This window comes from Papio anubis, chromosome 11 (genome assembly GCF_008728515.1).
Source record: "Papio anubis isolate 15944 chromosome 11, Panubis1.0, whole genome shotgun sequence".
Lineage (NCBI taxonomy): Eukaryota > Metazoa > Chordata > Mammalia > Primates > Cercopithecidae > Papio > Papio anubis.
The window spans coordinates 23,508,712-23,579,539 of NC_044986.1; the positions used below are offsets into that span (position 1 = coordinate 23,508,712).

The 70,828-nt window shown below is 44.5% G+C and overlaps 1 protein-coding gene and 1 pseudogene across 4 annotated transcripts; one reads left to right on the forward strand and one right to left on the reverse strand.

Moving 5' to 3' along the window:
* Positions 1-3,639: 3,639 nt before the first annotated feature.
* Positions 3,640-32,669, forward strand: XPNPEP1 (X-prolyl aminopeptidase 1). Of its 3 annotated transcripts, none has more exons than XM_031652596.1 (18): positions 3,640-3,706; positions 4,900-5,004; positions 8,152-8,244; positions 8,555-8,698; positions 10,414-10,509; positions 12,613-12,694; positions 14,214-14,424; positions 15,921-16,010; positions 16,658-16,708; positions 18,794-18,852; positions 18,984-19,061; positions 21,907-21,978; positions 23,780-23,840; positions 25,346-25,415; positions 26,304-26,477; positions 27,179-27,255; positions 28,415-28,513; positions 32,127-32,669. In XM_031652596.1, exons 2-18 carry the CDS (start codon positions 4,932-4,934, stop codon positions 32,253-32,255), a joined length of 1,659 nt encoding a protein of 552 aa, XP_031508456.1. In that variant the 5' UTR covers positions 3,640-3,706; positions 4,900-4,931; the 3' UTR covers positions 32,256-32,669. The 3 variants fall into 3 exon arrangements, with proteins under 3 accessions (XP_031508456.1, XP_031508455.1, XP_031508457.1); XM_031652595.1 differs by having other exon boundaries at positions 3,643-3,706; positions 8,137-8,244; XM_031652597.1 differs by lacking the exons at positions 27,179-27,255; positions 28,415-28,513; positions 32,127-32,669 and adding an exon at positions 27,093-27,127 and having other exon boundaries at positions 3,643-3,706; positions 8,137-8,244.
* An 18,026-nt stretch (positions 32,670-50,695) lies between these two features.
* LOC101016949 lies at positions 50,696-51,265 on the reverse strand (annotated as a pseudogene). The gene has a single exon (XR_651947.4). The product of XR_651947.4 is annotated as an interferon-induced transmembrane protein 3 pseudogene (transcript).
* Positions 51,266-70,828: the final 19,563 nt, after the last annotated feature.

The following is a 70,828-nucleotide window of genomic DNA, read 5'->3' on the forward strand; positions in this document are numbered from 1 at the left end:
TAATACAAATGTGGATTGAGGATCTACTGTGTGTCACCTGTGCTGAGTGCAGGAACAGTGACAAGACAGATACCCTGATCTCATGGAACTTACATGCTTGGGGGTAAGATAGAGGTTGAGGAACAAGACAATAAAAATGTAAAAAGTTCATTAAGAAGAGAAACATTGCCCAGCATGGTGGCTTATGCCTATAATTCTAGCACTTTGGGAGACTGAGGCAGGCTGATCACTTGAGCCCAGAAGTTCGAGACCAGCCTGGCAATGTGGTAAAACCCCGTTTCTACAAAAAAAAAAAAAAAAAAAAAAAAAGGGTGTGTGCCTGCTGTAGTCCTAGCTAGTCAGAAGATTGAGGTGGGAGGGTTGCTTGAACCTGACAGGTCAAGGATATAATGAACCATAATTGTGTCACCACACTCCAGCTAGGATAACAGAAGGAGATCCTGTCTCCCCGCCCCCCTCCCCCCAAAAAAAGGCAAATATCTAGAGTATGTGTGAGCTATACAGAGACTTAAAAGGTGGCTATTATAGCTGGGTAGTACAGGTAGGTCTCTCTGTAGAGGTGACATGTGATCTCAGGTATAATGATGAGAAGGACCTAGCCATGCCGTGATCAGAAAGACTTTTATAGACACAAGGAAGCGCATGTGCCAAGGCCCTGAGGCAGGAATGAGCTCAGGATATGCAAAGAGCAGAAAGGAGGTGGGTGTGGCTGGAGCATGGTGAATGGGAGCAGAGCTGCAAGAGGACTGGCAAAGTCAGAGTACCTTGACTGGGCCAGAGTTTGGATTTTATCTTAAATATTATAGGAAGCCATTGGAGGGTTTTAAGGAGGTTGCTAACATGATCTTAGATATTTGGAAAAGCTCACTCTGAGTGTATGTGCAGAGTGGATTGTAGGGGCGGTAGTCCAGGTAGAGATGATGGAGGCTTGGACTGAGTGCTGCTATTAGAAATGGAGAGAAGTGGGTGGTTTTGAGAAAAAGCCAGCAGCTGTGCTTCTTTGTTCCTTTTTCCTAGCATGCTACAGCTTTGGTTTATTTTAGGCCCTATGCTGTGCTCTGAGGAGACCGCCCCTGGGCGTTGCCAGCTTCATGCCTGGGAGGAGGAGAGTGACAGTCCTGGGCACAGTGCTTGTCTGGCTTCTGCATAGCCTGTCAGTGTGGAGGTGACGCTGTGGCCAGCCTTGCTCAGCGATGTCTTTCTGGAATGTTGACCACTTAGGTCATGTCTGGACATTCTTACCCCAGACCTTGTCTCCATCCCAAACTAAACATGTCCATTTGCTGTTAATTCCACCTCCCTTTGGAGGAACTCTTTCCTTGCCTTTGCTGATGGAGAAGTCTAGCTAAACCCTGCGTATCTTCCATCTCTCCCAAGCTTACCCAGAAAGGGATGGGGCATCCCTAGAGTACTGTGTCCCTGAGTGGAAGAGTTCACCTGGGCTCAGACCTGCACTGCGTTCTCTGCCAGCCTTTGCCAGTATCTTCACCCTGTGTCACGGGTTGAAGAGCCCCAAGCCTGTGGAGTCATGTTGTTGGTGGAGAGTGCCCTCACTGTGTATTCCCCATTCTGCGCAGTGATTTTTAGCACAAGAGTTATTTTTAACTTAGTTTTCCCAGCCCCTTAGATGCCTTCTCACTGTTTAGGAAGAAGAGATGAATAATATCTCTTCCATTGCATATGTGCAGCACTTTCCGGTTTCTAGTGAGTTTTCAAAGACATTAACTTACTGTTTCTCACAAGAGTCCCAGGAGATGTGTGGGCCACCCTTCCCCTCTGTTGTTACTTTTTAATAAAAAGTCTTGCACACAGTGATTACTGGGTTAATAAACACACGAGGATTCTGCAGTTCTAAACGATGCTGGTGGCCATTTCTTTCTATTTCCTTACTGCTGTTGACTGAATGTTCCTTTATGCTGTAGGAATAAAACGTGCTTGCTGTTGCATTTAGCAATCTGAAATGACCTGTCTTAGGGATGAGGAAATGAGGCTGAGAGAGCTGCCAGGACTTGTTGCAGACTATGCAGCTGGGCCTGGGCTAGAGGGCAGGTGGCCCAGAGCTGCTTTATCCTGCCATTGTGGTTCTCTATGCTGGCCCTTCTGGTATCTCCCTGGAGGCTGGTTTGAGACTGTGATTGCTGGTGCCTTGGTGAAAGAGGCAGTTCTTTTTATTTTTTTTATTTTTTGAGACAATGTCTCACTCTGTTACCTAGGCTGGAATACAGTGGCGCAATCACGCCTCACTGTGCAGCCTCAACCTCCCGGGCTCAGATTATCCTTCCATCTCAGCCTCCTGAATAGCTGGCACTACAGGCACGTGCCACCGTGCCTGGCTAATTTTTGTATTTTTTGTAGAGATGAGGTTTCACCATGCTCTCAGGCTGGTCTCGAGTTCCTGAGCTCAAGCAGTCCTCCCACCTCAGCCACCCAAAGTGCCAGGATTACAGGCATGAGCCACTGTGCCCGGCTGAAAGGGATAATTCTTAACCATACTGCAGGAAAGGAACATGAGGGCCTTTTCCCCCTATATCACGTTGACTGTCCTAAAAATGCCTTGGGTCTGGCCAGCAGCCCCATTCCCCACCCTGAACTTTCTTAACCTTGCCAGGTCCTTTGGCTTTCGAGAATCCTGATAACTGCAGAAGGAGCAGCAGCTCTGTACTCAGGCAGGCGTGGCTTTGGATCCTGGCCTACCATTAACTTGTCAGTGGGCAGGTTACTTAAAGATTCTCTCTTTGAACCTCAGTTTTCTCATTTGCTATTGGTCTTATCCTAGAGAGTGATGAGGGTGAGAGATAAAGTGTCATGCATTGGCAGCCTGGCATAGGGCTTCAGAGTCCAGACTCTGGAGTTGACTGCCTAGGTTCAAATCCTGCCTCTGCTACTTAGTTAGCTGTGTGACTTCGGGCAAGTTACTTAAACTCTCTGTGCCTCACTGGCTATTACCAGAAGTTGCACACTTTGACTTGTACCCTTTGCCTAGGCATAAGAATTTCTTACTTTCTTCACTCCCTAACCCCCTTACATACAGAGGCAAGGGAATTATCAGCCGAGAAGACCTTGGTTTTGGACATGACATTTTATTTTGCGGAAGCCTCCTGGATTGGATGAAGCATTTCCGCTCACTCCCTAACAGGAAGGGATGGGGCCTGCATGGGAGAGATTGGTGATGCTACCTCAGAGGAGGACCCAGACAGGAAGTTTGGAAACAAGTCAGTATCTACAGAAACTTAAGTTAGGGAATTATTGGTGCTTAACACAGAAATTCAGCCTTACTCTTCAGAAAAATAACAGATGCCTAAATGTCAGTGGCAAGGAGGGGAGAAGGCTTTTGGTTTGATTTTTGAGTAAGATCTCAGTGAAGAAGGAGCAGTTTTTATCTGTTTCTCCTGATGTGCTTTTGTTCTCCTAGTGAGGAAATAGAGGCTAAAGGGAACAGCTCTCTCTGCCCTTAATTAATTAGAGTCTTCTGCAGTGTGTGCTCATCTGTTGTTTTCAGCTAGACTATTGGCTCCTTGAGGGTGGGTGCCAAGGATTCCCCAGTCTTCATAGTCCCCGCTGTGCCTAGCACAAGGCTAAGCAAGCAGAACAGTCTGCTCATGAGTAATCGAGGCCCACTTTGTTGTCATCTTTGTTTTCCAGAGTGAGTATATTGCTCCGTGTGACTGTCGGCGGGCTTTTGTCTCTGGATTCGATGGCTCTGCGGGTGAGTCACTGCATTTTCTCTGTTCTTGCTGCACCTTTGTTCGCCTCCTAAAAATAACTGAACCGAGTTTCAGCCTGTGATATAGAAGCAAAAAGAAAATGCAAACCAGATGCTCCACATTGACTCTCTGCAGAAAGGTGTGGGTTCCCAGCCTTTCCCGGCTCCCCAAGGTCGCCTTGCAGTAACCCTTTTTATTCCTCTCTGTACCTTTGCTTTCAAAGTTTTAACAATTCTTATTTTTAAAAAGTTTTTGAACTTTTTATTGAATATAACATACATATGAAAGTTCTATCAATTAAACTGACTATACCTGTGTTACTAGCGTCCCAAATAAGAAATGAGACTGTAATATCGTTTCAGACCCTCCTCTCTTAGCTTATTGGTCCCAAGTAATTCTCCCAAGTGCTTGGCTTTTGTTTTCTCTGTTTTCACTCTTGGCTTAAATAACATAGGTTAATGTTAAGCTACATTGGTGTTCCTCAAAACCATTATGTCTTTGAGTTTTAGGGTAGACTCCCCACTTCAGATTTGTCTGTAAAGCAAGCTGGACAAGGTGGGAGCTCCCCTCCCCTCACGGTTATTAGCACACTGCTTCCTTTGGCGTAAGTGCTTGTGTTGGTTGGCACATTAGGATTGACTTTGGCTGACACCTCTGCCAAAAGCCCCAAGTTCTGCCAGGTCTGTGGGAACGGAGGGCGGATAGAGGTAGGAGGCGTAAGCTTCCTGCTAGTGACCACAGCAGGAACACTCATAGGGCCCACTTGGTCTTTCTCCAGGAAAGGTGAAATAGCTCTTCTGGGGTGTCTGGTGGAGCAGAGGAGTGGCTATGATTGCTGAGCAGGAACCGTCTCTCCCTGTGTCTTGATTATACGAGACCGCTTTGGCCATACGTCTACAGTTCTCCATTCTCTGTTTTTGACTCGTACTGCGCAAGTGCAGTCTTTTTTGTGCAGGGACCAGTGCCAGGCAGCTTGGGTCTCAGGACTGTTCTTTCAGAGCTTGACACACAGCTTGTTCTCAGTGGTGTGGTCTTCTCTTGCCCAGAGGTTTCTTTGGAGTTAAGGACCCATCTGCCCCACTAGGAGGAGCTGGTGCCTCTTACTGCTCTCACCTGCCTGCTGTCATTTTGTGCAGCTTCTGGGCAGTTGTTAGAAACCTTTCTTCTTCTTTTTTTTTTTTTTCCCCTGCTTCAGGCACAGCCATCATCACAGAAGAGCATGCGGCCATGTGGACTGACGGGCGCTACTTTCTCCAGGCTGCCAAGCAAATGGACAGCAACTGGACACTCATGAAGATGGGTGGGTACAGGCATGGCTAGCCTAAACTTAATTGGCCTGGTCTCGGCAGGGATCCTAGAGGTCCTCAGGACTCCTGGATCGTACTCCTTTTATGCAGTCATTGACTTTTTTGAGAATCCAGGGGAAACTGAGGGGAAAAAAATGGCATGCTTATACATACATAACAATGTACATTCAATTTTGGAGGACGCTGGTTCAGGATACTCATTTTATTGAGGGGAAACTGAGGGCTAGAGAGGACAGCTGATTTGCTGCAGATCACATTGCTGTGCATTTCACTTCGGTACTGGGGGCCTTCTACTATTTGCTGCCTCCTGATTCAGAGTGAGATAAAGGCAAGGAGTCATTGGCAACAGGAGCCAGAAAGGTTTCCCCCGAGGCTCTCTCTGAGGATCTTGGATTTGCTTCTGGCAGCTTAGCTCTGGAGAAGAGCAGCATGCAGGACAAGCGAACGGGTCTGGAACTTTCTTGGGCTAGTCGCTTCACTTGCAGTGCTTTAGTTTCCTCATCTGTAAAATGGATTAATCACAGTAAGTAAATAACATATAAAGTGGTGAGAATTAAAGCAATACTATGTGGAAAGTGTATAGATCAATATTTATTGAATAATGTGTGTATGTACTCTGTTTTCATTTAATTTACTGCTGTGTGTATTTTCCTGTCATTAAAATAGTCTTTAGAAACACGGTTTTAGGGACTGTACAAAGTCTTTGCTTCCTGAATTTTGAACTTGGGGAACAGAAGAGAAGGAAGGGCCAAGTGAGAAAGAGAAGAAGAAACAAAATACCTGATGCTTCTTGTTTGTTGTAGGAAATAATGAGGAAAGGAAATAGTCCCCAGACTCACAGCAGGGAACAGAGGATTAGACCATGACCCTGAGATCCAGGCAGCCAGCTGACCGAGGGGTGTGTGCACTCAGGTGTACGCCACACACCCTCCACACACCCTCCACACACACACACACACACACACACACGTGTTCTTTGTCTTTGGGAAGAACAAGGAACATTTTTGTCCTGGCATTGGATTAAGTTTCTATTTCTCAAAAATCATTTCATAAATATAAAAACACCAAAGCTACAGATTGTTGCCTGTGCTGCATTTGATTTCTCCTTCCCCTTCTCTCTGTCTGTCTCTTTCTCTCTCTCTCACACACTCACACACACACACACACACACACACACACACGCAGGCAGGCATTTGAGACTGGCTGTTATAAATGGACAGGCTAGTGGTCTTTAAATTTTTTTGTTTGCGTGCTTCTGTTAATGGGAGTCAAGTACCCACAACATGTACGTATGTTTATATGTTATTTATATGTGCTAGTGTTCCTCTATATTCCAAATATCAAAAACTAACTTTGTAATTTCTTTATAAAAAATAAATACAAATAGAAGCTCTGATACTTTCTTCTTGCACCCAGTAGAACATTGTGTCCCCCCCTGGGGAGCAGGCATCTCTCTTTGGGGCCCACAGATTCCGTCTGTTAGGTCTGTTAGTATTTTGGGGGTCAGCATGTTAGAGGTGTGAACACTGCCTACCTGTTCCTTAATGTAGGTATGTGGCAACACGGAGGTGGCAGAGGGAGTGAATCCTCCTCTCTTCCAGGCTCCTCCCTGGTTTCCTCAGTCAAGTGTGTAGGGAGATTCTGGTGGGTTTGGTTGGCCGGTGAGTGATTCATCCCTGGGGTTTTGCCGAAGATCTGTCTGCTAGGAAATGACATGGCTTCATCCTGTGAAAGCTATACTGTATAGTGTACTAGGGCATTCAGAGAAACTGTGTTAATAAGTGGCTTGTTTAGTGGTTTGAAAAAAAATAGGAAAGAATCAAATAGCAGAATGAAACTCAATGTCAGCTTCTAGGCATTTTTTTGGAGTTGGAATTCATGAGCTTCTTTCTTTATAAACCTTTGCACTTCCCTTGTGTGGTTATGTGGTTATATCAGTAGTCAGTAGAGAAAAATAGTAAAGATAAGTTTCTACTGTTTTAGAATATGTGAACTTTTACTCTAAATATATGTTTATTTTATCAAGATGTTAATTATTTGGCCAAAATCTGATTGGTTAAAAAAAGTATACATCTCAAAGATAACTGGCTAGATATGGAAGATGTTGGCTTAGATTAAAGGAAAACTGGACTATAGAAGTAATTTTAGTTCCATTCTGGAGGCTGATATAGTGTCCTATGACTAACGTCTTAGAAACAGAAAGGGCTGTCTCATCCTGGAAGTTGGGGAACCCAGAGGCCCATGTTAAAGACAACAGGACGGCCAGCACTTTGGGACGCTGAGGCGGGAGGATCACTTGAGGCCAGGAGTTCGAGACCAGCCTGGCTAACGTGGTGAAAATCTTTACTAAAAATACAAAATTACTTGGATGTGGTAGCATGAGCCTGTAATCCCAGCTACTTGGGAGGCTGAGGCAGGAGAATCGCTTGAACCCAGGAGGGGGAGGTTGCAGCGAGCCGAGATGGTGCCACTGCACTCCAGCCTGCGTAACAGAGTGAGACTGTGTCTTCAAAAGTAAATAAATAAATAAATAAAGACAGCAGGATGGGTGCCTGTGTGCCTCTCCTATAAACTTTGGAAAGATCTCTTTGCTGCCGAGACTTGTGCTTAGCCCTCTATGCAGGGGCTGGTTATGGGGCAGGGGCCTTCTCTTGGCCACCCTGCCCTTGCAGATGAGTGGCGGGCACTGGGAGCGTGTTATCACCTTACCTGGTGTGTGATATGTGGGAGGCTCCCAGTTCCCAGACTTCACCAAATCACTGCCCACATTCTCATCAAGTGACCAGTAGTGGGGAAGTGACTGAACTGAGGAGATTATCTTTGTGGTGACACCATGTGCCTACGTGGCAGTGATCCCCAGGATATTTTTATAAGGAGTCAAGTGAAAAATCGTACTTTTTTCCCTTCTGTCTCACCCTTGTCTTATGTTTTTCATACACACAAACTTACACTTCTCCCTCTTTCTGTTGCCTTCCAGGATTAAGGGAGGTTCAAAGATTTTCTAAGTCCTATCAATCCACTTTAAAGAAGCTGCTTAATAAAGACCCTGCTATCATGATGTTAGAGAATTGTATCCTTCTGGTGGGATAATAAGCGTGGACCCACTGGGAATTGTTTCTTATCAGTTCTTCCCCGCGTAGGTCTGAAGGACACACCAACTCAGGAAGACTGGCTGGTGAGTGTGCTTCCTGAAGGATCCAGGGTTGGTGTGGACCCCTTAATCATTCCTACAGGTAAGTGAGCTTGGTTCTTTTCTGCTTGGGTAAGGAAGTGGCTTTTAGACTCTCCTCCATCCTCTTGGTTTGCTTGTGGGGTGTGGAGCATTGAGGGGCTCAGCATGACTGATTTTATAGTAGAGGTCAAGGTGAGGAGAAGAGTTCCACTGTTGGTGAAGATGTGCTTTTACAGTTCTTCATCCTGCACACCCAGCTCTGGGCCACGGCAGGACCACCTTTCCGAAGGTTCCGGATTTTCAAGGCCCTGCTGCCTGCCCCGCTGCAATGGGCGTTCGGCTCATGGCTGGGCCACAATGTGTCTCCTCAGATTATTGGAAGAAAATGGCCAAGGTTCTGAGAAGTGCCGGCCACCACCTCATTCCTGTCAAGGAGAACCTCGTTGACAAAATCTGGACAGACCGTCCTGAGCGCCCTTGCAAGCCTCTCCTCACACTGGGCCTGGATTACACAGGTCAGAATCACGGTTCCACCCAGCAGGGCCCCCATCATTGTCCCCCTACCTCTTGCTATTGTCTCCAACCTCTTCCTCCGAATCCAAGTTGAGTTTGAGCTGACGGGAGGATTTTGCCCTCGTCTGCCCCAATGGGATATTTGAAGAAGCAGGAGCTTTATTTGTTTCCACTGTTGCCACCTAGTTGCCACTTAGTTTGGCTTTGGTTATTTTTGCAAAGCTCGTTTGGGTGACTTTTTGGGTGCTGCTGAAAGGACTGAGTTTTTTTTTTACCACTCAGCTGCTAACTGCCACTCGAACATATTTGATATTGGAAATAGAGCATAGAGGTTTCTAGGTTTCATTTCCCTTCTTATGTCAGCATTTGTAGATGTACCTTCCTAGGCCTCTGTCCTCCGTCTTGTACCTTCTGCTTTAGAGGCTTTGGGGTGTGGGTGTGTTTCCCTGGCCTGTGTGATAGTGCTGGGTAAGCAGCGTGTTCTCTGAACCATTGTGTGGATTTAGGAAGCAGTGAAGGGGCAGAGGGAGAGGGCTGGAGGTGGGGCTGCAGGGGAGGGCGTCTTGCTGTAGAAACAGAGGTAGATGGGGGATGGCTGTGGAATGTAGGCAGGTTGCCCAGAGGGGTCCTGGGAAGAAAGCATGACAGCCTAGATTCTGGGCCAAGTTTTAAACAGCATTCCCGAACTGATCTTCAAAGCAGACCTGGGTGTGGGGGCAGCTCCCAGCCTGCTTGCTTGTGTGACATCCTCACCAGAGGGATATTGAGGAACGGGGAGGATGGGTCCAGTGAGTGGCCCAGGGTCGGCTAAATATTTTCTGTCAGCGTGGTTTGAAATTTGTTTCACTAGAGCAGAAGCTCTGACTTGTTGCTTGTAGGAGAGGGGAGAGCAAATGTTGCTGATAAAGATTTTGTTCAGTACACATTTGGGTGCCTACTATCTGCAGGACGCCGTGCAAGGTGCTGAGTGAATAAGACAGATGCCCACCCAGTTGGCTGTTCCCTGAGTTATGAATGCTGCCCTGGTAGGGTGGTTGTGGTGGCAATGGAGTGAGCGCCTCTAGCACCACAATTTCATCTTGCAGAGCAGCAGGGAGGCCTTGGCAGTATCTGAAAGGGCAAGTGTGATTTGGAAGTGGTAATCACAGCGAGTCAGACTACAGGGAATTCCTAGGTCTTAGCACCGAAAGGCAAGTCTTGCAGCCCCAGGAACATCAAATGGTGGGTGCCGTTCCCCTGACCTCTGAGACTGAGTGAATTCCCTTTGCTGGGTGGTGTGTTGATGTAGCTCCCTGTGTGTCCCCTATTGCATCAGTATTTACAGTAGTGTGTTAATTGCTGGTTTCATTGTCTGTCTTCCCTTCTATATTATAAGCCCCATGAAGACAGGGACTGGGTCTGGCTCAGAGCTGTAACCACAGTGACCAGCAGAGTGCCTGGCATGTATCTATGCCTGGCAGATCTGGATGCTACACAGGCATTTGTGGGATGCGTAAATGAATGAATTTTACTGGTGAGGCAATCAAGGCTCACGACAGTTAAGTGGCTTGGACACCTCTTGTATAGGGCTTGAATCCAGGCCTCCTGTCTGTGTAACTATAGCGTGCTCCCTGTAAGAAGTGGTGCTGATTAAAGATGTTTGGGGTAGGTTCTTTCACTGGGTTCCTACTGCTTTCTGGGACCAGGGCTGGAGTTAAAGCACATTTGTTTCTTGCAGGCATCTCCTGGAAGGACAAGGTTGCAGACCTTCGGTTGAAAATGGCTGAGAGGAACGTCATGTGGTTTGTGGTTACTGCCTTGGATGAGATTGCGTGTGAGTGCTCTGGTTTCGCTGTTTGGGCATGTTACCCGATCTCTCCTTTGGGTCTCTGGGAATCTGTGTGTTCATGCCATTCAACTTTTCTGAGTGGCCAGGGAATAAGCAGAAGACTGTGTTCCAAATGGGTATAGGAGATGCCAATTAGGATGAAGGAGAAAGAATTACAGGGAATTGGGGAGGGGAATGAGGCTTGCCCAGAGCAGTATTACAGCTGGGTGATGCTCACCTCTGGCTAGTCCCTCAGGACCATGGCACCTCTAAGGAAGGGCATTTCCTACAAATATTTTATGTCTGTCAGCCTCTCTGTAGGTGTAGAAGTGGGATCATAGCAGAAGCCTTCTTTCTTTACACTTGTCCTGTAGTTCCTAAGGTCTTTATAGTGAGAATGTTCTGGGAACGTTTCTACCTCAGAAAACTAGGAACCGAAAGTTCTTCCCCAAGCCCTTTAATAGCAAGTTTCTCAATCTTTAGACCTTAACCCACCTTCATGCAATTGTTCAGCACCTTCTTTCATCTAAAACCTGATGGAATCTGGTTGAACTTTCCTGTCCTGTCTTCTGGTTTCTGAGTCGATTTGACTCGGGGCAACTGAGGAGAGGCACTGCTTTATCTTTTTGCCTTCTCGCTAGAGAATGAGACCCTGCTGCAGTGTCGTCTCTCTTCAATCCCTGCGTCTTCCATCCCCAAAACATTGTCAAGTGTATCAGTGACTTACATCCTTAATTAACCTAATGACCTCAGCGTCAGAGAAAAACACATGGAAAACTTTTTTCTCTCCGCGATTGTAACAAAAACACAATCCCATGATAGAAAACTCGGAAAGTGCAGAGGAAGTAAAAAGAAGAAGAAAAAGATCACCTATAAATTCTGTTCTTAGAGATAATCAGTGTCAATATTCTATGCATATATCATTTTATGGCCTGATTTTTTTTCACTGTATCAGTATACTATAAGCATATATAAGCATAATTTTAAGTGAGTATTAAATATTCCATCATGTGGTTATACCATAATTTATTTAACTGTTTCCCTAAGGATGACCTTTGGGTTATTTGCAGTAATCCCATAATTTATTACGATGCTACCATGAAAATCTTGGTTCATGAATCTATGTCTTAGTGTTTGATAATTTTCTTCCTATTTCTGGTTGGCTTTTAGGGCTTTTGACCCATTTTGCCCTTTGCCTGCCAGAAAGTTTGCACCTTGGTATTTGAATTTGTCCATCTTGTCACACCCTAACCCCAGGTACTGTCATTTTTTTAAGAAGTGCTAGTATGATAGGTAAAAAATGTTGCCTCATCACTTTATTTTGAGAAGCCATTATTTTAAAATAGAGGTTGTACGTTTAATGCCCAGGCCTTTTTTTGCTCTGATCCTCATGAGAACAAGTGATGGAAGCTGGAAGTCGTGGGACCAGAACTGTGCTCTCTCCTGATTTCTCGAGTTCTCAGACGTTCAGCAACATCATTGACACTGGCTGTCCGCAGGTCCTCCACCCAGTCGTGGTGCCGGGGCAGACCCATGGGTGGGCTGCAGGCTCTGATTTCATTCGCGAGCTGCAGCCTCGCTGACTCACTGCTTTTCTTTCCACCTCTGACAGGAAGCTCCGTCTCCATGGGGCTCACTGACCCTTACAGAGGAGGCTTGCCTGGCTTCCCTTGTGTGAGGGTCTCAGTTTTTCTACCCTAGGTCATCTGCCTCAGAAGGCAGAGAGGGCTTGTCTCCTTCCCTTTTATTTGGGAGTGCTAGAGGTTTGTCGGCTTCAAGGCCAGGCCTGGCAGGTCGCCACTAGGCGGATTGCATTTCAACTGCTTGTGGGGGCAGTTCTCAGGATTTTGACTAATAGCTTTTATTCCCTTCTCCCGGCAGTGATGTGGAAGCATGAGAAACAGCTCTGGTGCCCTCACGTGGTGGACATGAGCAATTGCAGTTCAGAGGTGGAACCAAACAGGAGTCAGGCTCCCAGCCTTTCTGTGCGATTCCACTGAATCCTTCCACAGCAGCTGGACTCCAAGCTGAAGCTCTTCCCTCCCCCTACAAGCGACCCCTTAAAATCTTAAGTCAGACAGGTGACAGGGACTTTGATTTCTTTTCTAGGGCTATTTAATCTCCGAGGATCAGATGTGGAGCACAATCCAGTATTTTTCTCCTACGCAATCATAGGACTAGAGACGATCATGTGAGTGTTTGCCCCGCATCTGGAACTCCCTTCCACAGCTCCTCAGAGCCCTCGTGTGCCCTTTCTGGTCCTGGCCCACCCATCACTGCCTGATAGTTCACTGATGTGCTCCTTTTTTCTTGCCCTTTTAACATTTTCCCTTCTTGTCTTCCTTAGCAGTAGGTGTTTATTTATATCCTGCCTCTCTTTGAGCCCCCAAAATGATTTGAAACGCATGAAAGTGTCTGTAGTACTGTGAGACTAAAAAACAATTAGGTGAGGACGTTAGGACCAAGCTGGAGTGAGGTTAGTTCACAACATTTTTGCTGCAAGGTCTTGTTCAGGCCACACATTCTTTGGCAAGTTTTCTAGCAGCCAGTGTAAAGGGGTATATATGTTCAACGGTACAATTCTGGGTCCACAATGCAAATAAACCCAGTCATTTTGAAGGTCAAAAATAATATGGGAAAACCCCTCCAGCTACGCTTTGTTGAATTGTCAGTTTATTTTTGCAAAGCATTTCATATAGCCTTTTTTTCATTACTGTTCTAGTTAAATAGCTTTTTGTATTAAGACAACACATTTATTAAGTGCCGGTGATGTGCTTAGGGTCTCTGTTAGGTGCTAGGGTGACTGAAACAGGACGGGGTCCTGGGTTGGAGTCGGGGAGATGAGCATGTCCTCTTTCTAAAGTATTTGGGCACATAAGTGGGCACCAGTCTGCTTGTGGGAAGGATGCAGGTGTTATGAGAGGGGCCTGACCTAGACTTGGAGATCAGAGGAGATTCTTGGGGAAAATAATATTGAAGCAGAGAGTAAGGATAAATGTGGGTGAGTTAGGTGAATGGCAGGGTGAGGAGGAGCGGGGAACTGTGATCCAAGCAGAGGGAACAGCATTTTCAGAGACTCTGGGCAGTAGAGAGCACAGTGCATGTGGAGGACCTGAAGTGGTTCAGTGAGGTCAGAACATAATGAGGACAGAATGTGAGCAGGGGCCGCAGAAAAGAAAGGCCTTGTGGGCCGCATTCAGGAGCTTGGGTTCTTGTTCTGAACAAGTATAGTGGGAAGCTGTTGAAAGAATTTTTCAGAGGGAACCACGTGTTAGACGTACAACTTGTAAAGAATATTATGACTGAAACATCGGTAGACGGGGAAAGACTTAGAGGCTGTGGCACTAACCCAAGTGAGAGATGGTGGGACCTGAACCTGAGTGGTGACTGGGCGAGGCTGTAGTTGAGCTGGACAGATTAGATGGAGATTTAGGCTGTGGGTCCCAAGGTCTTAATGAAGGACGGGAAGAGGGTCATCAATGAAGGACACTGCCCAGATTCCTGGCTTGGCGAATTGGGTGAATGATGACAACATAAACAGGGACAGGGAATGCAGCTTGGAGGGCAGGATTTGGGAAAGGAGTGGGGAGGAGAGAAAAGGGGCTTGGTTTTGGTTGCCAGGAAACAGAGCCTGATGTGTATGTCTGTGTTGCCACCCTCTCACTCATGTTGCCTCCTTTTGCTGCCACCCACTTGTCCTCCATCTGCAGGCTCTTCATTGATGGTGACCGCATAGACGCCCCCAGTGTGAAGGAGCACCTGCTTCTTGACTTGGGTCTGGAGGCCGAATACAGGATCCAGGTGCATCCCTACAAGTCCATCCTGAGCGAACTCAAGGCCCTGTGTGCTGATCTCTCCCCAAGGGAGAAGGTGTGGGTCAGCGACAAGGCCAGCTATGCTGTGAGCGAGGCCATCCCCAAGGTTGGTGACCCCACTTTGGTCCATCTAAACTCTGCCACCCCGCTCCCAGTTCTGGTATTGTCTTTGGAGCAGAGGCAGACTTCTGAGGCTGCCTGTTGGATCAGAACTGTGGTCTCCCTGGATGAGGCCTTAGAGCTGGAGCCATATCAAGAGCCTGAGGGCCCTTATTGCTTGTTGAGTCTTGTGTTTTCCAGAGCGTGGCATGAGAGATTATTTTAGGTGGTACACATTGTTATTTAGGTTTACTTAAATTTATCTGTTTTAACAGCATTTAGCGTATAGTAGAAAAACCATAACTAGCAGGAGTTCGTGATATTATAATTATTTAAATAAAGTTGAATTTAATAAAGCTGATTTAAAGATGGTTTAAAGAAAAGTACTAAGTGAATAAGGGTACAGTGGATAAGAAGCTAGGGTAAAAACTGTGCAGGTGGTATGAGAATGCTTGAAGCTTGGGAAATGCTTCTCTACCCCCTCCTTCTGCCCCACCACATTTTATAGCTAAGGACACTTGAGGCCCAGAGAGGACTGCGGAGTTGGGAACTTGTCAAATTCAAGTGATAGTGATAGGCTTGCCCTTTACTGAGCCCTTGCTGGGCAGTGCTAAGCAGCTGACACTTGTTGCCTCATTTTAATTAGGGTCTGGGATAGGACTGGAATCCAGGCCTCTTTAGAGGTAGGCTTTTCTACTGTCCTGCCCTTGGCCTCTGGCTGCCAAGTGGCCTTTGGCAAGCCCAGTGATGTTCTCTCTTCTCCACTGATCAGTGGGCCATCCTGGGCAGAGACCAGGCCTGGCTGTCTAGATCTGGCTTGCCATTGTACCCCTGCCACCGTCACACACAGTGTGACTCCTCCTCTCTCTCTCTCCTCTCTCTCTGGAGAGAAAGAGAAAAGGAGATAAGATCACGAAAGCAATTTGAGAAGCTCTGTGCAAGTGTCAGGTGTGCTGAGGCCCCGTCTGCTGGATTTTAACTTGTTCTCAAATTGGAAAGGGTCTTCTCTAGCCTTTTAAGATCAGATCATTATCAGTAGCTGAGATAGGACCACTGGGTGGGAAGGGAGGGAGCAGGAGACCTCACTCATCAGGTCATGTGCATCACCAGACAGGGAGAAAAAGCCCCCTTTGTACAGCAAGAGAAGGGTGATTTCGGTCAGGCTTTCAGTGGTTAGTGAACTCTAACCACAACCACAGTGGTTTGGAAAGCAGTGTCTTGCTGATGGCAGGCAGCCAGCAGTCTCAAAGAGCTAAGGGAGTGAGGGATGGAAGAGAGACACCTTGTTTGATGTACCTACTCTTTTTGGTTGAGCTGAAGCTCAGGGTCATCAATCAAAAGGTACAGGTCGTTGGGGCCCCAGGGGACAGCTATGTGGGTCCCCAGGGGGAGCTCTTCAAATGATTGGTCTAAAGTAAGTTTTGCTGAGCAAACAGGTTGTTGCCTTGGTCTTGAGTGGGTGCAGCAGGTTTGGTTTCCCACCCTACTGCCCTTTGCCTCTAGGACCACCGCTGCTGTATGCCTTACACCCCCATCTGCATCGCCAAAGCTGTGAAGAATTCAGCCGAGTCAGAAGGCATGAGGCGGGCTCACGTGAGTAGAGGAGCTGGTGCAGAAGATGGGATGTGAGGTGGTCAGAAGGCCTGGCTCCTTCACCTCCTCTGTGGCATTGAGCCTGGCACAAGGTTAGAATCTCTCTGAGCCTCAGCCTCCTGGCCTTCCAGAGTTAATGAGGGAATGAAATAAAATACTTGATGGATTAGATCTTTACAAAGTATAATACACAACACAAAAGGAGATATTGATGATAATAGTGTAGATGATGGTGATGACATGATGCTGTTGAAGCCTCATAAAAGAGCCAGATTGTGTTTCAGAACAAAGGATGGGTCTCAAAAGATTTTGGGCTCAGAGGTGGCTTTTGATAGTGGCCTATTTTTTCCTGGCCCCTGTAGGGTTCTTAACCTTTAAGTTAACCTTTTGGAGGAGCTCCCTGTGCTCTGAGGTGGGGCCTTTCCTGATTGTACCTGAACTACCGAATAGCAGAGGAGCCTTTCCCTGGTAATGGGAGTTGCTGCACACACCGGCTTCCCAGAAATGTCCACATGTAAAGCTCTGGTTGCTGATGGTGTGTGACCCTGCAGGTACAGCCTTCTCAGTATTGCATTAGGGCTAGGCTCTGAATCTGGTCATGTGACTTTCAGTAATAACTTAAAAAAATGTCTCCATTGTTTGCACAGATTAAAGATGCTGTTGCCCTCTGTGAACTCTTTAACTGGCTGGAGAAAGAGGTTGGTTCTTAGTCTTTGTTTAATATGTGGGTATACATTATTCAGACCTACCTCTGCTGACCATGAGGTCTGAGATCTTGAACAAATTTTTGGGCTCTATTTTAATAATACTCTCCGGAAATTTGGTGTGTGTAGATTTCAAAATTCTTTAATTATGAAAATAGTAACAAGAATGAAGGAAGAAGTTCCATAATAGAGTGGATGCTTTTTGGGTTAGGGAATCATAACTAAGTGGAATTTCATTATAAGGAAAAATGACTCTTATAATATTATTATAGGCAAGCTGATTATATTAGGAGAAAAAGATCTTTGTGTACATTTTGAACTTCAGTTTAAGCCATGAACCTTTTTATATTAAATTGACTCTGGGCCGTTAATTTCTTGCTCTAGTTGGCAAGAGGGTGGTTTCTCTGTGCTGTTGTTAAACAGTGTCATGTTCCCTTTAAGTACTGTATAAACAACTCTTTAATTGGAAAAAGAAAATATTGTCTTTATTCCCACCAGTGTAACTTTTTTCCTCATGTTTCCTTCTGGTGATTGTTCATCTATGTAAATTATTATTATTTTTTTTATTTTTATTTTTTTTGAGACGGAGTCTTGCTGTGTCACCCAGGCTGGAGTGCGGTGGCGCAGTCTCTGCTCACTGAAAGCTCTGCCTCCTAGGTTCACGCCATTCTCCTGCCTCAGCCTCCCAAGTAGCTGGGACTACAGGTGCCCGCCACCACACCCAGCTAATTTTTTGTATTTTTAGTAGAGATGGGGTTTCACTGTGGTCTTGATCTCCTGACCTCGTGATCCACCCACCTCGGCCTCCCAAAGTGCTGGGATTATAGGCGTGAGCCACCACCCCCGGCCTTAAATTATTTTTAAAAATATAAATTATTTTTACATGTCTCTTAGTATGCAGATACATTTTTTTTTTCTTTTTCTTTTTTTTCTTTAGAGATGGGGTCTCATCTGTTGCATGGGCTGGAGAGTAGTGGTGTGATCACAGCTCACTGCAGCCTCAGCCTCCCCAAGCTCAGGTGATACTCCCACCTCAGCCTCCCGAGTAGTTGGGACTTCAGGAGTGCATCATCACGCCCAGCTGATTTTTTCTGTTTTTTTTTTTTTTTTTGTAGAGATGGGGTTTTGCCATGTTGCCCAGGCTCAAACTCCTGGGCTCAAGTGATCTGCCTATCTTGACCTCCCAAAGTGCTAGGAATATAGGTGTGAGCCATCACACCTGGTTTAGATACGATTTTGTGTTTTGTTTATTTTATTCTCTTAGACTCATAGTGTGAACATTTTCCATGTACGTTGAGGCCTTAAAAAAGGATCCACTCAAGCCTGTAATCCCAGCACTTTGGGAGGCCGAGACGGGCGGATCACGAGGTCAGGAGATCGAGACCATCCTGGCTAACACGGTGAAACCCCGTCTCTACTAAAATATACAAAAAAACTAGCCGGGCGCGGTGGCGGGCGCCTGTAGTCCCAGCTACTCGGGAGGCTGAGGCAGGAGAATGGCGTGAACCCGGGAGGCGGAGCTTGCAGTGAGCTGAGATCCGGCCACTGCACTCCAGCCTGGGCGGCAGAGCGAGACTCCGTCTCAAAAAAAAAAAAAAAAAAAAAAACAAAAAAGGATCCAAATGAAAACTCATCTAGTGGCTATACTGATTTACTAACCCAGTCCTCCTATTTTTAAATGTTTGGGTTGTTTTTAATTTTTTGCTGTTATCAGTAATCCTGCAATAGTATCTCTGCATTTATCTTTTTTATTTCTCTAGAATGATTTTCTTAGGATGATTTCTTAGGAGGGGATGCTTTTGAATTTTTAAACTTAGATACATTGTTTTGGGAGGTTTTAGGATAAAATACTGAAGCACAATAGTTGAGTGAAAAATCAAACGAATAGAAACTGTTATATTTTAGATAGCTTTGGTGAGAACCTTTGGGAGTTCTCCCTTGCTGAGGATGTATCCTGTAGATTGGGCAGTTGGGATGAAGAAATTGAGGAAAAAGTAAGCTTTTAAAGTATCTCCTCTAATTTGTAAGAGGCACACATGGATTTATCTCACCAGATGATTATAAGCAATTTTCTCATAGGTTCCCAAAGGTGGTGTGACAGAGATCTCAGCTGCTGACAAAGCTGAGGAGTTTCGCAGGTGAGGATCCATTTGGGGGGACCCAGGAACCTCGTGCTGATTTTCTTGCAAGTTGAATGAGGCTGGAAGGGCCCTGAATCTTAGCACAGTAAAAACCTTTAAGCCACTCTGCTTCTGTCTTTCTGTTACAGACAACAGGCAGACTTTGTGGACCTGAGCTTCCCAACGATTTCCAGTACGGGACCCAACGGCGCCATCATTCACTACGCGTAAGGCATGCGGAGGAGCATGCTGCCGGGCATTGCTGCTTCTGCACAGGAGCCTGAGCAGGGGAGAGACATTATTTTACCAGAGGCCTCTGTGCCCACCTTCATCTGTCTGTTGAGACTGTAAAATGAAGAGAAATAAGACCTCTAAGGTTTTGTTTTCTCCCAATCCCCAAGCCTCTGCCTTTTGGGAGCCTCCTCTTAGGCTCAATATGGCACTGGCATTCTCTACATTGTAGTCAGCTGGGTGTCCGTGTCCCTCTTTCCTTTTTGAAGCTGCAGGAACTGTATGTATAGCCCTTGCATCTTGATGACTGGGTTTTTTTTTTTTTTTTTTTTGTGACGGAGTCTCGCTCTGTCACCCAGACTGGAGTGCAGTCGCGCGATCTCCGCTCAATGCAAGCTCCACCGCCTCCCAGGTTCACGCCATTCTCCTGCCTCAGCCTCCCTAGAAGCTGGGACTACAGGCGCCCACCACCACGCCCGGCTAATTTTTTTTTTTTTTGTATTTTTAGTAGAGACGGGGTTTCACCATGTTCGCCAGGCTGGTCTCGATCTCCTGACTTCGTGATCTTCCCGCCTCGGCCTCCCAAAGTGCTGGGATTACAGGCGTGAGCAACCGCGCCCAGCGGGTTTTTTTTTTTTTTTTTTTTTTGAGACGGAGTCTCCCTCTGTTGCCCAGGCTGGAGTGCAGTGGCCGGATCTCAGCTCACTGCAAGCTTTGCCTCTCGGGTTCACGCCATTCTCCTGCCTCAGCCTCCCGAGTAGCTGGGACTACAGGCGCCTGCCACCTCACCCGGCTAGTTTTTTGTATTTTTTTTAGTAGAGACGGGGTTTTTCACCGTGTTAGCCAGGATGGTCTCGATCTCCTGACTTCGTGATCCACCTGTCTCGGCCTCCCAAAGTGCTGGGATTACAGGTGTGAGCCACTGCGCCCGGCAGGGTTTTTTTGTGTTTTTTTTTTTTTGAGACAAGGTCTTGCTCTGCTGCCCAGGCTGGAGTGCAGTGGTGCTGTCCGACTCACTGCAACTTTGAATTCCTAGACTCAAGCAGTTCTCCTGCCTCAGCCTCCTGAGTCACTGGGACTAAAGGCGTGTGCTACCACTCCTGGCTAATTTTTACATTTTTTTTGGTAGAGATGAGGATCTTGATGTGTTGCCCAGCCTTGTCTCGAATTTCTGGACTCAAGCAGTCCTCTTGCCTCAGCCTCCTAAAGTGCTGGGATTACAGGCGTGAGCCACTGTGCCTGACCCATGGCTGGAATTTTTGAGTGGTTTTCTTTCCTGGTAATAGCAGTTGTTTTGTACTAGTCTGTATATCTTGTGAGCTCCGTCAGTTGCATACCAAAAAACCTTAGCACTATGTTGTGGGGCAACCTGTTTTAGGTGGAGAGTACCCTCTCTTCCTGTCTCCCAGAGCCTGAAGCCTGGCACCCCAGTATGTGGTATTTTTACCACATGGTCTACAAGAACCCATGGACCCACAGGGCCGAGCCTCCCTTCCCTGTGAGACAGAGGGGCACTGATATGTTTAGGACTGACAGGACTGACAGATCCTAAGACAGGATGGTGGGAAATGTCATTAGGTGTGGCCGTTGGGCTTCAGCCTCGGCTCTGCCTGATTCAAACCGCTTTGCTTTGCATTGGGTATTTTGAGTTCTGTGCTTCCCCATCTGTTATATGCACAGCCAGTGAAGGAACACTGTCTCTCTGTGCTGTGCTTGGGCACACATTTTTCCCCCTTTGAATAATTGCTTTTAGAGTTTTTCGTCTTGGGGCAGATTTTGAAGCTGTGTGTGGGAGACAGTCACAGATGTGACAGTACAGTTCCCTCGCTTAATGCTTCTGTTCCAGCCTAAAAATATCAGAGGGACTTCAGTTTTTGTTTAACTCAGGATGAATTTCCTGGCTGGATACTCTCCTAGAATTTTGTGTATAATTAAAACATTAAACAATTCCAGGGAAGAAATTTGCCTCTGCTTTGGCACTTCTTCATTGTGGGTGGTTGGAAGCCTGTTTAGAGGCAGGGTTCTGGAGGGCACCGGTTGTCTGTTTCAGTTGTTCAGCTTGTATGTGGACTGGTGCCCTTATTGCTGAAGAGGGGGTGGTACCTGGAGATGGAGGACAACCTCACTTCAGCTGCAGGGCAGAGGCATGGAGTGCTCTCATCCCTTCGGGCGTTTCCCAGTGCAGTGATATTGTTTCGAAAATGGCATGGGGAAAGCGATCACTTTTTGAAAATACCTCATGTTTGTTTGAAAAAAGTGCTCCAGCAGAAGAATATCATGATCCATTCCTTTTCCCAGCAAAATTCCTTTAGTTTTTCTCCCAAATTGAGACATTTACTCCTGCCTGTCCAGTGGGCAGGGAAGCGAGTGGGGAGGTACCTGCTGGGGTCAGGGCTGAAGGAGGGGCCTGGAGGCTGAGGCAGGGGCCTGGGGCTCCCAGAGACAAGCAAGTCTGCAGTGACTCCAGGCTGCTCCTGTCCCAGTTCCCAGGACTCTAGCTAGGTCCTGTTGCTTCTAAGGATTCTCATTTTTTTAGCTTTGACAATTATCTTTTGAACACCTGTTTTATTCTAGACACAAACAGAGGTAGACATAAAGAAATGTGTTATTTTTCCCCTCTTGAGCTCTTTATCTCAGTTGGGGAGATAGGTTGATTGGATTTTTGAAAAGTAGAAGTTTAATATTAGTTGAAATAATTCATTTATTGGGTAACTTATTTTGATATAATTTCAGGCTTATGTAAGTTGCAAGAATAGTATAAAGAGCTCTTGTGTGTCCTCCTCCCAGATTCACTAAGTGTTTACGTTTGTGGAATAATTAATTTTTAATTAACTTTGTTAGGCCAGTCCCTGAGACGAATAGGACCTTGTCTCTGGATGAGGTGTACCTCATTGACTCGGGTGCTCAATACAAGTAAGTAAACCAGGACTGCTGTGGAACTTGACTCTGTGATTCAAGGCAGTTGAGAAGGTGGACAGCTGAGCTCCAGCTGAGAGTACTCAGCTGGTCATCACACCCTGTGCTGGCCACTAATGGAATCGTTCCTGTGTCTTGTCCTTTTTTTCACCCCTATTTGAAATAGCCCAATTGTGACTCTGTTCTCACAAAAGACTGTTTGATAGAAATGTTATAGTCCTTGGCCGGAAGTTTTAAAAATATAATTAAACAGCTGTGAAATAAAGCAAGCTTTTGGAACCGTTGAAAGTTTTCCACCCCAGCCCATGAACTGCCTGCTGGTTCCCTGTACTTGCAGCCGCCCCAGGGCCTTACGAAGTCAGGGATTCATTTTGAATGAATGGGTGAGAAATGAGGGCTGCCGCCAGATTTCTGAATTCCCTTCTCCATGTTTTGCTGCTTTCACAGCTATCTTCTCTGGAAAAGTTCCTCAGAGAAGAACCCAAGATATGGTTGGGTCTTGTTACGGAACCCATGAGAAGGAGTAAGAATAGACCCTGTCTGCGTTAGGAGAGCACGAGCAAGGCCTTTTAATGCTGCTCCATTCCCCACTGAATTTGGGACTGTGGCTAAGGGAGGACCTAATTATTGAATGAGCTCAGCCAATTATGTGGCAGCCATGCCTGGCCTTGGGACACAGGGGTGTTAATAATATCAGCCTAGAGCTAAGGATTGCTTGGTAATGGTGTAAACTTTTGTTCTCTTCTAAATTTTAGCAGAATTCTAGAAGTTATCCTTTCTATGTCAGGGATATAGTCTAGTATGTGTTAAGATATGTACTTGGATATTTTTAGGGTCTCTGTCCAGGAATCCCCCTGCTGTTCTAACAGGAGGAGTTGGGTTTTGGCCCTCTTTTGCTAGAGATGGGCTCCTGTTTTCTTTGCCTTCTTGCGTCTTGTTCATAACCCCAGTGATAGTGTTTCTCGTGAAGCAGCCCTTACGCTGTAGACCAAGAATGTGTGTGTCAGGGGCTGACGTCACTCCCACTTTATTTAGCCATCCCTGCATTCACATTTTGTTTCATTTTTAAAAATAACTTTATTGGGGTAAAATTTATGTACCATGTAATTCACCCGCTTAAAATATACAATTAATTTTTTTTTTGTATATTCACAGAGTTTTGCAGCCATCAGCACAATCAAGTTTAGAACATTTTCATTACCCCAGAAAGAAACCTCATACCCAATAGCAGTCACTGCCCCCTTTTCCAATAGCCTGGAGAACCACTACTCTCCTTTCTGTTTCTATGGATTTGCCTATCCTGGACACTTCATAGAAGTGGAATTGTGTTATGTATGGCTTTCTGTGTCTGGCTTCTGTCATTTAGCACAATGTCTTCCAGGTTCATCCATGTTGCAGCATGTATCAGTATTCCATTCCTTTTTATTACTGAATAGTATTGCACTGTGTGGATAGTCCCCTATTTTGTTTATCCGTTCATCAGTTGTTGGACATTTCAACTGTTTCCACCTTTTGGCTATTATGATTAATGTGGCTATGAACTTTCATATACAAGTTTTTGTGTGGATGTATGTTTTTGGTTCTCTTGGATATATAACTAGAAGTGGAATTGCTGGGTCATATCGTGACTATGTTTAGCCTTTTAAAGAACTGCAAACTACTTTCAAAGATGGCTGTGCTGTTGTACATGCCCACCAGTATTGTGTGGGGCTTCTCACTTGTCTGCATGCTTGCCTGTGTCATATTTGACTTAAAGCTTATTTTGACGGGAAACCAATTTGTCCTTTTTTTTGGAAAGGGATGGCACCACAGATGTAACACGGACAATGCATTTTGGGACCCCTACAGCCTACGAGAAGGTAAGGTGGAGGCCAAAACCTTAAGAGGTCCTCTCTGATTTCTTAAGAAGATAATTGCTTTTATGAAAAGAGATAGTATAAAGAAGTAAAAATTACATGTGGGGTAGTAAAATTACTCACTGCTGTGGAGTCAGGCTTATCTGCTTCACGAGGTTCATATAATTAATTATTGGAGTAAGACATTTGGAGAAATTTTTAAAGCATTCTGCTGTGGTTAGGGCAGCTCAGTTGCAAGTTTAAATATAATAGCTTTGGCCTTCTCTTGAGTCAGGAAATGCCTTTGAGGCTGGGGATGAGATAGTGAAATATATGCTTTTTAAGCAGTGTCTAGATTTGATTTTGAAGGCCACCCCCTTCTTTTTTCGAGATTCCTGTTTACAGGCTTAACTCTCTGGGAACTTTCCGAAATGACAGACTCTGTTAAGTTTCTGGTATGATTGGCATGGAAAGGGGAAAGAGAGCTGTGAGGCGGAGAGATGTGTACCAGGGGTCTGGAGACCTGGCTTCAGAGCTTCTCTGCCATTTACTAGCTCTGTGACGTTGAACAAAGCAGTCACCATCCATAAAAATAAGAATAAAAGGACTCACCTTCCCAGCTGCCTGTGAATTCCCTTGAGCCCAGCCAGTTCCTGGATCATAGTCACTGCTCAGCAAATGCTGATTGAGCACCTAAATGAATCCATTTGTCCAAGGGAGCTCCTTCAGGAAGATTATCCAAGGAAAAGGGTTTTATGCAATGTAGTGGGGCAGGTTTCATTGTCTTGGTCCCTTGCCTTGTCCCTTTGTATGCACCAGTGCCGTAGAAGAGTTTAGACCTTGCGTCTAGGATTATTTTGGTGTGACTCTTTTTGTGCTTTTCAAAGAGCTCAATCAGGCTGAGGAGAAAGGAGTTTTAGTCCTGACTCTGCACCTTACTGGCAAGCCGCTACACTTCTGAGTAGCACTTCTCTTGTCCGGACAGTGGGGATAACCCCTGAAGATAGGATGGTGGTAGGAAGCACAGCTGCTGAAGCAAGACTGCTTGGCCCCAAGGCCAGATGCTGCCACTTCCGCACTGTGTGATCTGGGCATGCTACTGAATCTCTGTGAAGCGAGGATAACAGTAGTGCCTCCATCGCGAAGTGTGGGATCAAACATGCAGTGCTTACAATAGTGTGTGGCACAGAGGACTCGCTCAGTAAATGTTAGCTAGGGTCATCAGTACTTTTTATTACTTTTCCGTTCTTTCTAAGGCTCACATGATGGAGTATGTCAGAGTGTTCATTATAAAGTCCTGTGGGGTCATCTCTCTGACAGTGCTCTTCTACTAAATTGAATTTCAAGATTTTCTGGGAAATTGGCCCCATGGCCAGGCTTTTTTTCCACCAGATTTTTTTCTTTTTACTTACATTGTCTCTGTGATATTGCTAAAAACTTTAGCAGGCAGGATTTTGTGAACTACCAGAAAACTACAGGATTAGGCATCTGTCCCCATTCTGCAACATGCCCCTGGGTTTTCTTTGCAGGAATGCTTCACATATGTCCTCAAGGGCCATATAGCTGTGAGTGCAGCTGTTTTCCCGACTGGAACCAAAGGTAGGTGGTGCATTCTGTCACATGGCAGGCTCTTTTTCTTGTTCGAGAATCAGATATGTCTATGTTTGAGTGAAAGAACATGTCCTTCCGTCACTGTGAGGTCCCCAGCCCACTTCAGGCCCAGCCAGGTGCTCATGGGGTGAGTCTGCAGAACCCACTGACTGAGCCCAGAGGCCTCAGGGAGCTGGGGTTAGGATTGGGCCCAGTACCTGCTGTGCACCTTTCTCCTGACCACTTAGGTATTGGATGACACATGTGGATGGCTCCCAGGAGAGGACAAACCAGATGGGAAGGTCACAGGGCCTGAGTGGAAGTTGGTGCAGCCTCCTGTCTGCCCTTTAGTACTGAGCTAGTGCTTCCTTTCTGGATTCTTAGGATTTATTTTACTGGGACCCTGACTTCAGCTAGGTACTACTTTGCTTGAGGCCTGGTAGGTGGAGCATTGGACTGGGCATTGACAAGACCTGGGCTGCCTTGCTTCTGGGTAGATGAGACGTGTACTCATCTCCCTAGGCCTCAGTTGCCTCATCTGTCATGCCTGCCTGCCTGCTTGCAGTCTGATTAGAGTCTCATCTTTGTAATTCTGAAACCTTAGGGTCGCAGAGCTGGGAAGGGAATGTCCGTGTCTTCTGTGGCCTCTGTGTGCTGTAGGTGTCTATCGCACCTCACCAGCATCCTGAATGGATGATTGCCTAGCTTCGGACTGAACTTTGATTGTTCCTCAGGAGATCTGATTGTTAGAAAGTTCTTCCTTGTGCTGTGCTGAAATCTGAACCCTCCAGTAACTTACCTATTGGTTTCTGTTTCACGTTCTGGAGCCAAACGTAATAAATCTAATGTCTTAAAGCTCTGTACAAATATCATTAAGTGGCTCTTTCTATCTTTCAGGTCACCTTCTTGACTCCTTTGCCCGTTCAGCTTTATGGGATTCAGGCCTAGATTACTTGCACGGGACTGGACATGGTGTTGGGTCTTTTTTGAATGTCCATGAGGGTCCTTGCGGCATCAGTTACAAAACATTCTCTGATGAGCCCTTGGAGGCAGGCATGATTGTCACCGATGGTAAGTATCCATCACATATGGGGCATGCATGGATCCTTGAGCCTTTTTGAAAGCTATTTGTTGTTTTTTATTTTTTAATTAGTTTAAATTGGCAGTAATTTTCCCTTTCTAACAATAATGAAGTTTTCTGATTATAGAACTGATACATGTTCATTTTAGAAAAAACGAGATGGGAACTGTGTGAAAAGAAAATGAAAATCATTTGCAATCTAACCACTCAGGGGAAACATGACTTAATGTTTTGCTGTATTAGCTTTTGGTCTTTCAGATATGTAGATATCATTTTTTAAAAAAACCACTGAGATCATACTGGGTGTCTTGTCTATGTTCTGCTTTCTTACTTGATATACTGCTTTCCCCAGGTCATTGCCAAGTCTTTGTAAATATATTTTAATGCTTTCATTATTGTGTCTTATGGATGTGAACCATGATTTATTTAGTGGATCCATTGTTATTGTACTCCTTACCCTGTAGCCAGTGTGCAGGGACTTCAGAGTCTAGCTTTCTGTACCTCAAATGCTTATAAAAAAGTGGCCATATGAGAGAAGGTGGCATCTCTGGGCTCTTACACTGGATAGAGTGAGCCTTTCACCTGTTTCTTCTCCTTTGGAGTAGGGCAGTCATCCCAGGAGTGAAAGGTTCTCTCTGTGGACATCATCATCGTGGGCTGCTTCTCATTTTTGGGATTTGGTTTGTTTTAGAGCCTGGGTATTATGAAGATGGGGCTTTTGGAATTCGCATTGAGAATGTTGTTCTTGTGGTTCCTGTGAAGACCAAGGTGAGTATTTATTAAAAAATTTTTTCCTGTTCCTTAATGTGGGAGGATGAAGACTTAATGTCTTTGGAGCCAAGAGTATGCCATTCTGGGGCCAACATGGAGCCTTCTTCTCCAGATATCAGGGACTTTCCTGGAAACCACACTCCTTGCCTGCACAGCCAGAAAGAAAATCCTTAATGAACTAGGATCCAGAACTGGGATTCACGGACCATCAGGCTGATGCTTGCTTCACATAATTTGGGGCTCACAGTTTCCTATAGGCGGCCTGTTGTCTCTTCTGCTGGGGATGCCTGTTCAAGGTGCTAATTTCCAGGCCCATCCCAGACCCTAGAATCTCCACGGTGGGGGGCCTGGAAGCTGTAATTTTGTCACACTCCCCAGGTGACTTTTATTAGGTAAAGTTGAGGAACCCTGAGTTATCCAAGGGTCAGCCTCAAAGGCAATACAAGACAGGTGTTTCACCCTCTTCCCTCATCAGTGTTACCAAGGCTGCAGGGTTTTAGGCCCTAGGCTTTACCTAAAAGACCTGTTTGTGCCTCCTCCATTGGTGGAATTGAACAGTTGGAGGGAAGTAGCTTCCTGTGTCAGCAAGGAGGTTGACTGTGGGGATATGCTCTCTGCTTTGGCATGGAAGTGACTATTCTTGGAAGTGACCTCCCGTCTTATTCCCAAAAGCTGCCATGAACAGAAACCCGACATATTCTTGTGTGCTCCAGTGGATAGATGTGTTGTCGCCTGACGGGCCTGGCTGGGTCAAGGCAGGCCACACACTTGACTGCTAAAAAAATGATATTGAGGACTTACACCCTTGCATCCTGGAGAATCAAAACCAGAGATGCCCTTGCGCCCAGACACCCCCATGCCCTGCCCCCGTTTCCTGTCACAGTAGACATTAGCCTTGTGGAACTGCTGCTGGGAGCCCCTCAGCACCCTTTGTTTGGCCCTTCCTGATGGCACAGGCCGTTGTTTGCGCAGTGGAGGAGCTCTTGGAAAGTGGCATCAGGTTTCCTGTGTGTCTGTGAAAAGTGGTGACCAGCTCACCACATCTTGGCTCCCAGTTACCCCGGCTCTGAGGGATGGCATGCTGATGGAATGACCTCATGGTGCTTCAGCACAGTAAAGAGGAGTAAAAACGTCTATTTTCTTCTTTCTCCCACAGTATAACTTTAATAACCGGGGAAGCCTGACCTTTGAACCTCTAACTTTGGTTCCAATTCAGACCAAAATGATAGATGTGGATTCTCTTACAGACAAAGAGGTAATGGGGAAGTCTTGGTGGGCAGGCATGTTACTAGGGGAGATGGAGACTACCCTAAATAGTTCTAATCCATTCTCTAAATCCTAAATTCTCTAATTCATTTTCACTTTGTAATTTTTAAATTTAGAGGTCTAGGCCAGTTGAGTCTGAAAGCCCTAGGTTTTCTGAGGACTCTTGAGCTTTTCCTGTATTTGTTGGGCCTCCAGGTGGAGATAGTCCTGTTCCCCACAGCCATTCTAGGGCTGTAGGGTTTTGTGGGTGGAACTCGTACGCCACTGTTTAGCTGCACTGTTCCTCCGTAGCTGCACTGAGGCGTGTTTAGCAAATATGAGCCTATGTGTGTTCCCTACAAGAAGCCAGATGGATGGTGGGGCCTCTTGGCCACTGTACATACCAGATTGTTTTCTTGTGTTACATGAAACATTAACGAAATGCAAAGCAAAATCTATTATCATGTGTCCCATTTTCACACAGACAAGGAGAAAGATAGTACCAGCCCTTCTTGGTTACTACTGTGGTCACTCTGGGGCAGTGAAACCCTTCACAAAGCCTGGGGCACAACAGTGCTTACTTGCTTAGCTCAGAGGGTTATGGGTCTTAACTCCTTCAGACCCTGGACTGGTAAGGCCAGGTGAGATCGCAGTCCTGGGGACATGAGTAAGGCCTGAAGAGTCACACAGATGATCAAGGTCAGAGCAGAAACAAGGGTAAGAAATGGGGTAGGAACTGTTAGCACTAGACAGACAAAACAGTTCCCAAACCAGGAAACTGGAAGCCAGGAGGACACAAATTCCAGAGCAAGGCAGGGGTCAGAAGTTTCAATGAAAAGCAAATGACTGGTGGGAGCCGAAGGCAGGGTAAGCACGGTGGTTTACTCTGGGAATAAGATTTTGTTATTTGAGGCAGCCGCTGGCCTTTGAGTGCCTCTCAAGGCAGGAAAATTTCCTCACTGGTGCCCGCTTGGGCCTTGTTCTTGGCACTATAAAGGAAAGGGTCTTTGGGGGTCAAGGACCTTCCCTTCCACAGGAGCTGTGGAACGGGATTCTTCCAGCTAGAAGCCTCCTGCCTGTTCCAGCTCACAGGTGGGTGACGAGAAAGGCCACCCACTTCTGCTTAGCTTTCCTCTGTGCTTGAGTGCCTCTGCTTAACCATCCGTGCCCTTGGTTCAGCTGAACATTCGCACTCACAGGACCCACATGGGCCCTGCTGATACTGGGTGGGTTATGCAGCTTGCAGATGGATGTGGAAAAGGAGACTCAGCCTGTCAGCACAGTGTCCAGTGTGTCTCTTCAGCAGGAAGAGTCTTTCCAGTGTCCAGGGCTCTTGTCCAGCCCCTGTAAGTGTTGCCTTAGCTGAGAGGAAATGAGAACACATAGGTGGGCATGGGAGCCACCCTGCTTAGAATCCCTCTGCCCCATAGGAACCAGTGTCTTTTGTAATGGCCCTTGGGCACAGCTTCCAGGGACTTAGCAAGGGGCTTTCCAGTAATACGTCATTTTGTACTCTTGGAGTCCAAGGCTGTGGCTTCCTGCCAAGTAATTCTAGGTCATGCTGTCTTTCCTGTCCACATAAAGTGTACCCATCAGGAGGCATTTCTCCCATATGACATTCCCCTTTATCCAGGGAAGTAGTGTATGAGGAAGTTTAAGCGAGGCCATTTTTCCTTGAAGGAGAAAGAATCAGTCTACTCCCGTGACACTGGACATAGACCAGGGATCTGTGTTACGCTGTGGTTCATTCCTGGACCTTGCATGCCCACATGATTGAACTATTCTTTCGGCCAGTTACTCTTTGTGGGGCAGATAATGTCTTCTTAAAATACCTGGCTTTTAAAATATCTGGTCATTTGCCCTTTTCTATTTAGCCTGTCTTTTGGAGTCACTTTAGGGACTTTTTGGTTGGGGTCTGCATTCTCATCACTTATCACCAGATGGCAGCAAAGGACCTTGTTCGGATGGGAATATGGCCTGCTGCAGACTGTCAGGGCCTTGTGATGGTCCTCAGGCCCCGCCGAGGCTGTCCACACTCCCACTTTTCCCTCCCTGCTCTCAACCAAAAGGGCTTTGGGAGTTTGGCTGTGGCCCCAGGCTTACACCAGGATGCTGCCTTCGCCTTACTGTTGAGCTGCTTTGGCCAGTAGGCTGCTTTGTAGCCCTGCTGGCCTTGCTGTGGACACATAGCAGTTTGCCTGCTTTTGACATCGTCCCCTGCCCCCGTCACTTCCCTGACTCCCAGAAGGGGCTAGTAGGCTAGTAGGCTCTTCTCAGTAGGCATTGGAACCCTGGCTGGGTCACAGCCAGTTGGTAACAGCACCCTATCTGTCTGCCATCAGTCCTTTGTAATTAATGGGCTTGTGTGCCCATCCTGACCCCAGCTGGGGTTATTTAAAGCCAGCGGGGCTTTGGTACCTGGCTGGATTGTAGTCCCTGAAGCCAGTACTTCTGTAACATCCCTGCCCTCCAAAATGGCCTTTGACTCATTTATGACAACCACACCTGTGGCACTATCAGTCTCCTCAGCTTCCAGACAGCTACCCCATAGACAGTGATGAGAGTGGCTTGTTGTCCTCTTGGTAAAACCTGCTTCACTCCAGACTTCACCTTTTTCCCTGTACAACCAAGGGGGATTTTGCCATCATGTCTAGTGGATCAGCCCCTGCCTAGGCACCAAGTCCTGCCAGCAGGTCCTTCCTTTCTCTCTCTTTTTTGTCTCCTGTTCTTGTGGCATGTTGAGTTGAGAGTCTGAAAACTAAGCTTACTCCCAGCCCCACTCTGCTGCACCACAGTCTTTTTTTTTTTTTTTTTTTTTTTTTTTTGAGACGGAGTCTCGCGCTGTGTTACCCAGGCTGGAGTGCAATGGCGCGATCTCGGCTCACTGCAAGCTCCGCCTCCCAGGTTCACGCCATTCTCCTGCCTCAGCCTCCGAGTAGCTGGGACTACAGGCGCCCGCCACCACGCCCGGCTAGTTTTTTGTATTTTTAGTAGAGACGGGGTTTCACCGTGTTAGCCAGGATGGTCTCGATCTCCTGACCTCGTGATCCACCCGCCTCGGCCTCCCAAAGTGCTGGGATTACAGGCTTGAGCCACCGCGCCCGGCCACACCACAGTCTTTAACCACCGCAGGTTTTGGGTTCATCTAGGCAGCTACACTCAAAAGACACTCATGGGCTTGACTGACCCTAGTTTTTTATTCAACTTTTTCAGTGGATGTAGGATATGTAGCTCAGTGTGTTGGCAGGACAGTTTCGGGTGTCTCTCTTAGTAGGAGCTCTCAGAGAGTCCAGGGGCTCTTCCCCAGCTTACCGCCTCTCAGGATGGCTCAGGTGTAAGGGAATGAAGCCACACAGGTGGGAGCAGGAGCTTAGAGTCTACTGTCTATAATAGTAAACTGTTCTGGGGGCCTTTTCACCAGAAGCCATGAAGTCTGGTCCTATGTATTTCCAGGGAAACTGAACACAAGGAAAACACTCATCTGTGAGTAAGGAGAAAGGGTGTTGCACACCTTTTCTCTCAGCTTGTGATCTTAGCACATGGGGGCCCTTGCTGTTGACCTGTTTATCCAGTTGTTAAAGATGGGGTGGTGAATACTGTGTCTGTCCTTCTCTCCCCTGCAGTGCGACTGGCTCAACAATTACCACCTGACCTGCAGGGACGTGATTGGGAAGGAATTGCAGAAACAGGGCCGCCAGGAAGCTCTCGAGTGGCTTATCAGAGAGACGCAACCCATCTCCAAACAGCATTAATACCTCCCTGGTTTTGTTTTTACAAAATGGTCTGGGGAAAGGAAGAAACGTGGCAGATCCCTGACATCTTTCCCCTTTCCTCTCCTTCTTCCCTACCTCCCCTTTTTACTTTAGACTTTAAGAAGAATAGAAAATCTTCTTATCCTCTTTGATATTTTATTGCAAACACTGAGTCTTTTATGATTTTTTAATTGTTGAGAACGAGCCAAGAATAAAATTGCTGCACCAGAAGGAGGGCCCCTCCAAAGTCGAACACTTGATGAAAGGGAGTTGCCCTGACTTCTCTGGCCAGTGATGGGGAAACAATGAGTGCTCCATGATGGTCATGTTCCAGGTGCTAGTACATCATTCATGATCACCTTAATGCTCATGAGACTATATTTATGATCAGTGAATAAAAATGTCAAAACTGTGCTTTGTCTTAGCTGTCTCTTTCTTCATGGTGCTGTCCCCCAGCATGTCAGGTGAGCTGATCTCCAGGGCTGCTGGTTCTGTGGCAGACATTTCCTAGGTGGTAGGGCCCCTTTGAGAGGAGACCCCTGGCTTTGCTGCACATTTGGGGGCTTATCTGTAAGCTTTTTCTTTTCTCTAGAAAACCTAATATGGTATTTTTATCTCAGTTTTTTTTTTTCTGATTTTAAAATGTGTCACTGCTATGCAAAACACAATAAAAATTATGTAAAAAGTCAGTTTTCCAGAAGTCACCCTATAGTAGATGCCTCAAGTGTCTTACCTACATGGCCACAGCTCTCATTGTTCTGTTACTTGTAGGCAGGATTCTGTGACAAATGTCTGCAACTCCCATTCTGTAGGATTTCTTTTGACTTGTATATGTGGGGCGAGCTCCAAGGGTTGGAGAGTTAATATCCCTGAGATCTCAGACCATCGTGTTTGGGGATGGGCAAACAGACTTCCTCATCCCTTGGCTAGGATATCTGAGATGTGTCTTACATTGTCACTCAGCGTTTTCCAGTGGGTTTGAGCCCCACTTGCCCACCATGGTAAGTTGCTCAATAACCAACCCTTTGTTTTCTTTGTTCTCTTCCGTGTCCTCCTTTCTCCCTGTCCCATTAGTGTTTCCTGGTACCATCCTGAATGAACCATTTACATGCAAATCCTTGTTTGAGGGTCTGCTTTTTTATTAATCCAAGCTGACATACTCCTTATGTATAACCACTATTATCTGCTTTAGATTTTTGCTGACTCCTTTTTTTGTATTCAGAATTCACTAAAATACTGATTAGTTGTATATGTATAAAAGAATATGCCACATATGAACATAACATACCACATTTACAAACAGTGGATCATTCTGTATGTATACAATTTTATCTTTTAACTTGGCAATACATTAGATCTAATTATTTTTTAATGAGAATTCCATTGTATAGTTATATTGTTTTTAAACTAGTCTCACTGACTTTTTAAAAACAATAATACTAGCATTTAGACATAATTTTAAAAAAATTATTAGTCTTAAATCTCATAGAAAACAAAAACTGTGCCGGGCGCGGTGGCTCACGCCTGTAATCCCAGCACTTTGGGAGGCCGAGGCGGGCGGATCACAAGGTCAGGAGATCGAGACCACGGTGAAACCCCGTCTCTACTAAAAATACAAAAAATTAGCCGGGCGCGGTTGTGGGCGCCTGTAGTCCCAGCTACTCGGGAGGCTGAGGCAGGAGAATGGCGTGAACCCGGGAGGCGGAGCTTGCAGTGAGCCGAGATCGCGCCACTGCACTCCAGCCTGGGCGACAGAGCGAGACTCTGTCTCAAAAAAAAAAAAAAAAAAAAAAAAACAAAAACTGGAATCTCAAGCTATCGGTACAATAATATTGGTTTTTTAAATTGCCCAATGTATTTATTTTTCTTGAGATCTTTATTTCTTCATATTGCTTTGGGTTACTGTCTAATGTCCTTTCATTTTACTTTGCGGAACTCCTATAAGCGTTTCTTGGAGGGTGGGTCTAGTTAGGTAATGAATTCCCTCAGCTTATGTTTACCTGGGAGCCTCTTAATTTCTCCCTCACTTTTGAAGGACAGTTTTGCTGGATATAGGATTCTCTGGTTGCCAGTTTTTATTTTATTTTATTTTTTTCTTTTAACATTTTGAGTATATTGGCCCACTGCCTTCTGGCCTCCAGCATTTCTGATGAGAAATCTGCAGGTAATGTCATTGAAGATCCCTTTTATGTGTAAATAGCTTCTCTCTCACTGCTTTCAAGATTCTCTCTGTTTTTGACTTTTGGAAACTCAACTATAATGTATTTTGGTGTGTATGTCTTGGAGTTAATCTTACTTGGGGTTTATTGGGTTTCTTGGATGTTTACATTCATGTCTTTTACCAGATTTGGGAATTATACAGCCATTATTTCTTCAGATATTCTCTTTGCTGCTTTCTCTTTTCTCCTGGGACTCTTAGTGACCAAAATACACTAGTGTGTGTTTTGATGGTGTCCCACAGGTCTCCTAGGCTCTGTTCCCTTTAATCTTTTTTCTGTTTTTCAGACTCTAAAATTTCTATTATCCTGCCTTCAAGTTCACTGATTTTGTCTTTTGCCTGCTCATATCTGCTATGAATCCCTCTGGTGAATTTTTCATTTCAGTTTACTGTACTTTTCAGCTCCAGAATTTCATTTTGGTTTCTTTTTATGTTTATATCTCTTTATTGATACTTCCTTTTTTTCCTGTGGATTTATCTTTTCCTCTGAATGGGCCATACTTTCTTGTTTCTTTGTATGCCTTGTGAGTTTTGGTTGAAAATTGGATATTTGAATCTAATAATGTAACTCGAAATCAGATTCTCCTCCTTCCCTAGGGTTTGCTCTCTTTTATTAATGTGTGTTGTTGTTATTATTATTTATTGTTATAAGGGAGTCTCTGGGCCAAGTATTAGTCTGAGGTATCAACTTAAGGTCTCTCAGGTTTTTTTCTGAGCTTGAGCCTTTCCCTGGATATGTGCAGTCAGTTTCTAATTTCCCCTATATGTGCAGTTGTTTTTTTGAATGTTGTAGTACTTAATGTCTGGCTCCCAATGAGGGAAAAAGAAAAATGAAGGGCAGAAAAAGGGCACTGGTCCTTTAAATCCTCTGAGAGTCACTTCAGCCAGAGGGGAAGAAGGGACTTCTAACAGTCGGGGGATGGGATGTACAGCAACAGCGGCTGCTCACCTCTTTGTCTGCATCCCTGTGTTCAGAAGCACTTATCAGAACACAGGTCTCCAGCATTTGGAGGGCAAGTTTCCTTTTGTTCATTTTGGCTCCCGCAAGCTGTATGCCGGTTGCTCTGGGAACGCGTGCATAAGTGCCTGCCAAGGGTTTAGAAGTAGACATTGGTAGCTGCTACTGTGCTAAGAGCTGAAATGGATTGAAATTAACATTAATTCACCATCCAAGTTGTCCCCTGGAAGTTGCAAGCCTTCAGTAGACTCCAGAGTTCTAAAGTAGTTACATCAGGCAGATTCTGCCAGTGCAGTTGTTGTCTAGGTGGAGAGACACTTTCCGAGTGCGTCCCACCACCCTCCCAGAATCCTCTCATTAAATCTTAAACCATAACTTTAATTTGAATGGCTTTGACAAATGAATAAATATAAGCATACTTTGGCCATTTACCAAAGCATGGTTGTAAGTGCCCATTACTGTCTCCACCTGGGGGAGCAGAAAATGAAATGAAACAATATTTACCATTCAGAACCAGAGTGGTCCTAAATAGAGTGCCTAAAAACAAATGAACCAGCATTTATTTGCTTTTCGTCTCCCACCCTCCTCTCTCTCTCTCTCTTTTTTTTCTCTCAAGGATCATTGATTTCAATGTGCTGTGTAGGAGGAAGCAAGATTCACTGCTGCCTCTCAGAGTGTATTGCTAACGAGGTCATGAAAGCATAGACGCAGTGCCTCCCGATAATAGGACATATTTTGATCCATCAAAGATCAATTCTTGAATGCCTTTTGTCCATGCTTGGTCATATTTCTAATATGTACCGTAACACTGGACTTAAAAGAGATTTCTCCCCAAATGATAGAACGTAGTAAGCATGTTTCTCATCTGTCATTCCTCTGGAAGTCGGAAGATTTCCCTTAGGACTCAGGCTGTTGTCTTCTCTGATATCCCAAAGGCTTCTCTTGCTAAGGAAATGTGAGGCATGAATCACAGTTGATTTGGAGTTGAAATAGCCATAACTCAAGTGTGACGGCAGCTCCACTGTTTGTTCATCAGGCTGTTAAGCATGTTACTTCCCAAGGCAGCCTCAGAGCAAAGTTTGATTTAATTGGCTCTAGCCCGAGAAGCAAAGGTAATAGGTGCTGGGTGCTTGGAGCTTCCTGCCTGGACCTGATTTGTCTTGGCGTTAAGTCCAAGAGACATAAACTAGGCAAGATGGCCCCATAAGGATTGAGGACCAGAACAAAACTCTAATGTGCCAGAGCTCAGAGGGAAGATGAGGAGATAAAAATGTAGATCAAGAAAATCACTCTTCCTCACTTTTAAATAAATGATAAAATAAATGTTGGGTAGGAAAATGGGCATTGTGTTGAATTTAAAGAAGGAAGCTGATCTCGTTTCTTTGTCTTGCTCACTGTATTCCCAGGTGAAGTTTTGTGTATAAGGTAGGAGGATTCAAGGAAGGGGACAGGTGTGGGGCCCCTGCTGTGAACACTCCAGGGGCTGACTTGTGGGAAGCTGGTTCGCCCTCTGGAAAGAGTCCATCTGCGCCTCCTGCCGGTGAGGGGCTGCCCCCACCACCCCAGCTCTCAGCGCTGCTTTAGTTTGAGGGCTGTGCCTGGCATCTGGCTGCCTGACAGTAACCATCAGTTGTTTCTCATCAGGCTCATTCCCAGTTAGGGGTGGGCAATTGTGAAAGGAACCAAGGTTGAACTAACAAGCCACGAGGGAGGTGTTGCCCTGGTGTTTCCCAACAGCTGGGGGTTAATACCGATAATGATGTGAGGACAACGTCGAGTGCTTTGTGGCATCTTTCAAGCACTGTTGGCCTCTAGCAGGAGACAAGATGGGGGACTGGGAGGGCTGCGAGAGGGGAGGAGGGATATCGTGCTTGCTACTTCCTGCAAGTAGTTGGTGCAGTGATTAAGAAATTTATAGAATCATGGATTAAGAACAATGATTCGGATCCTGGCAAGGTGGCAGCCGTTGTGCCATAATGTTTGAATCTCTCCAAATAACTTCATAAAAACACGGAGAAACTGGGGTAGAAAAACTAAAATTCAGGGATGAGCGTTGCACCAAATATACAGGTGTCAAGCATCTCCACAAACCCTTAATAAGAGCACGTGAAGACTAACCAGCGTATTATCAGCATCTGTGCAGGGGGAAGCCGAAGGAAGTGATGGCGTGTCTGATGGACCTGAGAACAGAACCCCGCAATAGCCATCAGGAGCTCAGAGTCTCAGTGAGCCAGTCTGAGAACAGCCAGTAACAGCAGTTTGCACCTCCAGTGGGTGAGTATGAGAGGTTTTTGGTAAGGCCTGCAGGGCCTGGAGCAGTCTGCACCCCGGGAACTCCTAGGACAAAGCTGCACACTGAGGGATAGAGCTAAACAGGAGTAGGACAGGTACAATGGAGGCAAAGGAGAAAGAAGGTTCTTTTAGAGGGGAACAGAGCCAGGAGATCTCCAAAAGTAAATGCTGTGTTTTTGAATACTTCAGAAAATCAACAGAAAAGGGAGCTCTAGAGCCCTAAATAAGAAAAAACTATTCTAACGTCTCCCAGAAGTTCAGAAAAGTTTCACATAAAAATAAACGGAAAAAAAGATTGAGGTAAAATGCTATGCAAACTTAGAAAGGAAAATAAGGTGCGGAATGAGAGACATGCCCATAAACAGATGAGAATCTGCAATGTTCAAAGCACATTTACAGGTTTAAAAATAGTGTATGTAAAAACAATATACAACAGAGAATTAGAGAAGCTGAGGAATTAAGCGAGGGAACTCAGGAAAGAATGAGAAAAAAATCAATTTAAATAATGAAGACTAAAGTAGGAGGAACACAGATAATGTCTTAAGATAAACAGGAGATGACTAAAAGGAGAATTGAAACCAAAATGAATAAAAATTATTTAAGCAAAAGAAATATAGAAGATAGGCAACAACATTCAACATTTACATAATAAGTTTCAACAAAGAAGAAAGCTAAAGGGAACAGAACAAATATAAAAAACTGTAAGAAAACACTCCTGAGATTAAAAAAAAGTTTGAAACTACACTTTGAAGAGGCACATCCTATAACTGAATAAATAAACCTAGAATGGCCAACAGGGCATACTTGTGGTAGAATTGCTCTACTTAAAAAAATTCCTTAGTTAATCAGACAAAAGACCAAGTAACTTATGGTGAAAAAAATATATTGCCATCAGAAATTTTCAGAGCTCGGCCGGGCGCGGTGGCTCAAGCCTGTAATCCCAGCACTTTGGGAGGCCGAGACGGGGTGGATCCACTGAGTCAGGGCTCCAGTGCATCCTGGCTAACACAGTGAAACCCCGTCTCCTACCAAAAAATACAAAAACATAGCCAGGCTGAGGTGGGCGCCTGTAGTCCCAGCTACTGGAGGCTGAGGCAGGAGAATGGCGGAAACCAGGGCCAGACTTGCACCAGTGCAGAGCTGAGATCCGACCACAGCACTCCAGCCTGAAGCGACAGAGAAGTGAGACTCCGTCTCAAAAAAAAAAACAAACAAAAACAAAAACAAAACAAAAACCAGAATTTTCAGAGCAGTTTAAGTCAGAAGAAATAAAGCATGAGTTGTAGTCACAAAGGGTGTTCATTATGCTTAATTCAATAAGCCCAATGTTTGCTTTACATGGTGTTCTGCATCTGTGTTGAGTTTAATAACAAAAGTTTAACCCAGCAATCCCGTACTGAGTATATACCGCAAAAGGATTGTAAATCTCTACTATAAGAACACATGTACAGGTATGTTTATTGCAGCACACTATTTACAATAGCAAAGACTTGGAATCAATCCAAATGCCATCAATAATAGACCTGGATAAAGAAATGTAGCACACATACACCATGAAGTACTGCAACCATTAAAAAGAATGAGTTCATGTGTCCTTTTGCAGGGACATGGATGAATCTAAAACCATCATTCTCAACAAACTAACACACAGGAACAGAAAACCAAACATCTCATGTTTCACTCATAGAATTAGGAGTTGAACAGTGGGAACACATGGACACAGGAAGGGGGGCATCACACTGGGGCCTGTTAGGGGTGGGGGACAAAGGGAGGGAGAGCATTAGGACAAACCTGTATGTGAGACTGAAGACCTAGATGATGGGTTGACAGGTGCTTGAGCCACCATGACACATGCCTATGTAACAAACCTGCATGCTCTGCACATGTAATACCAGAACTTAAAGTGACGAAATAAAAAGCCTCCAAAGTTTAAAGAAACAGTACCAACGGTGGGCAGGGAATGAGTGGAAGCTGGTGAGATTAGCCTGGAGTGGATGGGAGAGCAGTACCCTATGTAAAGGCAGGAGATTCCATCTCAGCCTGTCTGCCTTGGGATAAAGAAAGGCACACCGGGAAGAGTGAAAATATGATTTTACTATTTTTTTATGCCTTTTTTACTTATTGTGAGAACAGAAGTCTTGCTATGTGCTTCCCAGGCAGAAGTCCTAGCTCCTGGGCTCAAGGTAGTGTCCTACAGCCTCTGTCTCCCCTAAGTGCTGGCATTGTAGAGGCGTGAGCCATCATGATCCTGTACAAATGGGATTTTAAAGGAGCTGAAACTGTGTGTTTAGGCATATCCCTACTAAACATTTACAATGATGTAATTTTACAAACCCAAACAAAATCTCCTTGTAGATCCTAACAAAGCGTGTGATCTAAGAGTGGTTCCGGGCAGAAGTTGTGGCTTCTTACTGCACTGCAAGCTCTGGGACAGGTACCCAGCCAGGATCTCCCTCTTGGTGGCCTGAAGCCAGGGGAAATGTTGGTAGCTTGAGCAGCATCACAGACACCTGAGGCAAGTGTTCCCGTTGCACCTCTGAAGCAGAAGCTGCAAAGACAAGCTAGGTCGTTTGGGGATCTCTTTCTTATTTAGAGACAGGATCTCCTCTGTGCCAGGTTGGAGTGCAGTGGCACAATCATAGCTCACTGTAGCCTCGAGCTCTAGGCTCACAATCCCTCCTTCTTCCAGCCTCCCCGTGGCTGGGATCTGGGTGTGCATCTAGCTAATGTTCTTATTATCTCTTTCTCAGTCCAGAATGCTCTATGTATTCTAATTGTTGGATTCTAAATACCTTTTTTTTTTCTTTTTCTAAAGAGTGTTGGAAGGGCGGGTATGGTGGCTCTGTTTGTGAAATCCAGCTTTGGCAGGCTGAGGTAGGATCCATGAGGTCAGGAATTTTGAGACTAGTCTGGCCAGCATGAGTGAAGTATCATCTCTACTAAAAAGAAATGAAAATTATAAAAATCAGCTGGGCATGGTGGCACATTACCTGTAATCCCAGTTACTGGGAGGCTGGGCTTAGAGGGTGGCAGACACTGGAAGTGGAGTTGCAGTGCTTGAGCCCAGATCTGTGTTGCCTTTCCCAGCCTGGGACAGAGTGAGACTCGATCTCAAAAAAAAAAAAAAAAAGAGAGTGTTAGGAGAGACCCTTGAGGTCAGATTGAAGGCTAAGACCCAACTTCACATCAATTCCTGGTCTCACTAGCTCTCAGGAACACCCAAGTGGATTGTCTCCTTCCCTCTAACACTGATTCTGCAAGGCAGAGAGAGAGTACAGTCACAGCTCCAACCTCTCTTCCTGGAGGGCTTCCTCCTGTCCTTCAATTTGAATTCTTTATCTTGATCCCAATTACGAATTCCATGGCTGCTTCTTCATGAAGTGTTTCCCAATTATTCAAAACAGCTACAAGTCCTTGCTCTGTTTTGTTGGCATTCATTTTCTTCACAAACTGTAATTGATATTCTCTTTATGATATTTAACCTTTCCCATGTCTCTCCAACCAAACTTGTAGTTCCTTGGGGCCCAACCCCAGCTATTGCTCAGGACCAGGCACATAATAGCTACTAAATAAATATGTATTGATTGATACATTTTAAAATTGAAGACATTCCGAACAAGTTTACAACAGAATGGATGATGGGAGCAGAATTGAATTCAGTCCCATTACTTCTTAGCTGGTGATCTTCATTGGGTAAATTATGTATCTTCTCTGACCTCCAGTTTCATCCTTTACAAAATGAGGGTGATGATATTTTCTGACCGCATATTTGTGAGGATTAAAAGAAATAATGTGCACACATCACTTAGCATGCTGTCAGACATGTAATCAGCTCTCAGTAAACGTTAGTTGTTTATCATGACATATTTTTAAACAAGAAGGAGATGTGCAATTCTGTTTTGAATCTCTGTTTATTGTCCCTTATTTCTTCCTTCCCAGATACCTCCCAAATTTCCTATATCATTATTTTTAAAAACAAACTTCATTGTTTAGAACAGTTTTAGATTTACTGCAAAGAAAGTACAGAGAGTTTCTTTATGCTCCACACCTAGTTTTCACTATTATTCACATCTTAGTATAGTAAATCTGTCACAATTAACAAACCAATGTTATCGCAGTAGTGGTAATGAAAGCCTTACTTTATTCAGATTTCCCTAGTTTTTAACTAATGTCCTTTTTCTCTTCCAGAATCCCATCCACAGTCCTACATTATTATATTTAGTTGTTGTGTCTTCTTCGGCTGTGACAGTTTCTTAGATTTTCTTCATCTTTGATGACCTGAACAGTTTTGAGGAATACTGGTCAAATATTTTGTGGAATATCCTTATATTGGGATTTTAAATGTTTTTCTCACGATTAGACTGTGGTTCTAGTTTTGTAGGCGGAGTCGATGGAGGTAAAATGCCATTTTTGTCACATCATGTCAGGGGTACATACTATCAACATGGCTTTTGACTGTTGAGGTTAACCTTGGTCATCTGACTGAGGTAGTGTTTGTCATATTTCTCCACAGGAAAGTGACTCTTTTAACCCCCTCGTTATCCTGTATTCTTGGAAAGTCACTACGTGTAGCCCATACTTAAGGAGTAGAAGTTATGCTCAACTTTCTTGAGGGTACAGAATATATGTAAATTATTTGGAATGCTTCTGCACCGATTTGTCTCTTTTTCCACATTCATTTATTTTTTCGTATTTGTATAGGCTTGCAGATATTTATTTTACACTTTGGATTATAATCAATACTATTTTAAATTGTTCTAGCTTTGGCCACTGGGGGCTTTGATATATCCCATCGTGTGTGTGTGTGTGTGTGTGTGTGTGTGTGTGTGTGTTGTAAGCACTTCTTTACTTTCTGGCACTACAAGGTGCTCCAGGCTCATCTTGTTTATTTCCTGCTCCAATTCTAGAATCAACCATTTCTTCAACAAGCTCTACTAAAAAAAAAATCCAAAAATCAGCTGGGTATGGTGGCATGCTTCTTCAAGAAGCTCTAGTTCCTTTTACTGGAGAAAGGTATTTAAAACCAAGATCTTGGCTGGGCGCGGTGGCTCACAACTGTAATCCCAGCACTTTGGGAGGCCGAGGCGGGCAGATCACCTGGGGTCAGGAGTTTGAGACCAGCCTGGTTAACATGGTAAAACCCGATCTCTACTAAAAATAAAAAAATTAAACCTTGTCTCTACTAAAAATACAAAAATTAGCTGGGCGTGGTGGTGGGTACCTGTAATCCCAGCTACTCCAGAGGCTGAGGCTGGAGAATCACTTGAACCCAGGAAGTGGAAGTTGCAGTGAATCCAGCCTGGGCAACAAGAGTGAAACTCCATCTCACAAACAAACAAATAAAACCAAGATCTGGGCACTAGATCAGTTCTCTTACTGGCTCGTCCTTCTAGGCTGTCTCAGCTGAGAGCAAGAACAAAGAGGTATGCATATGTGTATGTATATATACATATACACACACAACTATCTTTCAGTGTTTCTATATGTAACCATCTTTTTCTATGTAATGCTAAACATGAGTTCATACTGATGTCTCCAACTCTAATTGGTGATCATCTCTCCTTGCTTCTCTGTGACCTCCTACTTCATCCATGAGAAACTGGCTCCCACCATCTACCATCCATTTCACTTACATTTCACTTAATTGTTCAATTCTAGTGTACATGTATAGCAGTGTTAACATTGCTAACCTGTACCGCTGTGGGGTTGTGGGGAACAGCTTTATCAACTTGAGTATAGTGTTTATATGCAATTATTTTTGCTTCGGTTTTACAGACTCCACTCATTTATTTCCAGAGTTGCTTAGGTCAGCACCTTCCTTCTCACCCCCTCCCCTTCTTTCAGTGAGGTATTATAGTTTCATACATTTTAATATAGTTAGATCATTTTGTCACATACCACATTTCATCCTGGGATTCCTTTGACCTCCTAAATGTTTTTTTTTCAATTTGCATACATTATGGTTCACTCTTTGTGCTGTAAGGTTCAGTAGGTTTTGATAAATGCATAGTGTCATATGTCCACAATTACAAAATTATACAGAATAGTTTCACCACCTGAAAAAAAATCCCCTGGGCTTCACTGATTTCAACTTCCCATTTACCCACAGGGTCTTCGCAACCAGTGATTTTTTTTTTTTTTAACTGTCTTTATAGTTTTGCTTTTTCCAGATATTGTATAATCAGAATCAAACAACACATAGATTTTTTCAGGCTGGCTTCTCTCACTTAGCAAAATGTATTTCAGATTCATCCATGTCCTTTCATGGCTTGATAGCTTATTTCTTTTTATCACGGAATAATGTTCTTGTTATAGATACACAAGTTTGTTTATACATTCACCTATTGGAGGACATCTTGGATAAGTCCTACCATAACTTTTTTTTTTAATCAAAAAAGAAAGTTTGTTTTTTTCTTACAACAAATTTTTCTTTTATTTTTCCTTTATAGAAGTAACGTGAAAGAAGAGTATCTAGTGGTTTGGAACATGGGTTCTAAAGCAGATGGCACTGTGTACCAGCCGTGAGTCCTTGGGCACGAGCACAGCCTCTCTGAGCCCCCATTTCCTGCTCTGTAATATGAGGTTAGTGGTGACGTCTCCTTGTTTGGCTGTGAGGATGGAATGAGAAAGCTCCTGTAGAGTGTATCCTTGAATATGTTAGCTTTGTGTATACATCCATGCTCCTCCACCCAACCTGAGACAGCTTTAAGCAAAAACCAAGCGTAGCCTTATTGAGATAAAATTCACACATCATGCATTTCAACTATTTAAAGTGAGTCACGTTAATACTGGTGCTTCTTGATCTCTCCAGAAGGTGTCAAAGTTTTCACACAGAGACCTTGTGACACTAAGATGCATCCTCATTTCTGAGTTGTTGAAATGTGAAACGAACAATTCACAGATCTCGCTATAGAAAATCTAACCAAGCCTGCTCGGGCATCATGATCTGTAGTGAAGTGCCTTAGAGAAGGGCTGAGCTGCGGAGTGGAAGGTGTCTGGCTGTCTTCTGTGCTCTCTTTTCTCCACCCCAGGGTTAAAGGAGTCTGCAGTATGCCCAGGTGGGATGGTGGAGGAGGACACGTTTCTGAACTAGAGAAAAATCTGTAAAGAAAGGGAGGATGAGTCCAGGGAGATGCTTGGGAAATCACAAGGAACAGAGCCTGAAGCTTCCGCGGCTGACACTGTCACATGCCAAGGGTTAGGAGGGCATGACTCTGGGCATCAGGCATTGGGAATTGCCGCACACCCTGCAGGGTGGGCACATCGGCGCTGAGACGCTCCTGTGCCTTCTGCCAGCAGATGGCAGTGTGGATCTGTGGAGAGAGTGGAGCCGGCCAGACAGCTGAGGAAGCGGGTGTATTCTAGAGAAAGACGACACTGGGAGGACCCTCTCGAGCTCTCCTACTGACCTGGAGGCGCTCAGGTGGCTGCCACTCAGTGTCCTCTCAGAGGCCATTGTACCCAGCCCATGATCGTAGGCGGGAATGTAGGGAGAGTTGATTTAATAAAGATGGGCTGAATGCCAGCTCTGATGGGACCCTCAGCTGGGTGTGATTTGAACAGAAAGATACATCCTACGGGGCCCCTCACAGAGCCTGTGCTTTGATGGAGACTTGACATGCCCTAATGTGACTGTAGTACAGAGGAGGTTATGGTTATGATGCAGTGGAACAGGTGGAAGGCGTCTGTAGAACCTCTCTAGGGTGTCCCCTGGCTGGGTCCCGGTGCTTTGTCCCATTGGCACAACCTGTATCTGGCTCAGACTTCCCCAGCTATGTGTAAGTCCATTTCATTAGAACAGCCTGCCTCTGGCCTCTGTGTAAGGCGGCTCACCGTGCGTGCCAGCACGTCGCCCCAGCCTTTTTATCTTCAGTGTCAACAATCTCACCTCCTTTCCCTTTCCCTCTGGGACTCTTCTGATGCATCCCTCTGTGACTTTCCTCTGACTTTGTCCCAAACAGGAAACCTAATGAGGATTCTATTCTCTGCAATAGGAAGGGGAGGGCTAAGGGCTCCCTTCTATCCTGCCATTTCCTATTTAAACAAAGGCTTTGTGCTGTGATACCACTAGGCGTTTATGTTCACTCTGACCCCAGAATCCTTTCTTCTCTCTCTGTGTGTTGTGCTTTGTAGTCTGTCGCCTCAGGTAGTCTGGTTAGTTCAGTGGTTTGGAGCTCAGCACCGATAAGATCAAAATCCTTTGCTGAAACTGTTAAAGAAAAAATTTTTCAATGATACTTGTTAAAGCACTGTAAGGCAGAGTTTATTCAGGACCATTGTGATAGCTAGAGGGACCCCTGCAATGGGGTCTTGCAGTTGGGGAGAGAGGTTCAGCTCAACTTTGACTACATCATAGCATGGGCGAGCAGCAATTTATAGCCCAGGCGCAGGGTGGGGTCAGTGGATGGAAAATTACTTAGAAGAAACATCAGGGGCTAGGAGGTTCTGGCTAAATTGACCTAACAGGATTCTTCCCGAAGAAAGATGGGGGGATCAGATATCAGTTGGGGAATGGAGGATGAGAAACCTGATCAGATTTTGAGCGTGGTCTGATATCAAGGGTGGGAGTGGGGGTTCTTGCTAAACTGACTTACCAGGATTCTTTGCTAAAAGTGGACTTTACAAGGGAGTACATAGCTGGGCCTAGGAGAAGTTTCCAAAAGTGGACTAAAGTTTGGCCAATCAAAGAATCTTTGTCAAGAACTCAGGTGATCTAGTAGGTTTCATTTCTTCCATGATCACAGCCAATACCTTTCACCTTGGCTCTGTTGTCATGATGTCCTGGCTTTACTTCCTGCATCCCCATCTCTCTAGATCCAAAATGATCTCCTTTCATCCCCATCTTCAGAACCAGCCCTGCCCAGACTCTAGGACCAGGGCTGCCTCTGTGCAACTGAATGCTGAGCAGATTCAGAGTCTTGTTTTTGCAGGCCTGTTTCCCCCTTGTGCCCACCTTTTTTTTTTTTTTTTGAGATGGAGTCTTGCTCTGTCGCCCGTGCTGGAGTGCAGTGGCGTGATCTTGGCTCACTGCAACCTCTGCCTCCCAGGTTCAAGTGATTCTCCTGTCTCACCCTCCTGAGTAGCTGGGATTACAGACGTGTGCCATTACATCCAACTAATTTTTGTATTTTTAGTAAAGACAAATGGGGTTTCACCACGTTGGCCTGGCTGGTCTCAAACACCTAACCTCAAGTGATCCGCCTGCTTCAGCCTCCCAAAGTGCTGGGATTACAAGCTTGAGCCACCGCACCCAGCCCCCTTGTGCCCACTTCTAAGAAAGGGCCTGGGCTTCTGAATTACCTTCCTTGCCTGAAATTCAGCTTTGGTTTCTTGCTCAGCCCTCTGGTGGCTTCTGGACTCTGAGAGGGCAGAGGTACTAGCTTGGTGGAGTGGTGCTTACCTACCACTTTCCCACCATGTGCCTTGACTTTGTTCCCTGACTTCTCAGAAACACACTTTCTTCCTTTCTTAAAAATACAAAAAGTTAGCCAGGTGTGGTGGTACATGTCTGTAATCCCAGTCACTCAGGAGGCTGAGGCAGGAGAATCGCTTGAACCCAGAAGGCGGAGGTTGCAGTGAGCCGAGATCATGCGATCGCACTTCAGCCTGGGCAACAAGAGCGAAACTCCGTCTCAAAAACAGACAAACAAACAACAACAACAAAAAAGGGATGGGAGTGGCTCATACTTGAATTCCAACAAAATGGACATCAGTTAATGCTAATTCCAACTCTCCCATTTCCCCCATCTTTGCATTCCTAGGGCCTAGAAGCTTAAGCTTGATTGATGCTAATTATTTCTTGAAAGTCTATGCTCAACTCAACCTCAGACTACAGAGCCCCATGTTCCTTTATATCTGGTGGAACAGGCCCCTTTTTGCTGGACTCCTCAGAGGAGGTGCCACTAGCCTAGACCACCCACTGTCTCTCACCCCCTCTCTAACACCACGTCCCTGTCACTGTGTGTTGTGTTGCTGCCTGCCCCGGGGATTAGATCCCTGATCTAGCCTGTCTACCCCCTACCCTTCTGTTCCCAGCGGAGTCATGGGACATGTGGCCTACATCTCTGTAGCACGGGATTTGGTGGCAGCCAGGTAAGAGAGAATGTGAATGAATTAGAGCAACCCATTACCATCCTGGGCACCTGCTTCATGGAGCATTTGGCAAGGAAAGTGGTGGCCTGCAAAAAATAAAACCAAACAAAGCAAAGCCAAAAAGTCCCCCAAACATTAGGAACCTTTGGGTCTGCGGGATTGTTGTAAAGATGGACAGAAAGGTCTCCACAAAGTGTACGAAGTTGAAGGCACAAAGTTGAACTCCACAAAGTTGAAGGCAGAGCAATAGCAAATGCTTATTAAACATTTCCTAAGTGCTGGGTTACTTTCTAAGTGCAACCCACGTTATTTCATTTAGTCCTCCCAACACCTCTGTAAGGTGGGTACTAATAATAGTCCAATTTCCCATGTAAAGAAGCTAAACCTGAGAGGAGTGAAAGGAACTGTTAAGGTTGTACAGCTAGTAAATGCTGGAATTTACAGCTAGTAAAACCAGGAATTTCACCTGGCAGGCTGATGCTGGAGCCTGCACTGGCGTCTGAGAGGCAATGTTGCCCCCAGCCCTGTGCTGATCTCATGGAGGCAGCTACAATTTGCAGACTTGGACACATCCTCACATAACCTGGTTGTGGGGAAAGGCTTGGGGACCTGGGGTTGCGGGGGCACTCTTGGTGGTTTCGTTATGAGGGAAATTGGATTTGCCGTGATTATACATCAAGGAATGGCATCTACAGATGCAGCTGTAGATATTCCAGATGTCCTTTGGCAGGGAGGTGACAAAAAGTGAGCCACCAGTGGGTGGAAAAACCCATATACATAAAGTGAAAGAGAGGTCATTAATTTCCCCTGGGCCATCCCGGCGTGCAAGTGAGGAATTAGAGGACATATGTATAAAAGACAGATCTGATGCTAATTGGCAGAAATGCTCCTCATTGCCTTGTGAAGCAAGGTTCATTAATTAAAACATAATGTTCAGTGTGACTTTAAAATTAAATACCTAAGACATAATGTCTGCTCACGAGGCAGATATGAAGTGTAGTTATTTATATTCTTGTACTTTAGTATATGAACTTACTGTATTATTTACAACCCAATCTACTCTAGAAGACTTTAAGAAGCTTCTATTTGGTCTCTTCTCATTAACTTCATGCTAAGTTTCAATATCTTGACTTCGGAGTCCATACTGGTTAGTGTCCCCCAGCTCTTTTGTTGGTCTGTTTCATTGGTGGAATGGGAAGAGACAACAGAAAATGTGGTCTCTGCTATTGAAGAACCTGCAATGTATTAGGTGCAGAGTCTGTTGGGAAGGCCTGTGGCACCTTTATATTTGGGCTAGAAACAATGTTTCTCAGTTTCCCAGCTGTGTTCTCATTTGCAAGAATCAGAATCTCTGCCCATATTTAGGGAGACAAGGTGGAAGGGGGAAGGATTTATGAAAAGTTATTGGTGGGATTGGTGTTGGGATATCAGGAACAGTTGGTGTCAGAATGTTTCAGTCACTGTGCTGAATCTGTCCCTTCAAATATTCCCTCTGACTTGACATCACTTGGCCAAAGCTCAAAGTCCCAGGAATGAACATGTGACCAGTTAGGCCTGGCATGGTGTGGTGGAGAAATGGTGTGGCCTTCTTGACTTCCAATAGTAGAGCAGGTGGTGCAAAGTGGCAGGGGCTGGGACTTACCTTCTGCCAAGACCTTAAAACTGAGGAATTCTCTCCAATAGGAGATGGAGGTGCTAACAGAAATGGGTGATGGGGTGTTGTTGAGTGCTGGACAGCCAAAACAAACAAACAAACAAACAAACAAACAACAACAACAAAAACCCAGAACTCTCCCCTATGGAAACAATGGCAAAACAACCACCTATGGAGAGATGCTGGTATATATCTTGCTTTATGCAATATAAAAGCCTTCGAAGAAGTTGTATTTATAAGGAATCCTATGTTGAACGGAGCAGGACACCATCTATTAAAAGAAACTCTTGGTACATCCTTTTGCAAACTAGTGATGCAAACATAGCCTGACATTGATTTTGTTTTATGTGGAATTGTCCTGTAATGGATTGCGCCAAAGAAGATTCAGCTGCATATATAATTGTGCACTCCTGAGGCACAGAGATCTTTTTCCTTGAAGGCACATCTCCTTGAATAGATTTTGATGGAAGACTCCATCACAGACTCTGCATAATCACAGCAGACAATTATTCCTTAAGAACTGGACATGGTGGGGTTCCCCCTTTTTTAAAATTTTATTATACTTTAAGTTCTAGGGTACATGTGCACAACGTGCAGGTTTGTTACATATGTACACATGTGCCGTGTTGGTGTGCTGCACCCATTAACTTGTCATTTACATTAGGTATATCTCCTAATGCTATCCCTCCCCCCTCTCCCCTCCCCACAATAGGACCCGGTGTGTGATGTTCCCCTTCCTGTCTGTTCAATTCCCACCTATGAGTGAGAACATGCGGTATTTGGTTTTCTGTTCTTGCGACAGTTTGCTGAGAATGATGGTTTCCAGCTGCATCCATGTCCCTACAAAGGACACAAGCTCATCCTTTTTATGGCTGCGTAGTATTCCATGGTGTATATGTGCCACATTTTCTTAATCCAGTCTGTCACTGATGGACATTTGGGTTGATTCCAAGTCTTTGCTATTGTGAATAGTGCTGCAATAAGCATACATGTGCATGTGTCTTTATAGCAGCATGACTTATAATCGTTTGGGTATATATCCAGTAATGGGATGGCTGGGTCAAATGGTATTTCTAGTTCTAGATCCTTGAGGAATCGCCACACTGTTTTCCACAATAGTTGAACTAGTTTACAGTCCCACCAACAGTGTAAAAGTGTTCCTATTTCTCCACATCCTCTCCAGCACCTGTTGTTTCCTGATTTTTTTTTTTTTTTTTTTAACCAGAAACATGTATACTTTATTGAATGCCATTGTAGAAAAGTGTGTGAGGATAAAGGGCTGATACAGGACTCGGCTCTGGGGGCAGGACCAGGAATGGAAGGTGGAGCACGTGGGATACAGGTTATAGGCAGAGCTCCTGGCCTGAATGATGTCTCCTGATCTATCGATGGGCTTGGTAGATCAATACTGGGATGACAATGAGCGGAATGGTCATGAGGATGCCCAAAATCAGGGCCCAGATGTTCAGGCACTTGGCAGTGGAGGCATAGGCCTGGGCCCCAGTCAGGTTGCCAACCATCTTCCTGTCGCTAGACTTCACAGAGTAGGCGAATGCTATGAAACCCAGGCAGCAGGGGTTCATGAAGAGGGTGTTGAACAGGGACCAGACAACATGGTCGGGCACGGAGGTCTCGCTGCGGATGTGGATCACGGTGGACGTCGGGGGAGCAGGGTTGTGGGGCGCCCCCAGCACAGCTACCTCGTGCTCTTCCTTGAGCATCTCATAGCTGGGGGGCTGGCCGCTGTTGACAGGAGAGAAGACCGTTTGGACCGTGTGGTACATGGTGTCCTGCGAAGGCCAGTAGTGTTTCCTGATTTTTTAATGATTGCCATTCTAACTGGTGTGAGATAGTATCTCATTGTGGTTTTGATTTGCATTTCTCTGATGGCGAGTGATGATGATCATTTATTCATGTGTCTGTTGGCTGTATGAATGTCTTCTTTTGAGAAGTATCTGTTCATATCCTTTGCCCACTTTTTAATGGGGTTGTTTGTTTTTTTCTTGTAAATTTGATTGAGTTCTTTGTAGGTTCTGGATATTAGCCCTTTGTCAGATGAGTAGATTGCAAAAATGTTCTCCCATTCTGTAGGTTGCCTGTTCACTCTGATGGTAGTTTCTTTTGCTGTGCAGAAGCTCTTTAGTTTAATTAGATCCCATTTGTCAATTTTGGCTTTTGTTGCCATTGTTTTTGGTGTTTTAGACATGAAGTCCTTGCCCATGCCTATGTCCTGAATGGTATTACCTAGGTTTTCTTCTAGGGTTTTTATGGTTTTAGGTCTAACATTTAAGTCTCTAATCCATCTTGAATTAATTTTCATATAAGGAGTAAGGAAAGGATCCAGTTTCAGCTTTTTACTTATGGCTAGCCAATTTTCCCAGCACCATTTATTAAATAGGGAATCCTTTCCCCATTTCTTGTTTTTGTCAGGTTTGTCAAAGATCAGATGGCTGTAGATGTGTGGTATTATTTCTGAGGGCTCTGTTCTGTTCCATTGGTCTATATCTCTGTTTTGGTACCAGTACCATGCTGTTTTGGTTACTGTAGCCTTGTAGTATAGTTTGAAGTCAGGTAGCGTGATGCCCCCAGCTTTGTTCTTTTGGCTTAGGATTATCTTGGCAATGCGGGGTCTTTTTTGGTTCCATATGAACTTTAAAGCAGTTTTTTCCAATTCTGTGAAGAAAGTCATTGGTAGCTTAATGGGGATGGCATTGAATCTATAAATTACTTTGGGCAGTATGGCCATTTTCATAATATTGATTCTTTTATGAGCATGGTATGTCCTTCCATTTGTTTGTGTCCTCTTTTATTTCACTGAGCAGTGGTTTGTAGTTCTCCTTAAAGAGGTCCTTTACATCCCTTGTAAGTTGGATTCCTAGGTATTTTATTCTCTTTGAAGCTATTGTGAATGAGAGTTCATTCATGATTTGCCTCTCTGTTTGTCTGTTACTGGTGTATAAGAATGCTTGTGATTTTTGCACATTAATTTTGTATCCCGAGACTTTGCTGAAGTTGCTTATCAGCTTAAGGAGATTTTGGGATGAGACAATGGGGTTTTCTAAATATACAATCATGTCATCTGCAAAGAGGGACAATTTGACTTCTTCTTTTCCTAACTGAATACCCTTGATTTCTTTCTCTTGCCTGATTGCCCTAGCCAGAACTTCTAACACTATGTTGAATAGGAGTGGTGAGAGAGGGCATCCCTGTCTTGTGCCAGTTTTTAAAGGGAATGCTTCCAGTTTTTGCCCATTCAGTATGATATTGGCTGTGGGTTTGTCATAAATAGCTCTTATTATTTTGAGATGTATTCCATCAATACCAAATTTATTGAGAATTTTTAGCATGAAGGGCTGTTCGATTTTGTCAAAGGCCCTTTCAGCATCTATTGAGATAATCATGTGTTTTTTGTCTTTGGTTCTGTTTATATGCTGGATTACATTTATTGATTTGCGTATGTTGAACCAGCCTTGCATCCCAGGGATGAAGCCCACTTGATCATGGTGGATAAGCTTTTTGATGTGCTGCTAAATTATGTTTGCTAGTATTTTATTGAGGATTTTTGCATCGATGTTCATCAGGGATATTGGTCCAAAATTCTCTTTTTTTGTTGTATCTCTGTCAGGCTTTGATATCAGGATGATGTTGGCCTTGTAAAATGAGTTAGGGAGGATTCCCTCATTTTCTATTGATTGGAATAGTTTCAGAAGGAATGGTACCAACTCCTCCTTGTACCTCTGGTAGAATTCGGCTGTGAATTTGTCTCGTCCTGGACTTTTTTTGGTTGGTAGGCTATTAATTATTGCCTCAATTTCAGAGCCTGCTATTGGTCTATTCAGGGATTCAACTACTTTCTGGTTTAGTCTTGGGCGAGTGTAAGTGTCCAGGAAATTATCCATTTCTTCTATGTTTTCTAGTTTATTTGCATAGAGGTGTTTATAGTATTCTCTGATGGTAGTTTGTATTTCTGTGGGGTTGGTGATGATATCCCCTTTATCATTTTTTATTGCATCTATTTGATTCTTCTCTCTTTTCTTCTTTATTTGTCTTGCTAGTGGTCTATCAATTTTGTTGATCTTTTCCAACAACCAGCTCCTGGATTCATTGATTTTTTGGAGGGTTTTTTGTGTCTCTATCTCCTTCAGTTCTGCCCTGATCTTAGTTATTTCTTGCTAGCTTTTGAATGTGTTTGCTCTTGCTTCTCTAGTTCTTTTAATTGTGATGTTAGTGTGTCAATTTTAGATCTTTCCTGCTTTGTCTTGTGGGCATTTAGTGCTATAAATTTCCCTCTACACACTGCTTTAAATGTGTCCCAGAGATTCTGGTATGTTGTATCTTTGTTCTCATTGGTTTCAAAGAACATCTTTATTTCTGCCTTCATTTCATTATGTACCCAGTAGTCATTCAGGAGCAGGTTGTTCAGTTTCCATGTAGTTGAGCGGTTTTGATTGAGTTTCTTAATCCTGAGTTCTAGTTCGATTGCACTGTGGTCTGAGAGAGAGAGTTTGTTATAATTTCTGTTCTTTCACATTTGCTGAGGAGTGCTTTACTTCCAACGATGTGGTCAATTTTGGAATAAGTGCGATGTGATGCTGAGAAGAATGTATATTCTGTTGATTTGGGGTGGAGAGTTCTGTAGATGTCTATTAGGTCCGCTTGGTGCAGAGTTGAGTTCAATTCCTGGATATCCTTGTTAACTTTCCGTCTTGTTGATCTGTCTAATGTTGACAGTGGGGTGTTAAATTTTCCCATTATTATTGTATGGGAGTCTAAGTCACTTTGTAAGTCTCTAAGGACATGCTTTATGAATCTGGGTGCATATACATTTAGGATAGTTAGCTCTTCCTGATGAATTGATCCCTTTACCATTATGTAATGGCCTTCTTTGTTTCTTTTGATCTTTGATGGTTTAAAGTCTGTTTTATCAGAGACTAGGATTGCAACCCCTGCTTTTTTTTGTTTTCCATTTGCTTGGTAGATCTTCCTCCATCCCTTTATTTTGAGCCTATGTGTGTCTCTGCATGTGAGATGGGTCTCCTGAATACAGCAAACTGGTGGGTCTTGACTCTTTATCCAATTTGCCAGTCTGTGTCTTTTAATTGGACCATTTAGTCCATTTACATTTAAGGTAAATAGTGTTATGTGTGAACTTGATCCTGTAATTATGATATTAGCTGGTTATTTTGCTTGTTAGTTGATGCAGTTTCTTCCTAACATCGATGGACTTTACATTTTGGCATGTTTTTGCAATGGCTAGTACCTGTTGTTCCTTTCCATGTTTAGTGCTTCCTTCAGGATCTCTTGTAGGGCAGGTCTGGTGGTGACAAAATCTCTAAGCATTTGCTTGTCTGTAAAGGATTTTATTTCTCCTTCACTTATGAAACTTAGTTTGGCTGGATATGAAATTCTGGATTGAAAGTTCTTTTCTTATAAGTGTTGAATATTGGCCCCCACTCTCTTCTGGCTTGGAGAGTTTCTGCCGAGAGATCTGCTGTTAGTCTGATGGGCTTCTCTTTGTGGGTAACACGACCTTTCTTTCTGGCTACCCTTAACATTTTTTCCTTCATTTCAACTTTGGTGAATCTGACAATTATGTGTCTTGGAGTTGCTCTTCTCGAGGAGTATCTTTGTGGTGTTCTCTGTATTTCTTTCCTGAATTTGAATGTTGGCCTGCCTTACTAGGTTGGGGAAGTTCTCCTGGATGATATCCTGCAGAGTGTTTTCCAACTTGGTTCCATTTTCCCCGTCACTTTCAGGTACACCAATCAGATGTAGATTTGGTCTATTCACATAATCCCATATTTCTTGGAGGCTTTGTTCATTTCTTTTTCCTCTTTTTTCTCTAGACGTCTCACTTCATGTCATTCATTAGATCTTCAATTGCTGATACTCTTTCTTCCAGTTGATCGAGTCAGTTACTGAAGCTTGTGCATTTGTCGCATAGTTCTCATGTTATGGTTTTCATCTCTATCAGTTCTTTTAAGGACTTCTCTACATTGGTTATTCTAGTTAGCCATTCGTCAAATCTGTTTTCAAGGTTTTTAGTTTCTTTGTGCTGGTTACATAGTTCCTCCTTTAGCTCTGAGAAGTTTGATAGACTGAAGCCTTCTTCTCTCAACTCATCAAAGTCATTCTCCGTCCAGCTTTGTTCCGTTGCTGGTGATGAGCTGCGTTTCTTTGGAGGGGGAGATGCGCTCTGATTTTTTGAATTTCCAGCTTTTCTGCACTGCTTTTTCCCCATCTTTGTGGTTTTATCTGCCTTTGGTCTTTGATGATGGCGATGTACTGATGGGGTTTTGGTGTGGGTGTCCTTTCTGTTTGTTAGTTTTCCTTCTAACAGTCAGGACCTTCAGCTGTAGGTCTGTTGGAGTTTGCTTGAGGTCCACTCCAGACCCTGTTTGCCTGGGTATCAGCAGCGGAGGCTACAGAAGATAGAATATTGCTGAACAGCAAGTGTTGCTGTCTGATTCTTGCTCTGGAAGCTTCACCTCAGGGGTGTACCCAGCTATGTGAGGTGTGAGGTGTCGGTCTGCACCTAGTGGGGGATGTCTCCCAGTTAGGCTACTCAGGGGTCAGGGACCCACTTGAGCAGGCAGTCTGTCCATTCTCAGATCTCAGCCTCCGTGCTGGGAGATTCACTGCTCTCTTCAAAGCTGTCAGACAGGGGCATTTACCTCTGCCGAGGTTTCTGCTGCTTTTTGTTTAGCTATGCCCTGTCCCCAGAGGTGGATGCTACACAGGCAGGCAGGCCTCCTTGAGCTGTGGTGGGCTCCACCCAATTCGAGCTTCCCAGTGGCTTTGTTTACCTACTTAAGCCTCAGCAATAGTGGGCGCCCCTCCCCCAGTCTCACTGCTGCCTTGCAGTTAGATCTCAGACTGCTGTGCTAGCAATGAGGGAGGCTCTGTGGGCATGGGACCCTCTGGGCCAGGTGTGGGATATAATCTCCTGGTGTGCTGTTTGCTAAGACCCTTGGTAAAATGCAGTATTAGGGTGGGAGTTACCTGATTTTCCAGGTGTTGTGTGTCTCAATTTCCTTTGGCTAGGAAAAGGAATTCCCTTCCCCCTTGCACTTCCCAGGTGAGGCGATGCCTTGCCCTGCTTCAGCTCTCGCTGGTCGGGCTGCACCCGCGGACCAGCACCAACTGTCTGACACACCCCAGTGAGATGAACCCGGTACCTCAGTTGAAAATGCAGAAATCACCCGTCTTCTGTGTCACTCACGCTGGGAGCTGGAGGCTGGAGCTGTTCCTATTCGGCCATCTTGGGCGCGCCCTCCTGGGGTTCCTTTTTTAAAAATTTCATGTTTATTCTCTCTCCTGTATGGCTTCTTGAGAACAGGGAATAAGCCCAAGTCATTTTTTTAAGGTTTCCCGTGGGTTGCTCACGTTAAATGGATGCTGTTGCAGATAGACCGAAACCTCATCATAACTGGTATTGTTTGCAACAGCACAGGTGATTTTTGCTTCTTTCTGAGACCTTCCTTACCTCTTGCCCCTCTGCCAGATAAGTCAGTGCAGCGAAATTTTCTTTTCTTCTTTGTTTCTTTCCTTCTTTTTTAAATGGAGGTCCTGCATCTCCTCAAGGTCCTGCTTCTGGTCCTGAGGCCTCCTGAGGACACAGCCCACACCCCATCCTCCTCTCCCCAGCATTCCATGGGGACCCCGAGTTGAGGAGACTCTGACTTGAGTTCATGCTGCCTTGCCCCATTCTGTAGTCCTGTCCCACAAAGGAGTTACACGTCTCCCTCTGCCCACTTCCTCCCTCCCCTGACTCCCAGCCCAGACTTCTTTGCTGCCTGATAAAACCTCATCTGGTCTGTTTCAATGGGGAGGTAAAACTGCTGTTTATGTCACTGTGTAGACAGTGTGTGGAGGTTTCAAGCCTCTCCTCCCCTCTCCTTTTCTCTCTCCTCTTCAGAAAAGTCAAGAGTCGGCCGGGCGCGGTGGCTCAAGCCTGTAATCCCAGCACTTTGGGAGGCCGAGGCGGGTGGATCACGAGGTCAGGAGATCGAGACTATCCTGGCTAACATGGTGAAACCCCGTCTCTACTAAAAATACAAAAAAACTAGCCAGGCATGGTGGCGGGCGCCTGTAGTCTCAGCTACTTGGGAGGCTGAGGCGGGAGAATGGCGTGAACCCGGGAGGCGGAGCTTGCAGTGAGCCGAGATCACGCCACTGCACTCCAGCCTGGGAGCACAGCGAGACTCCGTCTCAAAAAAAAAAAAAAAAAAAAGAAAAGTCAAGAGTCTTATGTCTGTGGCTTCTGCAGACACTGCTGAGAGTCTCTGGCTGTCTCTTTCATATTCTGTCATCAGAGGGGCTCAAACCAGGAAGCTCAGAGTCTCAAAGCTTGGACTGGTAAATTACACTGTCCAGAACCCTAGAGCTCAGTTACACCAGCAGGGTCCACATCTGGGGATGGCCTAGCCCAGCCAAATTTCTGGACAATATAATTTAGAGGTTGAATTTTCTAAACAGGAACAAAAACACGTATCTCAACAACAAAAGAAAACAAAATACCAACCAAAGTTCCAGTACTTTGGAGAAATTTTTAAAAAGACTATTTGTACAAAACAGATGAAAGAACATTATCTCAGAATAAAAGACAGTCATTTAACTTAAACACATTTAGCTTGATAACAAAATTTACAGTATTGCCTTTATTTTCCACATATGTAGGAATGTATTGTAGCAAACTTCATGGATGATCCTGAGTGGAGGAAATTAGACATAAAATAGTGCGTATTCTAGGAGTGTACTTGGAGATGGGGCAAACACAGGTGAAATTAATCCATGCTGTTAGTGATAAGGATATAGTTACCCTGAGTGAGGGGTTAGTGAGCACAATGGGGATTCTGAGCTTCTGGTTATGTTCTGTTTCTCATCTGAGTGTTAATTTCATAGCATGTTCAGTTTGTGAAAATGCAGAGAACTGAAAACATATGAAACATGCATTTTTCTGTCCTTACTACATTTGAGTTGTTAAAAACACACAGTTCATCAATGTCTAACCTGGGTCTCTAGTTCTCTGGAACCCACTGATAAAGTTCAACCTCTGCATTTGATAGTGAAGAAAACTGGGGCCCTGAGAGGGGAAGGGCCTTGTTCCAGGTCACAAAGCAAGTCAGTGGCCAAATTAGAAATCGGTCCCTGGCCCCTGGACTCTGCTTCCAGCTTCCTAGTTCTGAGGTCACCATGCAGCTGCAGGCTACTCTAACAAAAAGGGTGCTGGCTGCCTCAGGAAACCCGTTCATGGAAGACAGTCAGTACGTATTTGTTGGGTGAAACATGGAGTGGGCGCTGCCAATATCCTGCCCCCCACCCCAAGTTCTTTTTAATGTTTTCAGACTTTTTTGAGGTTGCCGAGTTCGTCTTCATTTTCTCCAGCTCCTCATGTCCTATTTCTCTTCGCTTGCTGTTACCTGGCTTCCATGCTCACTGCCATTGTATTTATTTTATTTTATTTTGTTTTAATGACCAATGCCCTTTTAGTAGGATAAACACACGTCCTGGGTTGCTTGGGAAAGTCCCATCTGACACCAGTTCTCCCGGCATAATTATTGATAGCATCCATTTCACTCTCTGAAGTGCTCTGGTGTGAATTTTAAGCTCTACAGTAACCTCCTCACCAGCCCCCGCTTACTAGCCATATACAATGGCCTTTTTTTCTCATTTGTGTTGATTCTTGGGTCTGTTTTGACAAAGTATTGGTTAAAAGCTCAGACTTTGAGGACAAACGGAGACCTTTGTCTTTTTATCCCAGCACCTCATCTATGCACAAGCTACGAGCTTCAGTTTCTTTACCTGCAAACACAGGAATGAAAGGAAAGTGCTTGCTTCATAGGGCGGCTGCTGGTTCCGGGAGGCAAGCAAATGCAGTGCCTGCAGGCTCTGGTGGAGGGGGTGCCCAGGAAGCAGGACCCTCCCACCCTTGCTCCCTTCAGTAAGCTCCATTCTCCCTTGACCCCTGGACTTTCCAGTCTCCTTCTTGCTCTCTGATGCTTTCTAGACTCCTTTTCTGTCTCTTCAGCCTTTGTCCACCCTAACCTGCTGGAATTCTTGGATTCCTGATTTCTGCAACTCAGCCTAGCTTTGCGATGAAGAGGGTGGGCTGCGGAGACAGGATCCCCTAGTTCAAACCTCAGTGCTGTCACTTACCAGTTGAGAGCACCTGGGCAAGTTATTTAATCTCTTGATGCCTCAGTGATCACACTTGTTAGATGGCTATGCTTACTTCATAGGTGCTTCTGAGGATTCCATGGGCTGGGACCTGTATCAAGTCCTCTGCATAATGCCTGGCACTCACTAAGCATCCAGTATCTGCTCTTCCTGTCCCAGCTTCCCACGTGTCCCGCGTTGACTCCTTCTTCTCCCACACCCCCTTGGTGGAATCTGGTCCATTCTCTCCGTTCCTCTTCCCCTTTGTGGAATCTTGTCTATTCTGTCTCTGTGGCACTCAGAACCCTCTTCTCTCCTTTGTGTCTGCTGCTACCCTAGTTGTTTCAGATCGTCTTCTTTCTTTGTAATCTTCTGAAATAATGTTACACAAGTATCCTTGCTACAAACCTCTCCCCTTTCCAATGCAATTTCCATGTTAATAGCAGGTACATTTTTCTGAAGCACATTTTAGATTATGCTACTCCTCTATTCTAAAACCTCGAATGGTTCCCTATTGTCCACAGACTAGAGATCCAATCCTCAGTCCTGCCACTCAAGCTCCCCGCATCTGGTCCCCACCTGCATAACCAACTTAATTCCCCTGCTGCACCCTTTTGCCTCCAGCAATCCAGCTAGATGGACATGTTCTTTGCCCCTCATGTTCTTCCTGTGATTACCTGCCTTGGGGCTTTTGTCCTTGCTGTTTATTTGGAACACCCATTCTCTCTCATGTACTCAACTTCTTCCATCCTTCAGAGCCCAGAGGAAATGTCATCTTCTCTTTGGAGCCTGCTCTGATTTTTCATATACTCCACATTGGAAAGATGCTCTGGAACTCTGTGTGAACCTTTCCAGTGGCTGTTCTGCTTTCTACCCTGCCTTTTATCTGAAGATCATTTATTCACAAACAGGTCACCTGTCGCTGGTCTCATGTTAGCCTTTCTCCTGCCTACTGTCATTAGTCATGGCAGTCTTTCTCGGCATTTCCATGACAAGAGCTATTTCTTGCCACTGTATGCAAGAACCGCACAGCCATAGGAGAACCTTGTTTTTCTCCACCACGAGGGAGCATAAAGCTGAGTTGAGGGAAAGTGTGTGTGTGTGTGTATGTGTGTCTGTGTGTGTGTGTGTGCACTTAGGAAGATTCTCAGAGCAGCACAACTCATAAATGAGTGCAGATTAAAGACAGGGCCCCAGAGAATTGGCAAGTGCTGAGAGGCTACAGAGCAGGGAGGACTCAACCTTGCGTATAACGGGGCATGGCTCAGTGGAACAGGGAGTTCTGTACAGTGACCTGAAGGCAGGAGGCACAAGGATTGGCTGGCAGTAGATGGGAATCCTGGGAGGGGGCAGCCATGTCTGTTTCCTGACATATTCATTGGCCTGAGGGACAATTTGCAGTCCCAGTCATGGGACTGCTCTAACTCTGTTTCCTCATCTTCCTTCAGTATGGTCTAGTGACTCACATCGCAGGCTTTGGTATCAGAGTGACTTGGTTTTAAATCCTGGATCTCCTGATTGCTGACTGAGTGACTTTGGGAAAGTCATCTGAGCTTCAGTGTTCTCATCCTCACAAGACTGCAGGAGGCAGAGTGACATAGCAGGCTGAAGTGCCAGGCAGAGCTTAAGCTCACCAAGTTTAGGATGCAATTGGAGTCTCAAGCTCTTCACCTGTAAGATGGAGACAACTAGCAACCTTCTGCGAGGGTTGTTGTAAGCTAGGCTCTCTAAGGGCTGGACACACAGCACTCAGTGAAATCGCAAGTTATATCCCAAAGCAAGATGTATCTGGGGTTATTTAAAAACACTCAATACCACTCTGTGTATTAAAATTAACTGTCTTTCCATCCTTCTAAAAAGTGTTAAAAGATTTTTTTAAAAGTTAAAATCATGACTTTCATACATACATAAAATGAGTGTGTGTCAAAGATTTCACTTAAGTCATTATGAATGAAGCAGCCGCTGCTCCTGCCCCCACAGTCTCCACTTTGGTCTTATTGCTCATTCTGATTTTTTCCCATGTTTCTTAATTCCTACTGGACAGGTAGAAAAAATGTGTGTGTGTGCGCGTGTGTGTGTATGTGTGTGTGTGCACGCATGTGTGCATGTGTTTGTAGGTGGGGCGAGTGTATGTGAACAACCTTGGTTTTAGGAATGTGCTTTCCATTTTGTAGTTATAGTGTGTTTTGTTGTTGCTTTGCCTAATTAATTATAGATTGGATTAAAATATAACTCCTCTAATTAGGTTGGAGGAGGAAGGAGTTCCCTGACAGTGAATGCTCTGGAGAAAAGGGACAAAACAGAAAGAAACAAAGGAGAAGAGAGCTTGCTATGGAAATCTAGCTGAGCCAGGCTGGAGCTTAAACAGGGGCCAAGGGCATTATTTGTCTACACTTACTAAGCACTTACTGCATGCCGTGATGCCATGTGCAGTCCCAGGCAGTGTGAGGATTATAGAAATGTTCATGACCAGGACCCCTGGTCTCATGGGCTACAACCTTGCTTGTCACCTGGTTGGGGGGATAAAATCACCTGAAGCCAACCTGTTGAGAGCCTTGACTTAGTAGTCAGAGAAGAAAGACCAGCATGGAGAAGCAGCTTGGAAACTTGTCCTAGGAGAGAAGTTTTAGCGGGAAGGTCAGGTAAACATATACATATACATATCTATCTTGTAATGATTACGCATCAGAATCTGAAAGGGTCGTATATGGAAGGAAATCAGACTTATTCTGTGTGGCTCTGAGAAGCAGAGCTAAGACTCATTTATTCATTCATTCGACTGATACATATTGAGTGCTACTCTATGTCAGGTTGTATTCTAGACATTGGGGTTACAAGCAGTGGGACAAATTTTAAAAAGGACAAAAATCCTTGCCATCAGGGTGCTGACTTTCTTTCCCCCTCAACAGGAGAAAGTTGCAGGGAAGAAAGGCTCAATATCAGGATGAACTTCCTATAGCCAGACCTGTGCAAAGATGGACTTTGAATTCCTTGAGGGGATAAAGAGAGCATTCAGGTGTTCTGGTTTGACAGTCTTGGTGATGATGTGATTATTCACAAATGACAGAGCCAAATGGTTTTTTAATTCATCCTCTTTTTTTCTGCCCTGTTTTGGCTCTTTTGGAAGACCTGGACAGGCCTTCTTTCTGCCTGGGTGAGAGTATTTTGGTATAGGGTAGCCTGGCATTTGATGGAGTCCATGTCTGGTGCTGGGCTTGGCAGTAGCAACAGAGTGCTGGTCTCTGCCATCAGCTGTTGAGATTGTGCCTATAATAATATACAAAATCTTTTTTTTGAATCTCACTATGTCACCCAGGCTAGAGTGCAGTGGCACAATCTCAGCTCAGTGCAACCTCCGCCATGCGAGTTCAAGTGATTCGCCTGCTTCAACCTCCTGAGTAGCTGGGATTACAAGAGTGCGCCACCACACCAGGCTAATTTTTGTAATTTTAGTAGAGACGGGATTTCACCATGTTGGCCAGGGTGGTCTTGAACTCCTGACCTCGTGATCCACCCACCTCAGTCTCCCAAAGTGCTGGGATTACAGGCGTGAGCCACTGTGCCTGGCCTACAAAATCTTTTATTTTTTCTGTGTGTGCACTTCTGTGCCAGGTGGCTGAGGCATGCTGGCAAGACCCAGCCCCTACCCTTGGATAACTCAAAATAGAGCTGGGAGAACAGAATACCTTCTGAGAGGGGGACGGGCCATCTTATTTCTGTGGTTTGAAGAAGTCCAAGCAGTCAACTTTATTAAAGATCTAGGTTAGGCTTTATCATCTGCAGTTATCCTTTTAAACAAGGATATCCGGGAAGTGGTAGCACATTGCTAGTAACGTAGTTTACTCTGATCATGATGGCAAGGCATACCAGAAATCAGTTTCCACAGATATTTATGGGGCTTCTGCTACCAACCAGGGATAGTTCTACTACCAACCAGACTACTTTGAATATAAAGATAAAAGCAGCCTCAATTCCTTAACAGTGTAAGTTTCTGTAAGGGAAGCAAGCAACTGCTTACATAAATAATTTATGAATACACTTGTAAACCGTATATACATAGTAACTGACAGGCATTCATTGCTCTCTTTAACAATTTTCACCCATTTATACACTTAGGATTGCAATTCTCTCAGCCACAAAGCTTCTCTCATTTGTTAAGTTTGGATTCATGTTTATTATTACCTTGGCAGCAAGAAGGCCCAGCCCAGCTGATGGAAAGAGCAGCTTGAACACGAGAAACATATTTTCCTACATTGTTGAGACAGCCGTGGGAGGGCTGATAATTAAGTTGGGGTTCTCAGGGACCTTCTGGAGGATACCGTCAACATGTCGAGCATCCCCGGAAGACTACGGCACGTACTACTAGGTACTCATTGTGAAGCCCCTGCCTTTAAGCAAATTACAGCCTAGGGAGAGTGTGTGTGGCATTGGCATAAAAGGAAAAGTTGTGACGTAAAAGCTTCAGAAGATTTAGAGAAGAAAGATATCATGGCCTCTTAAGGGGAAGTAATCAGGAAAAGCTCAACAAGGGAGATATTATCATAATATAGACCATGAAGATTGGTGTAATTTCTTTTTCTTTTTCTTTGGTTTTGAGATGGAGTTTTGCTCTTGTTGCCCAGGCTGGAGTGCAATGGCACGATCTTGGCTCACCACAACCTCCACCTCCCAGGTTCAAGCAATTCTACTGCCTCAGCCTCCCGAGTAGCTGGGATTACAGGCATGCACCACCATGCCCGGCTAATTTTGTATTTTTAGTAGAGATGGGGTTTCTCCATGTTGATCAGGCTGGTCTTGAACTCCTGACCTCAGGTGACCCACCTGCCTGGGCCTCCCAAAGTGCTGAGATTTCAGGTGTGAGCCACTGCGCCTATTCAGATTGGTGCAATTTCAACTGAGGGATAGCAAAAGGTGGCCCTATGGAATTGTGTTTGGATTCGCAAACGTGGTAGATTTGACAATCAGCCCTTTCCCCAAGAGATGGGCTATTCAGTTTAATTAGGAAGAGAGAATTAAGAATAAAGTCTCATATTTTTAGTTAGAATGTCTGTACACAGGGAGTTTATGAGGACTCCCTCATAAATAAACAATATTCCCAAATTGCGTCCTGTGATCAGTAAAAGATGATTAAGTGCCCAAGTGGCTAACATTCCCACTTAAAAAGCTTCCTTGGTTATGGAACTGTCCTGTAGCATGTACCAGAAGCTCAAGGTTACAGTGAGGAATCAGATGTCATTTACACACTATAGAGGAAAAGTAAAAAGGACATTGATTCATATGCAGAATTGATGTGATGAGCCTATGGCCCTAAGTCATAGCTGGGATGTCTTGTAGGAGTGAGGTGGCACGTGACAGGGGCCGTTATTCAGTAATGGTCATCCTGGGTCAGGAGAGCAGTCTGCAGTCTGGAGTTGGGCTACACAGCGACACTGTGCTTCCTGGTGGCCACGGTGTCCTGCGAGTTCGTGTCCAGTGGAAGCTGAGTGAGCTCATGACCACCAGGAGGTGCAGCGTACTTCCGAAGGTCAGGCCACAGACTGATGATCATTCCCTCACTGTTTTCATTGCGAAGATAGTAGGTCTGCAGGCCAAAAGGCTACTACTACAGGAGAGTTGGTCTCCAATCATCTTGGATGATTTCAAACAGACGATTCCTCTAGAAACAGATGTGCTGATGTAGCAACAGGAGTGAGGAACAATCAGAACTCAATAACGAAAGCATATTGTTATTATTAACCTTGCAGTTCATATTTCTATCTTCCCATAAGCAGTTCTACTTCTGCTTTCTCCTTTTGTATTAATGATTTCACTCTGGTTTTGAAACCCAAATGCAGATCTGCCAGCCCTCTGCTTAAAATCCTCCAACGCTTCTGTGGCTCTTAGAATAGAGACCCTCGACTGGTACCAAAACAGAGATATAGACCAATGGAACAGAACAGAGCCCTCAGAAATAATACCACATATCTACAACCATCTGATCTTTGACAAACCTGACAAAAACAAGAAATGGGGAAAGGATTCCCTATTTAATAAATGGTGCTGGGAAAATTGGCTATCCATATGTAGAAAGCTGAGATTGGATCCCTTCCTTACACCTTGTACAAAAATTAATTCAAGATGGATTAAAGACTTAACTGTTAGACCTAAAACCATAAAAACCCTAGAAGAAAACCTAGGTAATACCATTCAGGACATAGGCACGGGCAAGGACTTCATGACTAAAACACCAAAAGCAATGGCAGCAAAAGCCAAAATAGACAAATGGGATCTAATTAAACTAAAGAGCTTCTGCACAGCAAAAGAAACAGCTATCAGTGAACAGGCAACCTACAGAATGGGAGAACATTTTTGCAATCTACCCATCTGACAAAGGGCTAACATCCAGAATCTACGAAGAACTTAAACAAATTTACAAGAAAAAAACAACCCCATCAAAAAGTGGGCAAAGGATATGAACAAACACTTCCCAAAAGAAGACATTTATGCAGCCAACAGATGCATGAAAAAAATGCTCATCATGACTGGTCATCAGAGAAATGCAAATCAAAACCACAATGAGATACCATCTCACACCAATTAGAATGGTAATCATTAAAAAGCTAGGAAACAACAGGTGCTGGAGAGGATGTGGAGAAATAGGAACACTTTTACACCATTGGTGGGACTGTAAATGTGGAACACAGTGTGGTAATTCCTGAAGGATCTAGAACTAGAAATACCATTTGACCCAGCCATCCCATTACTGGGTATATACCCAAAGGATTATAAATCATGCTACTAGAAAGACATATGCACATGTGTGTTTACTGTGGCACTATTCACAATAGCAAAGACTTGAAACCAATGCAAATGTCCATCGATGATAGACTGGATTAAGAAAATGTGGCACATATACACCGTGGAATACTATGCAGCCATAAAAAAGGATGAGTTCATGTCCTTTGTAGGGACATGGATGAAGCTAGAAACCATCATTCTGAGCAAACTATCGCAAGGACAGAAAACCAAACACTGCATGTTCTCCCTCATAGGTGGGAATTGAACAACGAGAACACTTGGACACAGGGTGGGGAACATTGCACACTGGGGCATGTCATGGGGTGGGGGAAGTGGGGAGGGATAGCATTAGGAGAAATACCTAATGGAAATGATGAGTTAATGGGTGCAGCACACCAACATGGCACATGTATACATATGTAACAAACCTGCATGTTGGTGCACATGTACCCTAGAACTTAAAGTATAATAATAATAAAATAGAGACCCTGAAACATGGACCTAGAAGTCTGTGTGACCTGATGTCTCTCATTCTGTCTGGGTTTCTCTCTCACCACACACTCCCTAACTCTTTGCTTCAGTCCTTCAACCTTCTTTCAGCCCTTGGGAACTTCCAGATTCCTTTCCACAGAACTTTGCACATGCCACTCACTCTGCCTGGGACATCTCATCTCTCTCCACTTGTTACCTCTCACTCACAATTGAGATCTCAGTTAAAGCTTAGGTTTCTCAGGGAAGCACTCCCTTACCTTGCTGACCAGGTCAGAGCCCCTTATCCTAACCCTTCTTAGAACCAGGCATGCTGCTCTGTCTTAGCACTTAATGCATGTATAAGTCAGCATTTATTTTGTGATGATTTGACAGGTGGTCTGTCTTTCCCACTAGACTTTTAACTTTGCAGTGTGAGCAGCCATATTTATTTTTCCACAGTTTCATCTCTGGCACCTAGCACAATACTTGGCATGTGGTAACCAAGTATCATAAATAATTTTGTATTAATTCAATCAATATTTGTTAAGTATTCACTGACTGACTTTAGTGACTATTGCACAAAGTGAGCAAGGAAAACAAAACAAAAGATTAACGGTGGAATCACTGTAGAAAAGGAAGTTGCAGTGTAACTCAATTTGAAGAGGCAAATGAATAAAATGTAGAAGTTAGTAAAACAGTTCCAGTCTCTGACCAAGAAAGGTTCTTGGCATGTCCCACTTTAATGTACCTACTACTACTAAGTGATTGTGGTTTCCCAGGATTACAAACTCCGTGATGTGCCAGCGCTTCCTATGAGACATCAAAATAGCAGTGGGGAGTTGCTTAGAGCTCTGGGAAATTCAACTGAGAATTTTTATTTCATTTAGCAAATATGTACTTAGACGTAGCCTTTTATGGGGTAGCTCTAAAATGTTAGGAGCAGCAGGAACAGCCTCACCTGTTCAGAAGTGATTCAGCCACAGGCAGAATGTACTTTGATGGCTGTACGAAAGAGTTATAGCCTAGATTTATTTATGTCATCTAAGGCATATCTACAGGCAACATCTTTCAGAATGGAAATCAAATTCTGGAGATGAAGAACTGTTTTTGAAAGAAATTGTGTTGGTACTAACATGATAACTTGAGAGCATCAATTTGAGGCTTTGTATCCAGAATTTACTGAACTGTAGAATAAATATACGATACATCATGTCTCTTATGCATTGCATTGTGAATATTTCATGGTTTTAAATATGTGCCATGATTAGGTATGTGCTTTAGTAATCAACCGAATAAGAGTTTAAAGCAATGAAATCAAAGTATCTCCTTTCAATTCAGCATGTTTCCTTGTGGGAGGTTTAAAAATATATCACAAAGAAAATTCTATTGCCAAGGCTAAAGCTCTTCTGGTGATATCAGAATTGAGCAATGGGATCCCAAGTCTTGGTCTTTAGTGCTCCATTTTTTAAATAAAATCCCTTAAAGTGCTCATAGAAGTCTTCAGCTTTTTTACAGATTTGTGTTGCAATTAGATAATATTACTCCAAAGGTGAATAAAGAATGAGAGTTTTAGTATAAAAGTGGCCTTGAAATGAAATGAACCAATAAACAAATAACATTTAACAAATATTATTGCATACTGATATACTTATATTGAGCTGTTTAATATCCAATTTGAGATGCCAACTACTGGCTCCCAGCACCACAGAGATCAAGATAAGGTTTGTTCAAACCCCTAAAGCCATGTCCTGTGAAAGTCCATATGTTTTAGCCCTAACGGAATGTACCATTTAAGAGGGGAGATAAGGCAAGTTCAGCAATGATGATAGCAGTGAAGTAAAGTTCGCAGAGGAGAAAGAAGAAAATGTTTAGAAGAGAAAGGCAGAGGAGCACTTCCAGCTGGAATGTTTCTTGGAATTTTGGAGATGTGTGGAGATAAGCAAGAGAATACAATCACGACCTGAGGAAATAGTGTGTTGGCAGGAAAGTGTGAGGCAGGCACAGGAAAGGGCTATTCTTTGTTCTGACTGAAGGGGAGTGGTGAGGATTACATGCGAAGGCGAGGAGAAGAAGGCCACTTTACTGGGGGTTTTGGAAGTGAAGTTAGGGATTTTGCTCTTTATTCTGTAGTCCATGGAGAAATGATCCAGATGTCAAGCAATATAAAGGCTGTTCTTATCCCCTGCCACTGATGACATTCATGCACCACGGTTTGTTTGAGTACCTGTTTTCAATTCTCTTGGGTATATACTTTGGAGTGGGCAAATGTCGTTCTAAATCTTCCCTTTATGGAAGAAACCCATGAAGCTTTTACAGTTTGGTTCCAGATCCAAATCCTCCCTGTGGAACTCCGAAGCACCATTTCCTCATTTTGCTTCAATATTCTCTTTAAATAGGACTTATATTCTTTTTGTTGAAAGGCAGTGTGGGATAAGATAAAACACATGATTAGAAGCCAGAAGACCTATAGAATAGGACTAGCTCTATTGTTTGGTTAGCTCATCGTACGTGTTTACTCAACTGTTCCCTTTTTTCCTCTTAAGATCATAAGCATCAAGACAATTGGTCTTTTGGAAGGCATTTTCCAAATCTGTCTGATTATTTCATAATAGGCTTGTACTTGGTCTTTAAAACTTCAAACCAGAAAGGACTTTTACAGATTAATTGCTGCAAAAATGCTGTCATTTCACAGAACTGGCGGATGCCCAGAGGGGTTGGCTAGTTATGGGCTGAATTAGGGGTAAACACCAAGTCTTCTGACTTTAAAGTCTGGGCGCTTTCAACCTCACCCTGGTCAGCCCTTGTCCTGAGGCTCAATCCAATTTTTTGTCTTTTCTTCCTCTAGTTTGAAACAAACAACAGCAAAAATGTACCTCTGAGTCATTCGCCGAGTTAGTGGAGCTCAGATTTATCTCCAGGTCTGGCTGCATTGTGATCTTTCCTGTGTTTTGTTCTCTAGGCGTGGGAGGGAAGCCAGCCTTTCCTCAGCCCCACTCATTAATATCATTGGGAATTCTCTTATTTGTATTCCTGTTAGTGTCATACTTAATGCAGCAAAGCTTGCATTTAAAGCAATAACCAGCCTGAAGTATATGAAATAAAAGATTGATATCAGCTTCATGAACTCAGGCAAAAGCAATATCTTTTCTTTATCTTGTTAGGTCCTTAACTCCAGGAACCTTCAGACTTGGCAGCCATTGAAAAGTGAAATAACAACAACAATCATACTGCTAATAACAAAAAAGGAGGTACCTTCCAAGAACTGCAGATTTTCAGTAATGTTGAGTAATTTCTTTAATGATTTAATGACAAGGGAAGATTATATTTTTCCCTCAGTTTCCAAGTATATTTTCACTTTTAAAAGAAAGATTCTTAGTATGTAGTATGTAGCTTGAGGGTTAATGTTTTTTCACCTGGCTTATTTATGCATTAGGGACCTGGGCAGCTGAAATGTATGGCCATGGCCACTCTGTTTATGAAGAAGGTAACCATCAGGAGATGGGAGAAAGGTTTGCTTTCCGTATGAAATAAAACATCCTGAAAAGGAAGCTTTATACCTGTTCTTTCAGCAGGTCATGCCATTTCATAGGCTTGACTGCTTATTTGCACACAGAAAGCACAAGTGCCTGTAGTAAGTATAGGACTTGACATCCATGACCCAACATAGCTTGGCTTCAGTCAAACTTTCTAGCCTATCTCCCCTTAACTTTCCAAACCTGAGTGGTTGGTCAAACTGGACACTTGCTATTTTCCATGTGATTATTTTCAATTTTATTGTATTCTAGCTGGATGACCTCCCCACTTTAATTGGCATGTTTATTCCATTTACATTTAACTGGGATTGAGTCTACCATTTTGCTATTTCTTTTCTACTTGGGTCATACGTTCTTCGTTTCTTTCCCCCTTCTTTCCTGCATTTTTAAGGATTAACTGTTTTTTTTTTTTTGCATCAT

What these genes read in the sequence shown, in the direction of transcription:
- XPNPEP1 (XM_031652595.1), top strand. Translation starts at nt 4,932, where the DNA reads ATGTGGACTGACGGGCGCTACTTTCTCCAGGCTGCCAAGCAAATGGAC. An exon ending in TGAGCGAGGCCATCCCCAAG is followed by an intron (nt 14,425 to 15,920) that starts GTTGGTGACCCC and finishes CTTTGCCTCTAG; the next exon opens with GACCACCGCTGCTGTATGCC. An exon ending in CCCCTACAGCCTACGAGAAG is followed by an intron (nt 23,841 to 25,345) that starts GTAAGGTGGAGG and finishes TTTTCTTTGCAG; the next exon opens with GAATGCTTCACATATGTCCT.